This window comes from Zingiber officinale, chromosome 5B (assembly GCF_018446385.1).
Source record: "Zingiber officinale cultivar Zhangliang chromosome 5B, Zo_v1.1, whole genome shotgun sequence".
Lineage (NCBI taxonomy): Eukaryota > Viridiplantae > Streptophyta > Magnoliopsida > Zingiberales > Zingiberaceae > Zingiber > Zingiber officinale.
Window position 1 is genome coordinate 22,489,405 of NC_055995.1, and position 72,089 is coordinate 22,561,493.

The 72,089-nt window shown below is 38.4% G+C and overlaps 3 protein-coding genes across 4 annotated transcripts in view; 2 read left to right on the plus strand and 1 right to left on the minus strand.

Moving 5' to 3' along the window:
• Nucleotides 1-773: 773 nt before the first annotated feature.
• On the plus strand, nucleotides 774-2,566 carry LOC121987289. Its single transcript, XM_042541160.1, has 5 exons — nucleotides 774-1,297; nucleotides 1,458-1,534; nucleotides 1,689-1,928; nucleotides 2,007-2,090; nucleotides 2,180-2,566. The coding sequence occupies exons 1-5, from the start codon at nucleotides 1,042-1,044 to the stop codon at nucleotides 2,459-2,461; spliced, it is 939 nt and encodes a 312-aa protein (XP_042397094.1). The 5' UTR covers nucleotides 774-1,041; the 3' UTR covers nucleotides 2,462-2,566.
• A 1,294-nt stretch (nucleotides 2,567-3,860) lies between these two features.
• On the minus strand, nucleotides 3,861-17,928 carry LOC121984235. 2 transcript variants are annotated; one of them, XM_042537075.1, is made up of 12 exons: nucleotides 17,649-17,928; nucleotides 14,525-14,624; nucleotides 13,390-13,517; nucleotides 13,068-13,215; nucleotides 12,773-12,867; nucleotides 11,579-11,662; nucleotides 11,450-11,498; nucleotides 11,213-11,304; nucleotides 7,568-7,682; nucleotides 7,343-7,419; nucleotides 5,900-7,269; nucleotides 3,861-4,234 (listed from the first exon to the last, which is right to left on the minus strand). In XM_042537075.1, the coding sequence occupies exons 2-12, from the start codon at nucleotides 14,615-14,617 to the stop codon at nucleotides 3,882-3,884; spliced, it is 2,604 nt and encodes an 867-aa protein (XP_042393009.1). In that variant the 5' UTR covers nucleotides 14,618-14,624; nucleotides 17,649-17,928; the 3' UTR covers nucleotides 3,861-3,881. The 2 variants fall into 2 exon arrangements, with proteins under 2 accessions (XP_042393009.1, XP_042393008.1); XM_042537074.1 differs by having other exon boundaries at nucleotides 3,861-4,321.
• Nucleotides 17,929-57,364: 39,436 nt separating this feature from the next.
• The window catches only part of LOC121984236 (mannosyl-oligosaccharide 1,2-alpha-mannosidase MNS3-like), a 16,183-nt gene continuing 1,458 nt past the window's right edge, over nucleotides 57,365-72,089 (plus strand). The window contains exons 1-3 of the mRNA XM_042537076.1: nucleotides 57,365-57,679; nucleotides 65,368-66,299; nucleotides 67,421-67,679. Of these exons, the coding sequence (XP_042393010.1) occupies nucleotides 57,599-57,679; nucleotides 65,368-66,299; nucleotides 67,421-67,679 (1,272 nt within the window). The 5' untranslated portion in view covers nucleotides 57,365-57,598. The remainder of the gene's footprint in view (nucleotides 57,680-65,367; nucleotides 66,300-67,420; nucleotides 67,680-72,089) is intronic.

A 72,089-nucleotide genomic window follows, 5' to 3' on the forward strand; every position in this document is an offset into this window, starting at 1 on the left:
ACATTAACAAACTTAACATATATGTGGTCAAACTTGTTCATTTAATTTAACGAGTTATTCATCAAGTTTGTTCATTTAATTAATCTTGTGTATATTGAACAAACATAAATAAATTTTACCAAGTCAAGCATCAAACTTATTCATAAAGGTTTGATTTATTTACAATCTCACATAGAGAGCAATATAGGAGGATTAAATTTATTTGTTTAAACCTAAGCATTTAATATAAAACGATATGAGTTAAGGTATCTCTAATGGTTAGGGCTCTATATGAACTTTTTTTTTTTTATAGTATCCAATATGTCACTTTAATACCATATCAAAAATATAAAAATGTACTCATCTCTTCACAATCAAAAAAAAAATCTTCCTATAACTTTTTTTTATAAACCCTACATTATTAACCTTTTTTACATCATTATTTATTAGACTCAGTCATATTATTAATTTTAGATTAAAAAAATAGAATTAAAATTTTACTTTAAACTATAAACCTTAAACCTTACGTCTATAATAATGGTTATAGTTTTTTTTCTTTAATTTTTTTTTTATTTCACTGACCTCTGTTAAAAACCTCGAGATGCCCTTCAGCACACATGTAGATGCAATGTTTTTCTGCATCTTGTTTTCTGGAATTATATGACAAAAATAATTAATCTATAGCTCCGGTCGGAAAAACGTTTAGGCTCACTGCTCACAAGTGTCCATATCTTACTTTGTCTTTTCTCATCTCATAGAACAGTAATGCAGAGCAGCGAACTGTTGACTGGCCCTTCTTTTCCCTCACCTTTCCAATTTGACATTTCAATGTACTGTTACTGATCCCTTCTCCCCGCAGCAAAAGTCGGATTCATATTACTGATAGTGATATCATCTTGAAACTTAAGTCTCCTTCCTTCCTTTCCTTCCTTCCTACTGCAATCATTCTTCTTAATTTGTTTTTATTGCCTCGGCTACTACTTATTGATTCCCTCTCGTCCTTGGCTATTTCAATTCACTGCTTATCTATATATGCTTGCGTAGAAGGAAGTGGAGAGCGACATGGCGGAAGAGAAAGAGAGGAAGGAGGAGGTGATGGTGGATGTGGAGGAAGCTGAGGACGACGAGACTGAGAGCCAGGCGGGAGGAGAAGGAAACCGCTCGAGATCGGAAGGGAGTTGCAACGAAACAGGAGGCACGACGACGACGACGACGACAGTGAGGCAGTACGTACGGTCAAAGATGCCGAGGTTGAGTTGGACGCCGGATCTCCACCTCGCCTTCGTAGACGCCGTCAAGAGGCTCGGTGGCCAAGAAAGTAATTTCAATATATATATATATATATATATATATATATAATTAATTAACGCCTAGCTGTTTGCCCTAGCTCTAATTACTACTTCTTCTAATTGAATTTGTATGGATCGATTAAACGAGGAATACATTTTAACTTTGGGATAGATGAATGAATGGTGCAGAGGCGACGCCAAAGATGGTTCTTCAGCTGATGAATGTGAGAGGGCTCAGCATCGCTCATGTGAAGAGCCATCTACAGGTACTAGCTACTTAATTCCATCGTACAGATGAGACATGTACTACTTTTCAACTTTCCAATTTTAAATGATTTTTTTTTTTTTGTCTGCTTTTCTTTTTGCCTCGCTTGATAGATTTTAATTTTCCAGCTGTTAATTTCCTGTTAATTATTTTAGATGTATCGGAGCAGAAAATTTGATGGAACTGGTCGACGACGTAAGTCATCCGTGGATTTGCGTCGGAGAGAAGAAGGTCTCGGCCATGAGGTGCCGTACTACCCACGAACAAACTCAATTTTGCAGCCCTTCGTGAGATTCTCGAGCGCCCATCGAACCAGTGCTGCTCACTTCTACGTCGTCGACGACGTTGGTCGATCGCTCTACCAGCCGCAAGGGTTTGCTCCAGTGACAGTTTGTGTATGTATGCTCTACAATTTAAACAAATTCTAATTATATATATATATCTATATATATCTCACGTTTAACAGACACCAGGAATGGGCATCGGAACGGAGTTGCCTTTCTTCCAAGGATCAAGTCCTCAGAAAAGGGCGATTCATGCATGAGATGCATTTTGAGGTAGGAACCAAACTCAATATATATTATATCACTGAACATCTTCTGATCATGTTGCCATCTGTATTAATTTCGACTTTCTTAATTACTAGTTTGAGCAAGAAATGTCTCGGATATGTTCAAAGAAGGTGGCTGCATGCATGGCGGTCGACGATTCTTTGGACTTGCAGCTGAGCACGAAGGTGAAGAAGGTGCATGAAGAAGAGGAGCTGTCACTTTCGCTCTCTCCTCCGGGTACTTCGATACTTCATAAGAAAGGAAAAGTAGACATGAAACCTCGTGGGATGCAGTTGATAGAGATAGATAGCAGCAAGAAGGCCGCTCTGGGGCTGAGTACTTTAGATCTGACCATGTCAATTAGAGCATTGGAGTGAGATCTTTCAAGTACTCGTTTCAAGGCCTTTACGATCACTGATTCAGCTTGCTTATGTATTCTATTTGTGGAATAAGATCGTCTAGATCATTTATTTTTTCTCTGATGAGTTCGTCTAGCTTAAAATTAAATGCATACAATATAATATGGTCGTATATTGCATTTTCTTTTTTTTTTTTTTTTGCAACTCCTTGCGATTTGATCCTAAGTGTTAGGCATCCAAATGAAATCCCTAATGTCAATATAACTTAATTAATTTAAAATGAAGGCATTACAATAGTCATTAATTAATATTCTTGATCACATTTGCTGAGTAATTACCAAGGATTAATTGTGTCATATAAGCTACCCATACATATATTTGTGTGAATAAGATTTTGTAGTGAAGCAAGATCGGCTGGTCGAAGGTCACATATTTTGAAATGATATTATATTTTTGTTTTACAAATTAAAAAGGTAAAATTCAATATTCTAGGAAAATATTTAAAATAAAATGTGAAGGAGAATATTAGTACTCATTAAAATATTGTTGCAAATTACTGTGACGGATGTTGCAAGTTTTTATCTAATCATAATCAATGGTAGGAAAATAAACATTGTTGATTGAAAAGAGTGGAATTTTTTTTTCTCTTCATTCCAGACGTTCCCACTGGTTGTTTGCCTTTATTTAAAGCTCGAGGGAAGAATGAAGAACATAAAACCGAGCGCGAGGAAGATTTAAATGTGAAATGTTGAGAGCTCGCTTCGCTGAAGAGATAATAGTGAGAGAAATTACACGGAAAAATTGAAGTTATAGTGCAAGCCTGTATATAGCATAGACCGTAATTAATTCAAATGGATACTGTACTGTTAAGAACAACCTCCGAGTGAGTTGGATTGCAATTGGAAGTCAAATTGAACGGAGAGTTTACCGACTCAAGAAAAGGTAGCTTACACATGTCAATGGTTTTCGTTCATCAAAGCTAGTCCCGATTTAACAGACTCAACTAAAGTTGGAGGTTGAAGGAAACCAAATTGGATTTGAGCTACAACATGCTAAGATGGAAAATCTGAGTGAGCCTTTTAAGTCATGATCCTGAACTTTTGATGTCATTTTTCACCAGAGTAATTTCCAGATCCAAGAATGTCTACATACAAGTATCAGTAAATGTAGAACCTATTGAGGGTAGACCAATGAGTAAGGAAACTAAACGAGGGAAACGAACAAGCATGCCAAGAAAGTGATTGTAGACACCACCAGTAACTTTAGAAGAAACTGACGTCAGCCTCACACTAACAAAACATCTGAGAATGGCACCAAGTATTACAGTATTAGACGATGAAGCCTCTGTCGATCGTCGACTATGGAGCAAAGCCTCCGGATGTCTATAGAAAAGCATCATCAGCGGCTACTACACATGTAGTGTCAAAGTGATCATTCTTTATTTCGGAGGCTGATATTTTGATCCGGGAAGAAATCTATTTAGAATGTCTGACAAATTCCCTTTTGTATCCATGGACTCTCTGGCAGTATAATTGTCGACAGTACGAGGACCCCACAGAAAATCGTAATCATTCATTACATTTTGCTGATAAGTGCTATCTAAGATTGCTGATCTATTCTTATTTGCTAATATGACTGATTTCTCAGATAAATTTCTTAATTCTGGCAGTTGATTACCTTTGGCAAACCCAACCGTGCTTGAGCCACAATCAGGAGAAATCAGCTGAGATGACTGCAACATGTTCCCGCCTGAAAACTGTTTGGTAGCATAATACTGTGGATTTGAGTAATCTGCAACATCAGTAGGAATATCAGGGATTGATCTAACTAGAGCAGGAAATGCAGAAAATTGAGAGCCCTTCAACTTTGAAGTGGAACCTGCCAAATCATAGATAGCTTAAAAGAATGAAAAATGCACGCAATTACCACTACTACGTTATATAGTTTTAATTATTTTGCTATAACAAATATAAACATGCAAGTCAAAATTACAAGCATGCAACTATTAAATTGTTTAAGATGAATGAGATATTTGCACCCATAGAAGCTTCAAAAGAAAGATAAATCAACCTAGGCAAAATCAGGCACATTAGGTAGTATGCAAACATATAGGAACATATTAAGTATATATAAATGGAGAGTTAACCTAGATGTTTCTAAATAATCCAGATGTAAATCATACTACCTTAGAACTAATTATGGATGTATCTAATAACAGATCATTAACTCAGCTAAAAATAGGAAGAACACTTGTCAAACACTTCTGGCATGGTACGTGCCAAAAGAACAGTTTCAGTGTCACAGAACTTAGTTTAATCTAATTAACCTGTGGCAACTATTCAAACAAGACAATACTCATCTAAAGAAGAGCTAATCAGGACTATGCAATCTTCAATTTTGTGTGTTCATCAATTTACTACCATCGGAGATTCCTACCTAAGATCTGCAATGAAGATGCATTGACTTTGTTTTTCTTTCAACTTACAGGAGAGTTTTAAAAATTTCTGACAATCCAATCATTGCATAATAACATTAGACCGGTGTGATGTATGGCTCAGAAGATAATTACTCCAGTACATACTAATGGAGTCTACACGTCTAGCCAAGGGAGTAGATTGAAGTCATTGGATCATGTAGCTGGGTATCAAATGTTATTTTTTTTCCTTTCATTGAATTTTCAATGACAAAAACAGTATCAGTCCAGTATTTAAACCCTTGGTGTCAGACCAAAACATGGTTGCTGAAGGCATAATCCAATCACAGACACTAGAAAGATAGGATGTGACCAGTTAGATTACTAAACTTGTCATTCATAGCAAGCATCAACCATCTAAAAATAGAAGTAATACAAGAACAGAGCCAAGAAAAAATATATATCCTGGTCACAACATGAAACGGAAAACCTTGAAACTAATATTCTGGCCTGTTAAATTTGAAAGATGAATAATAGGTCCATCCAAAAGGACCAAAGAGGGGAGAAAAGTGTCAAGCGAAAAGCCAACTCGTGCATCCAAGTAACTATTGCACTGATGACAAAGCTTGGATGCACAACTCGGTCAAATGCTCAAAAGCTACCAGTGCATGTAAAATACTTACCAGAATCCTACTTGATGGCCATCTCATATTCTAGATGACAATCTACTCCGAGCAAATATGGTGAAACATTTGGCAATCTTTGTTTTAATTGTCACTTTTGGAACAAGTTTACAAATTACCAAAAAAAATATAAAGGAATTTGATGATCATGAGCATTTAATAAGACTAGTTTGACTTTAAAACCTTGAATGTCTAAGGGAAAGAAATTTCCAAAATGAGAAATGAAAATCAATTCACCTGATTCATATGAGCTGAAGAGTATGTTTGATTCATGAGCATTGAATAAGACTAGTTTGACTTTAAAACCTTGAATGTCTAAGGGAAACAAATTTCCAAAATGAGAAATGAAAATCAATTCACCTGATTGATATGAACTGAAGAGTATGTTTGATTCATTCGACATCTCATCAAAAGAAACATTATGGTGATCTTGGCTTTTGGCAGACAAGGACATGCATTCAGAGAAATGTGGGACAGATAAACCTTTGTTTGAATGAGTATATAAATGAGTTGCATTATTTTCCTGCAGATTACCTTGAAAGATATAGTTTTCCACATTCAAAATGCTAGAATCAGTAAAACCTGGCTTTAACATATCATGATTCATGCTGGGATTGAAAGAAGCCTCTGTCTCACATATGAAAGGGTAGTCATCTTTAACATAGTCAGCACAGTTAGCAAGAGGACCTACTATGTGATCAACATGATCTAGATTGAGAGACAACATATCAGAGACCATGTCATAGTCTTCCCAACATTTGCCTGCTTCATCTGATAATTTACTATCTTCCAGCAAATCTGTAACATTTCTGTAAATGTTACTCTCGCCCAAGAAAAAAGACCTGTCAGATTCATGCTGTGAGCTTCCAGAGACAAAATCTTCACTGGCACTAGATTCTTTTTGTAATTTCCCTTGGTTATGGGGAAAGGAACTAATGCCAACATCTGAAAATGCTGAATGTGCAAAAGCACCACAACTCGAGATTTTGGAGTTTCCTGTGATTTTAGTAGAAATAGAATACCTGTTTCCATAACCTATTGAAGAATTGGATTTGATAAATGACTCTGTCAAATTTGAGTTTAAACATCCACTTAATCTCTCCTGATATGAACTATGAGATACTGCTTGAAGGTTGGATATAGGAGCATCCTGTAAGGATGATGTAACCAAAAAATCCGCAGAAGTTGAACCACTCCTAACTCTACAAACATTGTTCTGGCCCTGATTGCTACTATTAACTGATGAAGAAAAGACGTGATATGCATTCAGGTCAGTTGTGTCCATCCTAGGGCATCTCATGAAGTCATTTCGAGAAGCTACACGTGGTAGGTGGCTTAGTGTGTTGAAATTCATAGTGATTGGAACTTCTCTGATTTTCTGAAATTTGTTATAAAAATTATCAGAATATAATCCACCTTCTGTTCTTTCTAAAACAATGCTGGCCTGATCACTTGCACTAAAATTTTGAAATCTTTTATGTTCTGCGAGTTCAGTAGACGTATGATGTTCAAATGATTCATAGCTTTTAACAAGTCTATTTCCAACTTTAATGGAATTTGAAGTAGACAATTGCTCATCACTCTGATCTGTATTTTGAAAAACTGCACAAACTCGATCCCTATCATTGGGTTTCATGATGAAATTTTTTGGCACAGCAGAGTGGTTAATTGGTCCTTTTAGCGCTGTGACACTAGCATATGATAGCCTACCAGATGTGGAAGTTGACTCCCTGTGGGAAATTATGACCACAGTTTTTCATATTTACGACAAAGAAAGGAATAGAGGATTTCACAGTTATATACCATGAAGCTGTAGATAGAAGGGCGCCGTGCTTTCTATCATCTTTCTCTGTGATCTTTCTGCCATTATCACAATGTTTCTTGACAAGGAAGTAGATATTTAAAAGTTAGCATCAGAAATTGATTTTAAAACAATTACAAGGGTTAAGAATTAGCCAAGGTCTAAAGAGAACTATACCAACAACTTGATTTTTTTATTTAAAAAGTTACCTCAGACAGAAATTGTACCTGATCTTTTTTCACAGTACTGCTACTTCTGCATAAGGTATTCATGGGTGGAGGCAAGATCCTTCCAGAACGTGGTGGAAGATTAGAGACATATCCTGAAGATTTCTGAAGCTTACTGGTTTAAGAACATGGAAAGTTAAAGCTCAGATAGTTTCATTGTTTATTTCATTTTGGATTACAAGTTAACATCTTAATAAAAACCATGTGGAAGACTGTACCTATTGTTACAAAAAAGATACTGAAATAGTTACTGACCCATTGTTATGGAAAAATACTGAAATAATTACTGACCCATCATCATTCGAAAAGAAATTTCACAAAGTATTAAAGAAATTTTACCATGAATTCCTTTTTGCATTTTCAAACAAAAAATGCATAAATTAGTTACAATGGGGTGAAAATGGAACTCATTGTTCATTGGAAAGCCCGTGACGATTTCTGAAGAACAACTCTAACTAGCATCACCAAGTAGATCTCGAAATGGGTTGGAGCCTCCTACCTTCAACAAGCCATCATGACTAAGAGGTACAACCTGCTTCTCCTAAAAGCTCGAACTATTTGAAAAGAGACCAATTTATATTTATATAATAAAACACTGCACACCACACTTGTCTATGTAGGACCAATGGACACATAGCTTCCCATCATTATCAAAACCTAAGGTTTCTAAAAGTCTGATAGTGTAGATTAGAATTTATCAAAAGACTCAAATTATTTAAAACAATTTATTATAAAATTGCATGTGTTGAGAAAAATTATAAATATGAATAGTCTTTGTACTTCACTCTTTGCAAAGGTTCTAAAAGGTGTACACAAGCAGTGTGCAGTTGACCTACTGCATATAGAGGCAGAGGCTTTTACAGTCAATATTAAAATATAAAAATGTTTATATTGATATCTAAAAAAATTTATCATTTAAAAAAACAAAAACTTTAAGTCAGTTTAAATGAATCAAATAAGGTTTTTTTTATTGCATACATAGATTGCATATACGACCATTATGTAAGCCCTTCAAACTCTACCTAAGCTATGTAACTCAAATGGTGGCTCTTTTTTTTTTTTTTTTGTAATCCAAATATCCAGCTCTTGCGATCCGACTAATCCTAGAAATGACTATCTGACAGAAGTTTCCTACCGGCCACCACGATAAATCCGGAAAGTATAGATGGGTTCAGGCGGATGGCCTAGCATCACGAGTAATTCGAACACTGCACGTGTATGATGTGTTGGGCAAGGGTTTCGAACCCACGTTGCATGGGAAGCTCATCCCACCTATTACCATCGCATCGTGCCCTGAGGGGCTCAAATGGTGGCTCTTTAAAACCATATTATGTTGGTTTCTCCTTTGTGATTAGCAATAATCATTTTGATGTTTGACCAATGCATTTAACTTAAAAAATGTTATTTGATAAGTTTGACCACAAGTGTGCAAGTAAGACAATTTTTAAGTGTTATCATACTCATAAATCGTAATGAATGCTTGGCTTGGTAAGCACTCGTATGTGAGTGGAGCTATGAAGAGCTGTAGAATGATTTTCAAGCAGAAAGGCTTGTCATCGACCCAAAGACCAAATGAACTTATATTGTATCTTGGGTTCTCTTTGGTAGATGATGTGCTGATATATGACAATCTAGGTGGAGTGTATAATTACCTAGAGCTTATTTATTTTCAATGTCTTGTAACTTAACAAAATCATTGAGTTGGAGTCCCTCGTGAACATTCAATTTAAAGTATCACTGTAGGGAGTTACGTTCGACTTTCAAGACTTGACTAGTGACAGGGTTAAATGTTAGTTTGACTTAATGGTGTTCTCGACCCAAATTTTTATAAACAGCTTAGGTCAAATTTCAGAGCAGTTTACAAGGCTCGTAAGTTGACTAAGAGGTTGCCCAAACTGTGTCAATCAATTGGAATGTTAGTCCTAGTTGACATGAATAACATTGTTGATTGGCATCATGGTTTCAAGTAACAAAAGGATTCTATTTGAGGGTAAATGTGGATGACATGCAGTTGATTGTAAGATGACAAATCAACTGGCACCCTTTCGAGTTGATCAAAATGATACTATTGGTTTCAAGTTCCAACATTTGATTTTTAAATGGTTCAATCAACTGAAACAGCTTGGTAGTCAACTGGAGTTGTCTTTTTCATCCTTTTGTAAGTGAATGTTAGACCAAGGTGTATAAAACTTGTTGAATTTGATTTAGGAATTGATCCATACAATTTAAAGAGTATTTTGATTGTGCTTCAGTATGATCAAGTGCCCAAATCATATCCAAGAGCTTGAGTTCATTTCGAGGCTCTAATTCATTCCTTAAGCATTTTAGTAATAGTTGTCTCTCCCTTATTCTTTATTTTCATTTCATAGGGAGAGATGTGACATATTGTTTGAGTTCTCAAATTTTATATTTGTTTATTGTCGAGAGTTTTCATAAGCTCATAAGCTTTATACTTTGTAGAAATCCCTTTGTTGGGTTAAGCTGACTTGCAAAAATCCTATCGATCGATCAAGGTTTCATCATCATTATCATTTCATCCTCACTTGTAAATGAGGAGGCCTAGCTACTATCTCATTTTAAAAAATGTTTTAATGGAATTTATTTGGTGTTTTAGTGGATTTTATTTAATGGTGATGTACCGGATATGTCATAGGATGTGGAGTAGGAGCAAGTCTCCAAATTACATTATATCTTGTTATCTTGTGTTAGCATTGCTTATTTTTCATTTTCACATGCATTCTATTTGTACAATGGATCCTGGAAACAACCTCTTGCAAAAAGTAGGTAAGGCTGCGTACAATAGATCCTTCCTCGGGACCCCGTATAGCGGGAGCTTTTTAACATGCATTCTATTTGTTTCAGCTATCACAATCATTAATTGTCATGTGCACACAGTTTGGCCTAATGAATTCATTTAAGTGTCAATTAGCAAAAACATATATATATCACTTCCTCTAGCTAAGCCATATCCACATGTTCATCCTTTTCTTAAGTGTCAACATGTTGCCTACTAAACTAGTCGGGAAACTTGTTTGAGAAACATATATTCACAAAATAAAACTGACAAATTTCACCACATACAAACATCTTGTGGCAAAGGTTCAGTTTTCTTGAATAAATCAAGTAGTCAAACTCAACAAACCTTGATGCACTCCAGTAATATTACAATCACTCAACTTTTTCGAGGACTGCTGACTCACAAACTTGAAAAAAAGGGTGATCCGGTGTACGAAACTCCCGCTATGTGGGGTAAGGATCCATTGTACGCAGTCTTACCTTGCTTTTCACAAGAGGTTATTTCCAGAATTCGAACCCGTAACCTTTAGGTCACAAAGCAACAACTTTACCGTTGTGCCAAGGCTCAAACTTGAATGAGTTCTAAATGTGAAACTCTAATGAAAAAATGACAAACTTGCCAAATTTTCCAATTAAGTTTGCACTTAAAATTTGCAATTTGAAATCAGCATAGCTTCTATGATTATCTTTTAGATTTGTGTGTTTTGATTTTCTAGCATTTTAAATATACTTCTTTTTTCTTTTTTATTTGAAATTTTCTAGTTTTGTTAGCTTCTATTAACTATCTAAAGTCCCAAGATCCTAGGTGGAGATATGATCTTAAATAAATACACGATGCCAAAATAGTACCTTGTGCATACTGAAGGAGCTTCATCTTTCGTACATATATCTTCTTCGGGACAAGCATCATGCATATACAGACAGTTCTGTTTTTTACATCGCTGAATCAGTGAGCACACTATATTAGTCGCCTAAAAACAGAATCAACTACAAATCTGATAAATATAATGGCAATTCTGTATGAATTCAATAAAGTGTATACTAGAAAATTGGAAAGAGATCTATCCATTTCACTGAAGATATTACCCCATTCTTTAGCCAGTCGTGACAGTATCTTGTAGTACCAAAACATGCTCTACAAGGACAGGGTCAAATTTAAGATTATAGAATGTATACTTCTGTACAATGTATAGATAAGACAAGAATAACACTTACTTTAAAGGATTTCCATCTAAAATAAAGCCATCTACAGCTTCAATGCATTTAAGAGCTTCGTCCTCCTTGGAGAATGTAATATATCTACATGATAAACAAAAAGACCTAACAAAGATACTAAAAAGTTTTCACTAAATGAGCCTCATAAATATGTTTTTTGGATATCACAGCAGGAATGTAGAGTTCATTCAATACAAAAACAAGGCCAAACTTTATGACAAAATTATGCTACAATCTGAGGAAGAGGGGAGGTAGGCAAAGACAAGCTGATTTAGAATCCAACAAGCATCTGAATTGTGTAAAAAAAAATATTTTGGTTTAGCTTGAAAATGCAAATCAGAAGAACCAGTTAATTGCTCAGATACAAGTTTATTGGCATGTGGAATGAATATGTGATCATGTCAAGAATCATAACATTCTAAATGATTCTCAAGTGGAAGAACAATGTGAAAACTTTGTAGGAGAAAATCATGAGTACACTCAATAGTTCAAGTACCTAACAATGGATCCTGCATTAAAAAAGATAGCAACTACCTCCTACAAATCAAGTATCTCCTTAATATGACTCCAAATGGAACTAGAATATTGTTTCACGGAATGATTTGGAATATATATTTTCCAAATAGATGATCCAGAATATCTCATTCAAATTATGCCCCAGATTTCTACATATAAAGACACAGGACACATGTAAGGAGCTTCCAAATCAAGTTATCTTGAGATATAGTAAAATTAGAAATCCTTATTCGATATGAATGGAATGGAAAGCAAATTTCTCTCCAGGAAGGTAAGACAAGATGAAAAAATGTGGAAAACGCAATTTATAATGAAGCTAAAACTTGAACTAGAAGATTCTCCAATATCTAAATGTAACAAGAAAATGGTTATCTCCCATTTAAAAGACATCTTAAAGGAGGGCACAAAGGTGCCCCAGAAAGAAGTTGAAGGTCAGATATCTGATGTCACCTAAAAAGAGGCACAAAGATGTTCTTGATATTAGTTGATTTGGGGACCCATTGAAAGACAAACAATTGCCAGCATATTGGGGCATAGATCAATTAAAAGCTAAGTTATTTATTGACATAATGTATGACATAATAACAAGTCTTATTGTATTGTTTGCAATGAAGCAGTTGTGGCTCAAATTATCTATTTTTCGAAGACATGCGTCTACTTGAGATGTTGAATACTTACATGACACGAAAATTCAAGAAGGCCTCTGAAGGTGGAACTACAACAACTCTTACAATTTTACCATACTGGGCGAAATATTCTCTCTTTTTGAGAATCTGTAGGAAAAAAGAATAGGTATAGAAGTGTAGCCAGATCAAACTGATATTTTTAGAAATCTTAATCAGCAAATTGTCACTGAGACCTTTAAAAGCTTCATATCATCTTTAAATTTGAACATTTCTATAAGGCAAACTGATAGATAAATATCTGCCATGAAAGTACAGGAGTGACATTACATAAGTAAAAAAAATGTTACCATTTCGTCTGCTAAAGCCACAGGGACACCAGATACATATACAAGATTCCGCCGAATGACACGAACATCATTTACATCTTTTGGTAGTTCTAGTGGTTTAGACTTAGCCTTTTGAGACTTCTGCCTTTGGGAAACTTGTTTCGCTAAGCTACATTAAAACCACAATATCAAATCCTAAGAAACAGGATTAGACAAGGCATTTTGACTTAAATCTCACAACAGCATTATTGTTCTACTTTTTTAATCAACTACATGAGGTTGAAACATCATATTAAATATTAACATAAATACAAAAAGAGATCATTCAGATAACTGAACATGCCTTTCTGTACTTATAGCAACCTTCAGTATCCTCTCCTTGTCATACAGAGTTCGGCATGCAGGACATCTTCCTTCAGTATCATTGTTTTCAGCTGTTTGTATTATGTGATTCCAACACCAGACACATATCTAGCAAATCAAATCAGATAAGAATGCATGACAGAAAAGATATAGCAAATAAGTTAATGACTGTAATCAGTGCAATCAAGCTGTTGCTAACAACAACTAAATAATAGACCAATAAAACAGTGGATTGAAAAGTGGAAATCTACCTTACATTTACAATTAAGATTTAAACACTCATGTGCTTATGCCAGATGTGCTTGGAAAAAAGTAAAATAAAAATTGAGCTAAAGAATGAGCAATCAAAAGACTATATTAAGAGTGCAGAGGTGTTAGGTTCATAGGGTTGGAGGTATAATGAGTTTATTCCCACATTTGTACTTCAAGATCTTTTCATAAATCCTATAATTATTATGTAAGTGCTTCTTATCAAAATAGGATAAATACAATTTTTCTTTTACTTCAATTTTTTATGGTATCAGAGTCCACTTTTTAGGATTAGGGTTCAAAGAGGTACTCCTTATAGGGATGTTGCTAGTTTCTACCAGTTATCCATCATCCACCTTCTTTCTCTTCTTGTTCTCCCCACACTGAATCCATAAAACATCATCTCAAGACCAGCACTACTTATCTTCTCTACATCCATGCTTGTGCAAGCTACCCCTACCCTAATTTGCCTTATCAAATCCATGTTAACCTGCAATAGCAACTTCAACAATGGCCGCATCTCCTGCCACATTGACAGGCAGCATGGTACACTAGAATTTGAGTAAGGTACTAAAAAAGTGTGGGATCCTATCATGGTCAAATTCTACAAACCTATCCTCTGGGTTCAAGGTATTCATATCAGTAACTACTGTAACAATACCTATAAGTGATATTCAAAGAAAAGGCAATAGATTTAGAATAAGAACAGTTGCTATAACTATTTTTTGAAGTGCAAAATCTTTGTAAAAACAAAAGGATGAATTGGTGCCAATTAACAATAGAGATAGCAGATCTTATTGAATACACGAGAAGCAAAAAATCAAGACGTAATAATGATAGAGTGCAAAAATTGTATTTTCCAAAACCTGGTATCCACATTTACAAGGCTTCAGCTGCAGATCAGTTGAATCCATCTCTTCCGTGCACAAAGGACAATTTACTACACTTTGGTTGCTCATGTTGGCACTATAATAATAACATTAATTAATCAAGAGTTGAAATGCAATGTTATCTGAAAAAAATATGAAAGAATACCAAGGCATTTAACGATAGACTGGCTCTACATATATGAGATGACTGTGCACACCAACAAAATATGAATATTTTAGGTTGGGATAAGAAAATACATCTGAAGATCATAGTAAGGTATTATCCTCTGAACACAGCGAGTATAGAAGATGAATGATTTTGCAATATATGCTATGGCCCTCACTGTGTATTATCAATCAAAGGCCAAACAGAAAATATGAATTATGAGTGATTAGCTGATATCAAAAGTGATACTGAATAAAGTAATAGAACAAACTAGAAAGAGATGAAGAAAACAGTACAAAAAAATTTAACAATTCAGATAACTATATAATTACAAGAACATTTGTATTTAAGATTCCTCTGTTCTCAGCCCTACATTGTTCTGATTTACCACTCTTTGTTCAACTAAAGGAAGAAAAGAACCTAGAAAAATTAGGAATTTAGACCTTAAAGGATAATCGTCGAAAATTAGGATTCCCTACCATAAGGTGCTTACTCAGGATAAAGCATGTACACCTGTGGATGTTAAATCAATTAACATGAACACATGGGGGCAAAAGGTAATTCGCTCGCCCCAGTACCTCTGCCAGCCCGTCCCCAGCCCGTCCCCAGCCCAACACATAAGAGGTAAATCACAGATGGCTACTAACCTTGGGCAATTGAATAGTACATGAGGGAGGGCAGACACACGGCTACTAGCCAGGATTTGATCCCTAAACCTCATGGTGGTAACACCACCATGCACTAACCAACTGTCCATTCCGAAGGGACAAAGTTGCTTGGTGGCAAAGTTGCATCACCTTGAATTATTCATTGAATATAAATTAAGTGTTTCTTAGATTTTAAAGACAACAACAACGGAAGGATCTAATTCACTATTCTCCATTTATCAAACAAACCAACTATTGTAGCAATGCTTTACAAAGCTCTCCTCCCATTCACCATCTTTTTCTATAATTCAAATTTTCAGTGTCACTTGTTGTATTTATTAAGAATATGACTATACAGATTGATTGCTTTCCAATAGCCCTCACCTGTAATCAACCAAAATTGGAAGCCAAGCTATCAGAATGAGTAGCCAGCTAGGCAAAGCTATAAGTAGTCAGCTAGTCAAACTTAATATGGTGCTTACTGGATTAGAAGATCTGCATTCAAATAGAGTGTCAATAATATACCTAGTTATGTGGAGTCAATTCATAAGTTAGCATGAGCCGCTCTGATCTAATCTACCCACCCACACTTGGAGAATGTTAAGAAAATGTAAAACTAATCACTCACACAATAGATTTACCTTTGTGTTCATCTCTAACTGTTGGTAATTTAGTAATGAAACATAGCTCCTATGTGTCATTTGTTTCTGATCAATAGTAAATCTAATGATCATCTGATTGTTAGTTTAGCTATTAGGTAAACGTTTGTTTGCTTCTAAATGTCAAAATAGATAAATGCACGCTTGAAATATGGGCAGTAAGTATTCTTTTTGTGCCAAGTTTCCACCTCCTTAGACTCATGACTCTTGACCATTTTCTTCAAACTCAATTTTTCAGGGCAAGTTCTCCCTACTATTTACAATATAACTAGTAACTGAAGTATTTGATCGTGCTATCTGAAATGAGCAACATGTACCATCCATGCCCATGTGGGGGCACGGTCATAGGGGTTTTATGAGGTCATCATGCTCAATGCACTACAAAGAAGGGGTGTGTCCAGCATCAACAAAGTAACTCCAGAATTCATCTCCTGCTCTATTCCCAATTCAAGGAGGGAGAAAACCTAGGGAAAAAGCAGAAGATGATGAAGGTAACACACAAAAAAAGGAGAAAAAATCATACAGAGTGAAAGGAACAGGACAAAGGGAAAGGAGAAGGTGCTCAAAAACAAAGGGGAGTTTAGGACAGCATAATCATGGTGGAAACATAACTTGCACTGGAACACTACTTTAAACCTTGAACAGAACTATTGTAAGCATCACTGGAAGTATTATGTCATCATTATGCTTTTACTTATTCAACGTCTATCTTATTCTCTCTTTGTTCTACCTTATATAGTGGTGAAAGCACTAAGATCTTCTAAAACATGACAGTCTACCGACCAACATAAAATGTGCCCAAAAAACAAGTATTTTCCTCATCTTATTTAACCTTCTTATCTATTCCCATTCCTTGTCTGTCTATCTTGACTTGCATCGTCATACTCCCAATACAAAGTAGCTACTAACTTGGATTACTTGAGCCACAAAGGAAGCAACTGTCTGTCAAACCAAGGAAGCATCATTGAAAGAACGCATGTTTCTAGCTATTGATGATGAGCCTATTGCAAGTAATATCTTTGTTGATTTATAATTAGATTAGTTATTTGTCCAATGTCTTCTTGCAAAATTATGATTAATAATCAAGACCGCACAATAATCTTTTCATCAAACATCAAGTTCAAGAACATTATTCTGGTGACTCTTCGACTTCACAAACGTAACATATATAGAATCACTGAGACAGCGACAATGCTCCCCCAATTTTTCCCAAAAAAAATAGACGTAGACTTTTCAACTTGATCCAAATAGCATATTCATCATCAAACACGGCAATACTGTAAGCATAAACCAAAAACAAAAATAATAATTAAAAAAAAAACTCAACTCGAGCGTGACGCAGTTCCTCTGCAGTAGATATAATCGCAAGAAGCACGTACAGTCGCAATACAAACCAAACCACTCAAAAACCCTAAAAGCGACTAACCCAGTGAACTCTCTCCGCAGCATTTTAAACCAAATCCGACCTCCCAAAAAAAACGTGAAACAGGGAAGAAAAAAACGAACAAAACAACGCATCAAGAATCATCTCCTCATCAACCAAAAAAAACACTCGGCAAATACAATGCAGCAAACGAAACCTATAGAACTCAGAACGACAAACAGAGAAAGCCGGAACAAAGGCAGACAACAAGGTTTGCGGAACTCACGAGGCGGACTCCGGAGACAGAACCCGGAGCGAGGAGAAGCGAGGGGCAGGTGTGAAGCGAGTGGAAAGCGACGACCTTTTAATGGGGTTTCCTTCCCGTCTAAGAAATGGAGTGGGAATTTGCGGAAGGACGAAGAGCCAAAAGCAGCTACCGAGCAGAAGCGAGTGAGAGAGAGCGGCCACAGCCTACAGCTACAAGCGTAGAGAGTTGTTTCGGTGTGGGCGAGCCGGCGAGGGAGTAAAACAAAAGCGCTATCGCAGTACCACAAATGACGGTTACGTACCCTCCTGGTGCCCACACCCCCTATTCCATTTATAGTATATGCTTTTCCCGTCCTTAACTATCGCATTCTTTACCTACCCAATCACTGTTCGAATCATCGTCGAGCCCGGAGGGGTAGATGAGTAGATCAATACCGCGAGTAACTTTGACGGGGTCATGATTCTGGCACCCCTCCCTTCGACTTCCGTACGTTACCGACTCCTGCGTGATTTATTAATTTCCAACGCGTGAAGTTGGGAATTACCCAACCACCCCGCTTATGCTCTGTTCAGCTCGAAAGATAATAAAGGAGAGATAATGATTTCTACCCAAGAAAAGAAAATTCACCAGAGAAGGAAAAGGAGATGAGGGGCATCGCTGTGAAATATTTTACTCTAATTTATTTACTTTTAAATTTTGCTCATTTGATATTAAAATATTATACTTTACTCTTTAATTTATTAAATAAAGATTAAATATGTAAAGAACACCTCTTTTTTCACATAATATCAGGAGTCATCTAAAAAAACATCAGTTAAATTTTCCTTTTAAATCAGTTAACCTTCACAAATCTATTTTTTTTAATTAGGTTAGTCATTTCCAAATAAATATAAAAGTTTTATCAAAACGGTTACCTAAGTTATAAATTATAATTATAATAATAATAATAATAATAATAATAATATTCTATCATAGATTTTTAAAAATTACTAAATAATTATGAATTAAAAATATTATTTTTAAAAAATAAAAAATACTCATATAAGTTTTTGACTAAAATTATTATATGATTTTAAAAAATGTATATTTATATATAGAAATATATAATTCAATCATATTTTTAGTGACCAATGATTAAAAAAACTATATGCCAATTGTAGTTAAAATTGTTGTAGGATCATTTTTTTTTTTTTTTGCTTAAAATTTAAAACGGATGCATTGTAGAAGATAATTGAAATCCAATTATACTGAATAACTCAAAAAATTACTATATGATCAATTTCTATTTACAATTTGAATCTAAATATATAGTGACCAAACAACTCAACAATGATCATATAGTAATTTTTGTGATCATGTTCCGTGTGAGCTCAATTGAATTTTGTCAAGATGTTTTGCCTCTTGATTTTCCTCATCTAAACGGTCTTCCCTTTGAGTTTTTCTCATTTGCTAAAAGAACTTGATCTTGCCTATGGGTCAGGAGTCTCACCTCCAGAATTATGTCTCTGCCAAGAAGTTTATTTTCAAGTCTTTCTCATCTGCTTGATATCCAATCAATCTTAATCTATGCTACCAACCACTAAATATCTAATCGTCATTGAGCTACTTAGGCCTTTCTTATTGTCAAGTATTTAGTCACTCTTAATCTACTTAGACTTCTTCAACCACCAAGTATCTAGTCACTTTTAACTTATTTTAACTTCTCCAATCCCAAAATATGATCAGCATTGATCTACTTGAACTACAACTACACTATCTTATCAAGTCTTCATATACATAGTTGATAAACTTTATTAGTAAACATAACATTAACTTAAATCCTTTTCCACCATATTAAAATTACTTGGTCAAACTCAATAACTTAGGGTATGATTATGTTAACAATCTTCCCAATATCATTTGGTCGAACTTGATTACTTGAGACAAGATTGCATTAACATTTTATCTATTGAGAAAGGATCAAAGAAAGTCTATTTACCTTCAGTATCTTTTTCAATGGAGAAAAAAGAGAAGGGTATATTTTGTAAGGTCTTAAAAAACTTAGGTCTAAATAGTGATGTATCCAACATATCATGAAGTGTTCAAATGAAATTGACGGAATTAATTAGTCAAAAAAGTCATAACAATCAATTGTTGCCGATAGCATTACGAAGAACTTTATCTAAATTTGTCTGAATTCCTTTAATTAGATTAAGCAAGTATTTTCAAGTAATTGATCCTACAAATATGGTTCATCTAACAAGAGATATTGTAGTGATCCTATATGAATTGGAAAAGATTTTTCCTCCCTTTTTTTAAACATAATTGTTCATCCAATTATTCATTTGGCTACTGAAATACAACTTGCTGGTCATGTATCCAATTGCAATGTAATATATAAATCTTATTAATATTATTTTATTTAAAGTATTTTATTTGATAAATAATACAAATTTTTGTGATTTTTACATAAGGTACTTGGGGACATTAAAGTCTTATGTTTGGAATAGAAGTAGGTCAAAAGGATATATTATTGACGGGTATTTAGCTAAGGAATGTTTGACATTCTTCTCTTTAAATTTAGTATATTAGGTAGAGTCAACATTTAATTAATGGTCAAGGAATGACTTTATAAATATCGACTCAACATTCACATTAGATGAGTTTAACATCTCTAGTTATTCACTTGGAAAGACCATTACAACTAAGTTTGATATTGAAATATTAAAGTTCCCACGGGGTGCCTTGTTGGCTAGAGGGTGGTAGATTTACTATAATTGGGATAGAGATCAATTTTCGATGAGCACATGCCCTCAGGGAAAAACTCCTCCCACCTCTAGTTAATTGATGGTCGGATATAAGTTACTCCGTGATTTACCTCCCTTCACATAATCTGAGAACAAGTTATAAGGGACATCTGAGGTGAATATAATCATCTTTTGCTATAATATTAAGATATTAAAGAAGTCATATCAATATGTGTTATTCAATTATCATCACGTACAATCTTATATAAAGTATGTTTTTATTTAATTCATGGTGATTACATATATATATATAACTATTATAGTCATTATTATTTATGAAATTATTATTCTTAATTTCATGTGAACACCGAATAATTGTGAATCTTAACCATTCTTGTTTTCCACCACACTAAATTGAGCATATACATAGTGAAATTTTGCCTCATGGTTTGCCAATCATTTAAGTTGTGTTGTAATAATTATTAAAAGTATATATTACAAATTTTTTTCAAATATAATTGATTAAGCTAAGTACATGTATGATAGATTGAAGATACAAATCTTCCAAAAGATGATCTAGTCTCAAATGATTTGAGATCAATTGTTAGAGGCTCGAATGTCATTGGGATACGATATAAAAAAATTATTTCAAATAGATTTAGGTTTCATACAAAATAAGTTGAACGTAAGAGAAAAACTCAAAATTATAGTATAAGGGCAACTACTTCAAGTTATTTAAGTATAAAAGCTCACAATCCAGTATAAAAGTAAACTTGATTATTATGGGATTTTACAAAATATAATTAGGTTGGATTATGGAGGAGGTCAAAAAATTATTTTATTTGAATGTAAATCTCCAAAGGCAAACGACTAAAATTGGACGTTGATAGTTTTGTGTTGGCCAATTTTAAAAATATTAAGCATCATATAGAGCCTTATATTTTAGCATCTCAGGCTATGCAAGTATTTTTTTTGGAAGCTCCAATTGGTTGTGATTGACATGTCATTATCACCATTGATGCACGAGTAAAGTCTAAAATGCAGTCTATGATATATGTTGATACATATCTTCAAAATTATATTTGTAATTCTAAAAACTGCAATGAACATAAAAAAGTGGTTTGAGTTCATGATGATATTGTAGAAGTGGAAATTGATACTGTTTTATGATTATATTTTATCTAGTCTTTGCATTTATACTTAATTAATTGTCATTGAAAAAATTGTAAAATATATTTTCTATATAATGTTTAATGATATATGATATATATATATATATATATATATAATTTATTTTTAACCATTGCCTTTTTATATTTGATATTAGAGGTTTTATAACTTTTTATTATCCATAATTTGTAACTCCCTAGTATTTGTAATATGAATTGTTGGAATGTATACTAAAAGTCTAGCTTTTTGTAGAATCACATTGGTCAAATGTCTACATTTATATGCTAAGTGTAGTTGTTCAATTAATTTATATTGTAGATAACATAGTGTGTGATGTTACACACAGAAGATCATGTTATAAGTTCCTTATAAATTATAAACAGTTGCTCACAACCAAGAAGGAATGGAACAAACCATTGGAGTGGTTGTAGTGTAATTAGGTATTAGTTTATCTTAACTAATAAATTACACTAGTACACTCTAAGTATATTGAGCATGACCATTTAAGGCAGTTTCTTTTTATACTGACTACATAAAAGAACAAGACCTTTGTTATTATGGAAGTGTGTACTCTTAATCCCGATATAATAGCAAGCACGTATACTTAGTATTTATTTCATTGACTTATCAATGGGTGAGATTTAGCTCGTTAAATCAAGAGGTCCGATAAGTTGGGAAATGATATTATTTATAGTGTGTGTTGTTGATTATAGAAGGAAACTGTGTCCTAGGAATCCAGGTTGATAATGTGTAACGCCCGCCCTCCCTGCTACTAAAAGGGACGGGGCTACTTACTTACTTAACTATTCTAGGATACACATGCATATTTAAAATTTCTTTCTAGTAACATAAAGCAGCGGAAATGTCATGAAGTTATACTGGAATGTAACATAATACACTTGGTTCATGTCAAACATAACAAAAATAACATAGCAGGTCTTTATTTGTCTTAGCCGAGCCACTGCCACACACATCTCCTTGCCTCTCCTGCAGCTCCCTTAGATCATCCATTCCTTGCCTTTATCTGTGGTACAAGGAAAGTAAGCTATGAGCACACAGGCTCAATAAGATCCTTTTCCTACTCACAAAAACCGAATCTCATAGCATAGTCATATAAGCATATAATCAATGGAGACATAATCATCTAACATTATATCATGTGAACATAGCCTCCTATCATATCATATCATTAAGAAACATCATACTCTAACATGTCATAAATAAAGGAATCATGTAATGTGAATCATAGAAGCATAACATATCATCAGGTCGTATGAATCCTAAACAAAACATCTCATAACATCATGTCCTATAAGTCATAAGAGTATGGCATAACATCATGTCATATAATTCATAAAAACGAAACATATCATATCATAAATGGGTGTATCATGCGGAATGTCTTTTTAAAACATATGTCATATCAAGTGCAAGATGTCTTTAAACATATCCTTTTAATACTTAAACATAATATCATCATCATGAGGGCCCGGCTTGTATCACATACATACATAAATGCGCGCAATCCCTAGGACAGGGTAGCTAGCCCCGAACCTACTAGGGATCTAGACCCGTTCATAGTCCATCGGCCTAGGGGCGTATTAAGGAGCTCATCCCTTTTTACTAGACTCGTTCATAGTCCGTCGGTCTAGGGGCGCTTATGGAGCCCACCCTTGGTACAAGCCATACAAAGTAAAATACACGTCATGCATATCATATCATCATAACTGTCATATCATATCAACATAAATGTCATGCTCTTGTCTTAACATGAAGAGTGCTCTTAATCCCAACTTAAGGGAAGCAACTCTTAGCCATTTTCTTATCATATCATAAGGCATGCATACTTGGGCACATAGCCATCATAAAAATCATTTCATGCATGGTTCATAAGCATACATAAATGGCATATTACTTGTCTTATCATAAAGCATGCATACTTAAGCATAAAACACATCATAAGAGTCATCATCATGCATAGTTCATAAGCATACTTAAATGAGCATAAAATGCATCATAGGAAAACATAATCATACATGGAAAACATTTACTAGCATCTCCTAATTCATATCCTAGTATGTGAGACACCTAGCAAAATCATAATTGGGTCTCTAACCCTAATTCCATAAAGTGGCCGAAAGTCACCATGCTTGGTTCTAGGTTACAACATCATTTAAGCTTGTGAACTTAGATAAATTTCATATCATAAACTATAAAGAATATCATGAGCATAAGAAGTTTAGGTTCTAAGCTTCCTAGGCCTTTTAACTTAGTTGTGGCCGAACCTTTAAGAACATGAAACTAAGTTCTATACAAGCATAAAAATACCAAGCTAACTCCATATCATATCATAAGGGGATCCATGAGCTTTCTAAGTTTAAATTTAAACTTCCTTGAACCCTAGAATATAGTCATGGCCGAAAGTTTCATGAAAGGGAAAAGTAAGCTCTAACAACATACAAGCATGAATATTGAATTGCATTCATATCATATCATGAGAAGATTCATGTGCATGCTAGGCTTTAAATTTAAACTTCTTGGAACCCTAATTTCTATCATGGCTGAAACTTCAAGGAAAGGAAATTAAATTCCAAGCAACATACAAACATGAATACCTAGCCAAGTTCATATCCTATCATAAAGAAGTCTATGAGCATGTTACATTAGGTTTTAAGCTTCTTGAAACCCTATACCCTATCATGGCCAAAACTTCAAGGAAAGGAAATAAAACTTCCAAGCAACATACAAACATGAATACTTAGTCAAGTTCATATATTATCATAAAGGAATCTATAAGCATGTTAGATTAGGTTTTGAGCTTCTTGAAACCCTAGATTCATCATGGACGAAACTTCACAATAAAGGAAATAAAGCTTCCAAACAACATACAAACATGAATACTTAGTCAAGTTCATATCTTATCATAAAGGCATCTATAAGCATGTTAGATTAGGTTTTGAGCTTCTTGAAACCCTAGATCCATCATGGCCGAACCTTTACATAAAGGAAAATAAAATTTCCAAGCAACATACAAGCATGAATACTTAGTCAATTTCATATCCTATCATTAAGGAATCTATAAGCAAGTTAAATTAGGTTTTGAGCTTCTTGAAACCCTAGATTCATCATGGCCGAAACTTCACAATAAAGGAAATAAAATTTCAAGCAACATACAAACATGAATACTTAGTCAAGTTCATATCTTATCATAAAGGAATCTATAAGCATGTTAGATTAGGTTTTGAGCTTCTTGAAACCCTAGATTCATCATGGCCGAAACTTCACAATAAAGGAAATAAAACTTCCAAACAACATACAAACATGAATACTTAGTCAAGTTCATATCTTATCATAAAGGCATCTATAAGCATGTTAGATTAAGTTTTGAGCTTCTTGAAACCCTAGATTCATCATGGCCGAAACTTCACAATAAAGGAAATAAAATTTCAAGCAACATACAAACATGAATACTTAGTCAAGTTCATATCTTATCATAAAGGAATCTATAAGCATGTTAGATTAGATTTTTACACTTCTTAAAGCCCTAAAAATATTCATGGCCGAAACATATAAAGAAGAAGATCATGCTTTAAACAACATCCAACATAAATCTTTAACTAAGTTTATATCATAACATAATGAGATCCATGAGCATAGGTTTCTTTCTTTTACTTTTATTTTTAGGCATTCTAACCTCACGGAAATTTCGTAAGCGACTTGTACCACAGGTGAGGGGATACTTACATCCTTGTGTTTGATTTCCTTAGGGGAGTAATCTTGATTGTGGAGCCTTCCTAAAGAGGAGTCCTCCTTTGTTTTTGGGTTTCGGCAATGGAGATGGGGAGAAGGCTTGGTCACGGTGAAGAGAAGGAGGGAGAAGGAAGAGGAGAAAATGAAATCTCTTCTTTAATTTCCCCTTTTATTCTTCGTGAGAGGAGGAAGGGAAAATGCACTTTTCCTTCTCCTTTCTTTTACTCCTCCTTTAATGAAAAGAGGAAGCAAGAATCCTCTTTTCTTTTGAGAGGAAGAAGGCTATTCTAACTTCTCCTTCTACATGAAAGAAGCTCTTTTCTTACTCTTAACTATATTGTCACTTCTCTCTCTAACAATAACTTCTCTTGGTCTATTGGTTAACACATACATGTATCTAGTAAGAGATCTAAGGTTCAAACCTTGGTCATCTCTTTTTGGTTCTATTTTTATTATTTTTTTGCAAATTTACACATAAGGCCTATTTTTATTCATGATAAAAAAAATATCTAAAATCTTGCTAAGTACCCTATGAGTGTTACATAATGTCCCCAAGAGGAGCTCATAAGGATTGTCATATAAACCCTGCAGATGGACTTAGTCCGACATGACAATAAGATTGAGTGGTACTACTCTTGGAATTAGATATTAATTAAAAGAGTTGTCAGTAACTCATTTAATTAGTGGGCATTCAATATCTTAAACACAGGGAGACTAACAAACTCATGATAAGAAGGAGCTCATATAGTAATATGGGATTGGTGCGGTAGTTCAATAATAACTCTTTAGTGGTATGAGTTATTATTGATGAACTCAAGTTGGGTGTTCGGGGCGAACATGGGAAGCTCAAGTTCATCGGGAGACCAAAATCAATTCCTCCTCTTGGTCCTTGTCGTAGCTTTTTATTTATAAAATCTTATACCCACCCATACCCACTTTCTTACCCATCTTAAGGTGACCGGCCAAGCCAAGCTTGGAGCCCAAGCAAGGGCTAGCCAAGATAAACCTTGGATAGATCAAGTAGGTGGTCGACCCTAACTTGGAGCCCAAGTTTGTGGCCGGCCACACTAAAATTAAAAGGATTTTATTTTTTAAGATATTTCCTTATGTGGAAGCCATGATTTAAAAGAGAGTTTTAAAATTAAATCTTTCCTTTTATAGTTTTACAAAAGATTAAGAGAAAGGTTTGATATCTTTCCTTATTTGTAGTTAAAAGAAAGATTTTAATTTTAAAGAAAACTTTCCTTTTTGTAATCATCCACATGTTTTAATAAAGAGATTTTAATTTATAAAAGTTTCCTTTTATAACCAACCATGAAGGGAATTTTTAAAGAGAGAAATTTTTATTTTAAAAATTTCCAGAAACAAATTAGGAAGTTTTAATTTTGTGTTTAAAACTTTCCTTGTTTGGAGGACTTGTAGGGGCCAGCCATTGAAAGAAGAAAAGGAAATTTTAATTAAATTTTCCTTTTGTTCATTGGCAAGGGAAAATAAGGAAGTTTTAATTATGTTTAAAACTTTCCTTAATTGCCAAGACCAAGGAATATAAAAGAGAGGGTAGAGGTACCTCACCTTACAACACATCTATTATTCCTCTCCTCCTTAGTGGTGGCCAACCCTCATCCTTCCTCATCACCTTTTCTTCTTCTTTGATGGCCGGCGGCATCAACTCTTTAGAAGACTCTTGGTGGTCGGATTTAGCTTGGAGAAGAAGTAAAGAAAGGAAGCTTTATTTCTTAGCATCCCTTAGAGCTTGGTTGGTGGCCGAAGTTCTTCATCTCAAGGAGTTTGTTGATTGACCAAAACTTGCTTGTAGAAGAAGGAAGCTTGGGTGGATTCTCGTCTCGGTAGATCGTCGCCCACACGACGTCCGAGATAAGAAGAGGAATACGGCAGAAGATCGTGAGGTCTATAAGCTACAAAAGGTATAATTAGTTATTAGTTTCCGCATCATAACTAGTTCTTATTTTTGTTTAGATCTTGAAATACCAAATACAAGAGGCTAATGAATCTAGGCTATCGAATTAATGTTTTCGATTTTGTGTTTCTTTTATTTTTCAAACTTGTGATTCGATTGTTCTTTTTGGTTAAACCTAGAGTTACTATAAGGAGATTAAATATTGAATTTCATTGAAAGGCTTTGTCTAGGAAGTGGTGGATGATCTCATACCCAAGAAGGCCTAGTGTCTCGCCATATTTAACCTGGAAGCCAATCTCTGAAATAAATATTTAATCAAATTTGTAACATGGGTGGATTTGGATCAATAATGTTAAGTATCGTTTGTGATCCAAGTCTAAACCTCTAAGAACAGATAAGTTGAATTTGGAATCAATAATGTTAAGTTCTGTTTGTAATTCCAAATTTAATTTCTAAAGAACACAATAGGTTGTTAGGAATGGTTCAGAACTTGTACAAAATTTTTGTACAGGGGAACCGGTACGATATTCCCGGTAGCAACTAACATGGCTTCTAAACAATAAACTAATAGAAAATCTCATTTTAAACTTCAACTTGAGATAGATATACAATCATTAACTATAAGTACAAATCACATAGATCAACATTCAATTGAGCAAAGTAACATTTCATTTTATGTATCATAAAGTTGTTGATGACTTGTGTTTAATTCTTATTTTCATTTTTTTAATGGAATCAATACTTGGTCAAAACATCAAAGTTTCGAATCAACTACATATTGATATGCAAGGTAATATCCCACATGTTGAAAAATGTCTTTAGTTCTGTAAGTACCCCGTGGATATTTTGATATGATCAAACCAAGTTAAGTTGAGTCCTATTATATTTTGATGCCCTATGTCTAAGTGTGTAGGAACTTAGGAGCACAGAAAGTCAAGCAAAAGACACGGCTAGCGAGAAGGACAACACGGGAGAGAGTCAACGGGCTCGATGCGTCTGAGGGACAAAGCGATGCGGAAGAGTACGATGGCAAATGAGAAGGAGGCGTGCAATGTTTTCGAGAGACGAGAAGCTGAAGCGGAAGATTGCTCGAGAAGGTCGGAAGATGGGTTCGGGTGAGCCCTATTCTGGATGGTCAAAATCACCCAAGCGAGTGGAGTTGGAATGGAAGACCCGAAGGAAAAGTCAACCTGCGATTGACTGTGCTCCAGGCACTCGGACTGGGTTCGGGCGCTTGGATCACTTAGGTGCCCTCGGGGCGCCTCGCCCCGGGGGAGCTGGAAACACACAGTCCGGGAGCCCGAAACCCTTCCGGGTGCCTAGAATTGAAAAGTTAGTCAAACATGATGTGGCGCGAGCCGTTGCGATGGGGATAAAATTCTATCCACCTCCAGGCGCCCCTCAATCAGGGCTATAAATATAGCCCTGATCCTAGAAACTAAAACAACACTTGTAATCAATTCTAATTCAGTTTAGCTTTGTATTTACGAGATTTGACTACTGTAAGAGTCTTCTCCGCCTAGAGGAGTTTTAGTAAGCTTTCAACTTTCTTAGATTAACAATCTCCTGATTGCAAATCAAGTAACTCTTACTATGTCTCTTCTTTCTTTAATTAGCTTATTAATTCTTTTATGCAAATGTTAGTTTAATCAAGTTGTAAAGATCAAGAAAGGTTCATTTATTATTGGACAAGCTATTCACCTCCCTCTAGTCGACTGCCAAGGGACTTATAATTGGTATAAGAGCAAGGATGCTTTAGGAGAACTAATGTCGATCGAAGCAAAAGAGATGGCCAGACCAAGCATCTATTCACCTAAGTTCGAGGGGGAATACGTGAACTGAAAGAAAAAGATGAATGTATTTTTTAAAACAGATTTTGATTTATTATTAATCATGAAGTTTAGTTTTGTAGCACTAGAGGGCAAAGAAGAATACCAGTAGACAAAAAAAGAGCACGCCGACTTCATGGCAAATGGTAAAGTAGAGTTTCATTTGCTTAGCATTTTACCACCTCAAGAAGTCAACCGGATTAGAGCCTACAAGTCAGCTAAAGAGCTTTGGGAGAAATTCTTGGAACTACACGAAAGGACCTAGGAGGCAAAACTAGCTAGACGGGATCTGCTCCGAAACTAGATCAGTAACCTCCAATTAGAAGAAGGTGAAACCATTGCACACCTTCACTCAAGAATCAAGGAACTTATCATTGGACTCACGAATCTCGAAGAAAAGATACCAACCGAGATTCGTTAAGGTACGCGCTTAATGCATTTCCTAGGACTTCTGAGTGGATATCCTTAGTAGATGTATATTAGATCTCTAAGGATCTAGAGGTAAGCACTTTAGAAGAACTTTTTTCAACTTTTGAAATTCATGAATCAAGATATACATGTCTAAAAAAGGAATCAAGACCCAACATTACCTTAAAGGTAAAAATGGACGAACCAAATTCTGAGACATCATTTGACGATGACAAAACAACGTTCATGATAAGGAGATTTAAAAAGTTATTTAAATCTAATGAGTTTAATCAAATTCAATGTAAGAGGAAAAAAAGAAAGGTAAAGTGATATCACTGCAGTGAAGAAGGGCATGTGAAAGACAACTGAAACATCCATAGTCTTTCCTCAAGAGATTTTTTTTTTTTTTTTGCAAGGGGCAACCCTCTCAACGTCTGCTATAAAAATAATTGTAGTAATAATCCCATTAGAAGGAACCATTTTGTCCAATGTAAACGATAGCACCTCAAACAAGAAACTAACAAAAAGGAACATGAAGTCATCAAAACAACTCCCTATACAAGTGAAGGAGGTCTCATAAGGAAACAAGTCTACTCTGCACTCCTAGGGCATTCGGACATTGTCATGCGTCCATCTCTCCTCCTCGTCTACTCCGTTCGTATACCTTCCATCATATCCTGGGAGACGTCCTCACCTGTAACATAGGTATCATGAGTCTACGAACCCAACAAGAACATTTCAATATGAAGATATGACATCCATAAGAAGCAGGAATAGTAGCTAATAAGCATAGAACATGGACTAAATTACAGTATAGAGTAAAGAACGATAGATGAAAGAGTTTGCACAGCTAATAGGGGTGGATATATCACAAAGTGGTAACCATTTTTTGAGTCAATCAATCAGTCTCATGACCCTAGAGGTATTTCCTAGGAGAACATGTAGTCATATAGCCGAAGCTAACATAAATTACAATATTAGTCATAAATTACAGTATTAGTCATGTTTGGAAGGACCCTCTCTGGAGTTCATCCCGGGGCACCGATCCTGTACTGTCATCACATTTGCTCATCTCATCCAATTAGCTATATAAGAAAACCTAGTCTATCTACATTATAATTATATCAATAGCACATTCCATTCATTTTGTATACACCCTAATTCATAAGAACCTTTCTTTAATCAACATCATTCAGTTACTAACTAGTAGCCTAAATCTATAGTGAAGAAGAAAGAAAACAAAAGAAATAAATAGGTCACACCGTAGCAATCTTTTACCAAAATAGTACAGTAAGGAGATATACCTTCCTACACTAACGCAAGGAATCACATGCGCCATAACTGAAATTATCCAAAAAATGCAACTGAAAATTGGACAAGGTTTCTCTATCAACATAATAGAATAGCATGCAATTTTGTATTAGAATTAAAACCTCCCAAATTCCAATCCAAGGTTCTAATGCATCCAGGAGAAAATAAATGTTCGCAAAACCATCTAAAAACCCAGATATGTCAAGAAAGCCAGAGAACAACACGGAGGAGGGAACATCTTCAGAATCAACTACAACACAACGTCACGATTAGTGAAATGTCCACACATTTAGCAACAACCAGAAGATTATAAACCACTCCAGCCAACCTCAATCAGTCCACAATTGATCCCAAACTTCCAAAACTGATAGGAAAACAAACACCACCAACCCCTGCCTAATTCCCAACCAAAACCATCAGAGTACTTGAATCAGCAAGAAGAATCGAGGCAACATCAAATTCATTCGAAAATCCCTAAATATGTGGTTGGAAACCAGAAATGAAATGCGAGATAAATCAGCACATTAAAGGCAATAGGTTAGCAACCATTCTATACCTAAATCTCCAAAGAGCCTATTCGGGAACTCAAACCAACAGGAAGAAACGAGGTAACATCAAAATCAATCACTGACTCTATCGACAATTGAACCATCACAAAGAACCCAAGTAAGAAACCCCGATTCAAATGAGAAAGCTCAATCCATTGCGAACATGAGAAAGCAAGAACAGGCAAGAACAGCGAGAGCATCATAAACCTCAAATCATAGTTCATTCAAGAAGACAATCACTTCAAGACAGGTTATCCTCTTCTCCTAGCTACCGATCCTTACCTCAATGATCTCATACCCACATAATCACAGAGTACTTGCCTTTTCTTCCTTGTTCCCCCGGCAGAAACCCTCACCCAACCGTTTTACGCCATCGGTGAGATGGTTGGTGATTGCTACGCCCAATCACGATACCCTCAAAGAAATCACCTGCATGGAGTGACGCCTGGTCGGATCTCAAACACCGGCGGAGAGCTCCGTCGCCACTGGTGTGGGTGACGAGATGAAGAGGTGACGGCGATTAGCGAGCACAGTGCGACAAGGGATTTCGGTTGAACCCTATATACTTATACTTAGGGTTATTAATTCTAACTTAGTGCAATTAGTTCCATCAACTCCCAATTTAATTAGGTATCATTGACTTCCATCAAACTTAATAGGTCTATTCCTTTAAATTGTGTCATATAAATTCCTTTTAAATTAAAAAAAAATTATATAATTTGTAGGAAATTTTGTAGATACATTCCTTAGATAACGCTTGTGACATTCTTTGAAAATTTGTAAGTAAATTCTTTAATTTATCACTCGTGAGATCTTACAATTCTCCTCTCCAAACTTATTAAAATTTGACTTATCAAATATTTCGGGATAGCAGTTGCGCATATCTTGTTCAATTTCCCAGGTGGCTTCCTCCATTAGCTAATTTCCCCATAAGACCTTCACCATATTGATCTCCTTGTTCCTCAATTTCCGAACTTCGCGATCAAGGATCTGTTTCGGTCATTCCTCGTAGAATAGATCTGGCGTCCACTACACGGACTCATGACCAATCACATGAGAAGGATTAGAATGTACCTTCTAAGCATAGATATATAGAATACATTATGAACTACTGACAAATTCAGTGGTAACGCAACTCAGTATGCTTATGTTTCAATTCGATCCAGAATTTTAAAAGGCCCAATATACCTTGGACTAAGCTTTCCCTTCTTTCTGAACCTCAGTACCCACTTCATTGGTGACACTTTGATAAACACACAATCCCCCACTGTAAACTTCAAATCCCTTCGTCGTTGATCGGCATAACTCTTCTGACGACTTTGCGTTGATTGCATCCTGTCTTGAATTTTAACCACCAAATTTACTGTGTGAGTCACAATGTCCGAACCCAAAACTGCCCTCTCTCCAACCTCATCCCAATGTAACAGTGTCCTGCACTTTTTTCCATACAACGCTTCATATGGGGCTATACCTATGGTGGCTTGATAGCTATTGTTGTATGTAAACTCTACCAAAGGTAACTTCTACTTCCAGCTTCCTTTGAAGTCGATCACACAAGCTCATAACAAATCCTCCAAAATATGAATCACTCGTTCAGACTAACCATCAGTTTGTGGATGGAATGTAGTACTAAAGATGAGCTTTGTACTTAGTCCCCGATGCAAACTTTTCCAAAATATGGATGTAAATCTAGGATATCTATCAAACACAATCCGTGTTAGAATTCTTTGTAACCGTACTACCTCTCATATGTATACTTTCGCATATTGCGTCATAGTAAAGGTGATTTTTACTAGCAGAAAGTGTGCCTATTTCGTTAATCGATCCACAATAACCCACACAGCATTTGATCCTCTAAGTGAGGTTGGTAGTCCCACCACGAAGTCTATATCCACCTCTTTCCATTTCCAAGTGGAAATTGGAAATGGTGCTAGTAATCCTGCTGGCCTCTGATATTCGGCCTTCACCTGCTGGAAAGTAAGGCACTCGTAAACTACTTTCATTATATCTCTCTTCATGCCCGGCCACCAGCGCAATAACTACATATCTTTATACATTTTTGTGCTTCTAGGGTGGACAGAGTACGGGGTGGTATGTGCCTCCTTCAAGAGGTTCTCCCTGAGTGACCCTCCCTTAGGCATCCAAATGTGGCCCTTGTATCGCACAACCCCATCCACGGTTGAGTAAATAGCACGACCCCTTACTTCACCCCTGCGTTTCCATTCCATCAGCTGCTGATCGGATGTTTGTTCTACCCGGATCCGATCCAATAGGTTTGATTTAACAGTTAGTGTCAACAAACTAGTCTGCTCATTTGGTGCCACTACCTCCAACCTGGACTGTTGAAATTATGATATCAATTGCTGCTGAGTGGTTAACTGCAACAACATCATGGACTTGCGACTTAGAGCGTCCGTCACCACATTAGCCTTACCTGGATGGTAATTAATGTTGCAGTCATAGTCCTTCACCAATTCCAACCACCGTCTCTATCGCATATTCAGTTGCTTCTGTGTGAAAAATATTTCAAACTCTTATGGTCTATGAAAATCTCACATAGTTCCCCATAAAGGTAATGCATTGCCTCCAAATTTTTAGAGCAAAAATGACGGCCGCTAGTTCTAGGTTATGTGTGGGGTAGTTTTTCTCATGCACCTTCAACTGACGTGACAAATAGGCAATGACCTTCCCATTCTACTTCAGTACAACTCCTAAACCATTCTTGGAGGTATCGGTGTACATTACAAACCGTCCACAGCCATCTGGAATTGCAAGCACTGGTGATGTCATCAATCTTTCTTTTAACTCTTCAAAACTCCTCTTACACTGGTCTGTCTATTCATACTTTACCCATTTCTTAGTCAGCGAAGTCAGGGGCAGAGCGATTCGTGAGAAATTCTGGATGAACCTCCGATAGTAGCCTACCAACCCCAAGAAGCTTCGGATTTCGATAATATTCTTTAGTGTAATCCAATTCTTGATTGCCTCCACTTTGGTTAAATCCACCTTTATCCCTTTCTCTGAAACTATGTGTCCCAAAAATGGAATTTAACTCAACCAAAAGTCACACTTGTTGAACTTCACATACAAATGTTTATCCTTCAGTGTCTGCAGCACTGTTGTCAGGTGTAGATGATGCTCCTCATGACTCCGTGAGTAGATTATGTTGGGACCTTTGTGCCCGCTAGAAGGGGGGTGAATAGCTTTTCGTCGCACTTGAGTTGGTTTGCTTCTTCTTGATGATGTGCAGCGGAAAATACAAGAACCAAACACCAACAACGCTAACTCTAGGGATTTACTTGGTATCCACCTCAAGCAGAGGTGACTAGTCCAAGGATCCACACACTCACGCACCCTCTGTTGGGAATTTCGGGTCGCAAAAACCGCTTTTTCGCGTTGTGGAAACCCTGATTCTCATGCCACCGGATCCGTGCGAAGTAAAATAAAACAAAAATATTACGAGTACGAGTTTCTTACATCTAGATCTACACTAAGAGAAGGATTTACCCTCAATGTGATGCCCTTCGCAATCCCGCTCGTCCAATGGTTCGCCGGATCTCGAGATCGTCAAGTGTACGATCCTCTATGCGTATCCACACGAACAAACTAGGTGGAGAAGACCAAAACAATGGTGTGCTAGCACCTTAGATGATTCGGCCAAGGAGGAGGAGAGGGAGAGGAGAATGAGAGCAAGGAAGAAGATGGAATGAATAAGAGTGAATGAAAAACAACTCCTTGATTTCACCATAAGTGGCCGGCCACACTTGTAACCCCCATGGAATGCCAAGAGTCACAACTCTTGGTAACTCCCATGAGGTGGCACACACATGTGCTAGCCTTGATGATATGACACATCATCATTATGCCACTTAATGTCAACTCACAAATGATGTGGCAAATGGTCAAGTCAAACTTGACCTTTCATATTCCTTCTCAAGTAAAGTCAAACTTGACCAAATCTCTCTCATAGTTGATCTAATCTAACCATTTGATTCAAACCAACTTAATATAATGAATCTAATTCATTTAATTAAATTGATTCAATGAGTCATAATCTAAAATAAACTCATTAAACACATGAATCAACTTGAGTCCAACTCAATTAATTCAATTAGGATTACTCTTAATCCAATTTAATTCATCATATGAATATAATCCTCTTGGTTCATCATATGAACCTAATCTTCATCTAATTATCCTTTGTGTGTGACCCTATAGGTTCTTATAACGTTGACAATGCTCCTAAACCCATTTAGAAGCATAAGTAATGAGCGGTATCTAGCAACACATCATTACTACCCAAGTTATAAGAATGTTGAGATCCAACATCACCTTGTGACTACTAATTGTGACTCTTCACAATATATGATATTGTTCTTCTATCCTAGACATCTAGATTGATCAATGTGAGGCATAGACTGTGTCATCCTCTAATCAATCTAAATCTTGAATTCCAAGTAGATTCACTCAATCAAATGAGCTCAATATCTCATATTGACTCATTTGGGCATGGTCATGCACTTCGTGGTCTCACTCTATCAAGAATATCGATGTCGCTCCCGTCATATAGGAGGGATATATCCCATCTACATCACTCACATCCCTCTGCATAATTCGTTACATACCCAGTAATCGCCTTTATAGTCCACCCAATTACGGGTGACGTTTGATGAAACCAAAGTACATAACTTCTTATGTAGGGAACCATGGTGACTTTAGATCCAAGGACTAGTAGTCATACTAATAGCCACATGAGAAAATATATGATACTCATATAACAATCCATGATACTTTCTCATGGCGGGTCATTCAGTATACATTCTCCAATGCATACCCATGTGTCAACTTGATATCTCTATATCCATGACTTGTGAGATCAAGTCATCGAGTTGACCTACATGCCAGTCTCGTCGCATTAACATTATCCCTGAATGTTAATACTCGACTAAGAATGATTAAAAGTAGTGTTCCCTATATCATCTCACTATCGGTTCAACTAACCGATTGATATAGGTAAGAACCCTCTATTCAAGGACGCTATTATACTTAGTTTATTTGGCACCTGATCCGACGGTAAGAATGGGGGGTCCACCTTCTGAAGGGTCCCAACCTAAGGACGGATGGAAGGCTGGCCAAGCGGGTAATGGTCCGAGCGGAGCTAGAGATAACTCATCCATGGGCTTGGGTTTTCGACGCCAAGGCAAGAAGATCGAAGGGCCGAGCGGAAGTCCGCTCAGCTGGGACCGAAGGGCCGATCGGGTGGTCCGTTCGGCCAGGATAGGGGCGAGGGTACAAAGGTGGCCGAGCGGCCTATGCGCTCGGCTCGGGTTATGGGATATCAGCAGAAGCATGTCTGATGATTAGGCCGTACACAAGATCACACGATGGAGGATCTTGCCGTCACATCATGGGAAGGTTGATACAGTAGCAGTATGGCCTCATAGACGTCTTCCCGACAGATCCATATCTGGGCATGGCCCTTCTGACAGACCCATACCTGGGCATGGTCAAAGGCGGGTGGTTGCTTTGACTGGCGCGCCCAGGCTTCTTCGAGAGGTCTATATAAGGTCTCCATTTCTTCACCGGAGGTATGCAAATCTTCATCTTGAGGCCACCTATTCGTTATTCCTCGGCTGACTTGAGCGTCGGAGGGCCGTCGCCGGGACACCCCTCCCGGCTCGGTTTTGCTGCAGGTTCGCCGGAGCGCTCGAGGATCTAGCAGGGAGCGCCACGTGCCCAGTGTCCGTTGACTCCTGGTTCGGACAGGATCAAATTGGCGTCGTCTGTGGGAACGCACCTGCATCCAAACAAGAACGATGGACGAGGCTGGACGACAACACACGGTGGCGCTTTCGACGGAAGAACTCGAAGCTCTAGTCGAGATAAGGGCCGCCAAACTTGTGGAACAAAAACAGAAAGTAGCGGCCGAATGGCCAGAGCAACAAGCAACATCTGCGTCGGGCGGCCGAGCGGAAGCACCTCCAGCCACCGTCGCATCCCACCGGGCCTTATTTCGCACCCCTGAAGCCGCGCCAGCTCGGAGAGATAGAGGCTCTTCTTCAGACGAAATGCCAAGGCGGGATGACAGAAAAGGGAAAGCTCCCCAGGCGGACTCATCTCCCGAGCGGATCAATCGCCAATTCTCGGAGGTTATTCTACGAGACCCTCTACCCAAGCACTACGTGCCTCCGACGATCGGCGAGTACAACGGAACAACGGACCCGGATGATCATCTGGGTAAGTTTGATAACACAGCTACACTCCATCAATATACAGATGGAGTAAAGTGCCGTGTCTTCCTTACAACCCTCTCGGGATCGGCGCAACGGTGGTTTCGGAGGCTGCCGGATGGATCCATCACTAGCTTCAAGGACTTCCGAACGGCCTTCCTCCACCATTTCGCTAGCAGTCGGCGGTATCAGAAGACAAGTGTCAGCTTGTTCGCCATCAAACAAGAGCCGAGAGAATCGCTTCGAGCTTACATTCAGCGGTTCAACCAAGTGGCGATGGATATCCCAACAGCCACATCGGAGACGATGATGAATGCCTTCACGCAAGGCCTTGTAGATGGGGACTTCTTCCGGTCGCTCATCCGAAAGCCGCCCCGAGATTATGATCACATGCTGCATCGGGCCAACGAATACATAAATGTGGAAGAAGCGCAAGCCGCTTGGAAAAAGGAAACTCCAACCGAGCGGGCACCTGTTCAGGCCGAGCGGAAATAGCATGCCGCTCAGCAGCCACCACGAGGACCGAGGGCCGAAGCAATCTGATCCCCCCACGCCAGGTCGCACGTACAAGAAGTGGCTGCCGCTCGGCCCAAGCCGAAGAAGAGGTGGACCCCTATGTTCTGCTCCTTCCACCAGTCAGATACGCACAACACGAGGGATTGTCGAAGTCTTCCCTTCGTGGCTAATCCCGTTCCCAGGAAAGCCGAACGACGGTCTACTCCCATCGACATAAGACAAAGGACCCGTGAAGCCGACCGGACCCGCACCGAAAGGCGACATCAACAGACACCCGATCGGCACCGATCTCCAAGACAGGAGAATCGCCAGGCGTCCAGAGAACGGTCACGACCGTCCGCGCGAGAAGAGGAAAATAGGAGCAATACTTCCCGGGGAGAGATCAACGTCATTGCTGGCGGGCCAACCGGAGGAGACTCCAACCGGGCCAGAAAGGCGGGCGTTCGGCAGCTACAGATCCACGCAGTCGGCTGTAGTCAAGAGCGGGCAAGTGGACCGGAAATCACTTTCGGCCCCGGAGACTTGGAAGGAGTAGAAGTGCCCCACGACGACGCTCTGCTCATTAAAGCGGTAATAGCAAATTATACTGTTCACCGCCTATTTGTTGACACAGGGAGCTCGGTCAACATCATATTCAAGAAGGCGTTCGATCAGCTGCAAATTGATCGTGCCGAGCTGCTGCCCATGACGACCCCGCTATACGGGTTTACTGGCAACGAAGTTCAGCCGGTCGGACAAATTCGGCTAGCTACCTCACTGGGAGAGGAGCCGCTCAGAAGGACCAGGACAATAAACTTCGTGGTGGTCGACTCTCCTTCGTCCTACAACGTCATTTTGGGACGATCGGCGCTTAGCGAATTCCGAGCCATCGTCTCAACCTTCCACCAGAAGATGAAGTTCCCCGTCGAAGACAAAGTGGGAGAAGTACGGGGGGATCAGTTAGCAGCTCGGCGATGCTATATCGAGATGGTCCGAGCAGAATCCAACTCTGCTCGGAAGGCGCCTCGAATCGAGGTAAATGCCATCACCGAGAAACCTCCTGCTTTAATTTATGATGAAAAGGAGGAGGTTCAGATTCATCCGACCCGATCGGAGGCCACGACTTTTATCGCCTCTGATCTGAAGGAGGAGCAAAAGGAGGAACTGATCCAATGCCTCCAACGAAATCATGATGTCTTCGTCTGGTCGACACATGAGTTGCCCGGAATTTCATCGAGCCCTGCGCAAAGATGAATTGCATGTCCGCCCGAAGCGGAGGAAAAGGGATTTCAGTGCCGAGCAGAACGCCATCATCCGGGCGGAAGTAGAGAAACTTTTGGAGGCCGGCCACATACGAGAAGTGCAGTTCCCGAGCTGGTTGGCTAACGTGGTATTAGTCTCCAAGCCGGGCGGCAAGTGGAGAGTCTGCATCGACTTTCGGGACTTAAACAAAGCATGCCCCAAGGACTTCTATCCTCTGCCCCGGATAGATCAGCTGGTGGACTCTACGGCCGGCTGCGAATTAATTTGCATGCTTGACGCCTATCAAGGATATCATCAAGTGCCGCTCGCCCGGGAAGATCAAGAAAAAGTAAGCTTCGTAACGGCCGACGGCACATATTGCTATAATGTGATGCCGTTCGGATTGAAGAATGCCGGTGCCACCTATCAACGCTTGATGAACAAAGTGTTCAAGGAGCAGATCGGGCGTAATCTGGAAGTCTATGTGGACGATATTCTCATTAAGTCTGTCCGAGCGGCCGATCTTCTCAAGGATATGGAAGAAACCTTCCAAACACTGCGCAAATATGGAGTCAAGCTAAATCCCCAGAAGTGCCTGTTCGGAGCAAAAGGAGGGCGTTTCTTGGGGTACATAGTGACCGAGCGGGGAATCGAAGCAAATCCCAACAAAGTGAAAGCTCTGCAAGACATGCCGCCCCCAAGAAATACAAGGGAAGTACAACGGCTGACCGGTCGGATAACTGCTTTGTTCAGATTCATCTCCAAAACTGCCGACCGGAGCTTACCATTCTTCAAGATCCTGCGCAAGGCTACTAAATTCCAGTGGGATGAAGAATGTGACCGAGCATTTGAAGAGTTGAAAACATATTTAAATTCTTTGCCTGTACTGGCCAAGCCGATCGGGGATGAGTCACTTTATATATATCTGTCGTCAACTGAGCATGCTGTAGGCTCGGCACTTGTGAAGGCGAGCGGCGAAGAGCAGCCGGTGTACTTTTTAAGCCACATTTTGAAAGATGCTGAATCTCGTTACACTGGGCTCGAGAAGTTGGCCTTTGCTTTGGTTCTAGCCGCTCGGCGCCTTCGACCGTTTTCTTGGCTCACACCATCATTGTCCGGACGAACAGTCCACTCGGAAGAGTACTGTTGAATCCAGAAGCGTCCGGACGGCTCATCAAGTGGACGACAGAATTAAGTGAATTTGACATCCAATATCAGCCCCGCTCGGCGATCAAAGCCCAATCCTTGGCAGATTTTGTGACTGAAGTGCAAAGGCCAGAGCCGGAAGCTATGTGGAGAATATATGTGGATGAGTCTTCCACTCGGCTCGGAAGTGGGATTGGAATATTGCTGCTCTCACCTCAAGAAAAGAAGATGCACCTATCCGTCCGGCTGGATTACAAAGTAACAACGAAGCAGAGTATGAGGCCCTCATAGCCGGATTGCAGCAAAGCATGTGGGTGCCGGGTGACTCTCTATTCGATTCGCGGTCACCAACAACTTTTCGCACCTTCAAATCAACAATGTTCGGCTTAAACTCTACGTTGAGGCCTTTGAAAAACTCAAAGCTATTTTCCGAGAGGTCCTTATACGTAAGATCCCGAACGGAGAACCAGAGCGCAGTTAGCCAAACTCATGAGTTCAATAACACCGCTGCCATTCACCACCAATTGAAAAGTATCACGGTGGCGCACGCCGACGGATGCAAGGCCTCACGCTTCCAAGCGATGGAGGACACCTATTATAGAATTTCTCCGTTCGGGCACCGCACCCTCCGATGAATATGCAGCCCGGCTCCTCGGAAGAAGAGCCGGTCGGTTTACACTCATCGGAGATCGCTTTACAAGAAAGCATTCTCGCGCCCGTTGCTGAAATGTATAAGCTTGGAGGACTCGACTACATCCTCCAAGAAGTACATCAAGGGTCATGCGGGGGACGCTCATTGGCCAAGAAGATCCTCTTGGCCGGATACTTTGGCCAACTTTACAAATAGATGCCGCTCGGACAATATCTACCGCCTTTCATGCGAAGTATCACAACTTCTCCCACCGACCGGCCGAAGAAATGAAGGCGTCAAGCGTTTCATCGACCAATGGGGAATGGATATTGTCGGTCCATTTCCGATGGCGACCGGGCAGAGGAAATTCTTACTAGTGGCGGTAGACTATTTCTCCAAGTGGGTGGAGGCCGAGCCGCTAGCAAAGATCACTGAACAAATGGTTAAAAAATTCATCTGGCAACACATCATTTGTCGGTTCGGCATCCCTCGCCGACTAGTGTCCGACAACGGGCGGCAGTTCACAGGGAAGATGTTAGAGGATTGGTGCAAGAGCTACGGCATTGAGCAACATTTCACATCCGTGGCCTATCCTCAGAGCAACGGTCAAGCTGAAGTGGCCAACCGGGAAATTCTCCGTATTCTGCGCGCTCGGCTCGACCATTTGGGAGGAAGTTGGCCGGATGAAGTGCCGAACGTCTTGTGGGCCATCCGAACAATGCCAAAAGAAGGGACAGGAGTCACACCGTTCCATTTGGTATATGGTGGCGAGGCCGTCATTCCGGTTGAAGTCGGCATGGAGTCCGCCCGGATCTAGAGCTACGATGAGGACAACGCCGAACGGAGAAACATGGAGCTGGATTTGGTAGAAGAGGAGAGGGCAAAGGCGTCCGTTCGGCTGATGGCGTACCGACAACGAATGAAGCAAAACTATAACCGGCGCGTCATTCCCCGATCATTCCAGATCGGCGACCTTGTCTGGAAGAAAGTCAAGCCGGTCGGCGACGTCGGCAAGCTTGAAGCTCCATGGGCAGGTCCCTTCAGAATCATCGAAAAGCTCCGCTCGGGCGCGTATTATCTGGAGGATGAGGAAGGTCGGCAGCTAGATAGGTCGTGGAGCGCGAACCACCTCCAGCCTTACCGGGCAGGGTGAAAGGTGTGCCTATGTAAATCATCTTATGTACTTTTTTTCGACTGAATACTTGAAATGCAGAAACGAAAAATCAAGAGAACAAATAAGACATCGCCAACAAAAGAACGAAGGCCCCGAGCCGCTCGGCCGGAGGTAAATGGGTCGGGCCAAGCGCTCTAAAATTGAAGGCCCCGTACCATTCGGACGGAGGTATATTATCCTAGCCCAGATGCTCGACGAAGCAGACCCTGAGCCATTCGGCCAAGAGTACGTTATCCGAGCTGGGTGAAAGGAACCAAAAGTGATAAAAAGGAGGGCAAAAGCTTCGCCGAACGGAAGCGTCAAAATTAGCCAGAGTCGTCTAGCCCAGACGTTAAACCGTAGAGCCGCACCGACCGGCTATAAAAACCGAGCGGCAAACCGACGAGCACCGTCGTTAAAAATCGAGAGCCGCACCGATCGGTTATAAACATCCGCGCCGACGAGCACCGTCGTTAAAAATCGAGAGCCGCGCCGATCGGCTATAAACATCCGCGCCGACGAGCACCGTCGTTAAAAATCGAGAGCCGCGCCGACGAGCACCGTCGTTAAAAATCGAGAGCCGCGCCGATCGGCTATAAACATCCGCGCCGACGAGCACCGTCGTTAAAAATCGAGAGCCGCGCCGATCGGCTATAAACATCCGCGCCGACGAGCACCATCGTTAAAGATCGAGAGCCGCGCCGATCGGCTATAAACATCCGCGCCGACGAGCCGTTAAAGATCGAGAGCCGCGCCGATCGGCTATAAACATCCGCGCCGACGAGCACCGTCGTTAAAAATCGAGAGCCGCGCCGATCGGCTATAAACATCCGCGCCGACGAGCACCGTCGTTAAAAATCGAGAGCCGCGCCGATCGACTATAAATATACCGAGCGGAAGAACGAATATCAGAGTAAGAAACCGCGGAAACTACAAATATTAAAACATTCAGGCCCGATTGGGGGTTGGTCCTTCGATGCTCGGCATTTGTTGACTTCACGCAGGCAGGATACGTGCAGAGCGAGTAGGCCTCCTCGCTCGGACTTTATGCAATGAGCCAAGCCGATCGGACGCGTGAGGGAGAATGCTTAAGAACATGACTGACGCTAAGCATCAACGTTAAGCAAACAGAAGAATATTGTGGACAATGAGTAGGAAGACAAGCAAAGGGACATCGTTTCATTATAAGAAAAATTATGCCGAACGGCACGTACAAAAATTTTACATCCGCCGAGCGGATGAAACACAGAAAGCACTCAAAAAACTCGCCTCACTCGGGGTCTTCAAAGTTAAAGAAGGTGTCCGGGATGTCGTCAATCATGGCCGCCAGTTCGGGAGGGGGAATGCTCAGGTCAGCAGGAAGATGCCCCCCTTCTTGAAGTACGCCGTGGTGACCTTGACCGCCTCGAGGAAGGTTGAGGAGACGTTGCCACCAAACTTTTCGCCAAAGCGCTCCGAGCGGAGGTATTCCTGGCGCGCTGCTGCTAGCCGACTTGGCTCGCCCTCCTTATATTTTTTGAGTGCCGCTCGGGAAGCGGTTAAGGTATCTCGGACAGCCTTCAAGTCCATCTCAGCTTTTGTGCGTTCGGCCGAACGGATCTCCCGCTCGGCATCCAGCTCGGCCCCTAGCTTCTTAGACTGCTGATCTAGGGCCCGGACTTCGACTTTCATTTTATCTAGATCAGCAATTGCCCGCCTCTTCCGACCATTGGCGCGCTTCACGTCCCCGTCCCGCTTCTTCACCAAGTCATCGAGTCGGACCACCTCTGCAGCCAGATCGGCAGCCTTCTTCTGTTCGGCCTCAAGAGCTTGTTTCTCCCGCTCGGCCGTGGGACCTCCCGACACTTGGAGTTTTTCTAGGAGATCCTCCAACTCGGCTAGCCGATGGCTCGTGGCAATTTGCTCAACCCAGCGCTGTAAGGGAAATAATAATATCAGGAATCAAACAACAGATGACACGGAATGAAGATGGGTTTACCGAGTGGCTCTCACAGATATTGTTATCGCCGAGCCGCTTAGGCCATAAGGGCCACCTGAATCAAGGCGCCTCAAGAGCTTGGCAGCGGACCATCGGTGGTTATTTCGTGAACAGGGCTCGATGGTCGATCGGCAGACAAGAATATTCCTCCGACGAATCGGAGGGTAGTCTTGATGGTAGGGTGGCCGGCTGCCGCCTGATGCGAAGACTCCCCTATGGTGGAAGTTTCACCAACCGACGAAGCGGCTGAGTTCGAGGAGGAGAGCCGAGGGCTGTGCGATAGCGAGGCCACGGGTCCCGATCTCGCGGGGCGGCGGTCAGCGGTTACGATCGGCGCTACCGTGGTTCCCCTCTTGGGTCGGCGGAAGGTTGGGGTCTCTTCGACGTTTCCGCCGAACCTCCAATGGTGGATCTCCAACTGGGAACGCCCACTCGGCGGGGCCGAGGAACAGGATCCGCCTCAACCTCCATTGAGCGGATGGGGCTGCTTTGGGCGATGCGCCCCTCCCCCCGCATCCGCACGGCGGTGGGATGAGTCTCGCCGCGAGCTCTTTTCATAGTCGCTCAATCTCCACGGACTTCAATTTCAGGTTAGCGGTAGCCTTGGGCGCCACATGACTTCAGCTGCAATAAAAGAAATTAAAATCAATTAGACAAAAAGACCAAGGGAGTAAAGGGTCCTTACTCATGCGGAAGGAGAGATTTGACGGGAGACAATCCGAAAATATACAACACCTTTGAGCAAAGAATCGTCGATCTTGTATCAGACCGACAACCGCCGCATGAAGATAGGTGCTTCGAACTTGCCAAGCCCTACCAATGAGTTTCGCCGCCATCCGGTTCGAATGCGCCGGGAAGTCGGATGTAAAAGAAAAACTCCTTTCAGTGTTTGTTGGAGGTCGGCATATTATCGAAAAATTTAAAGCCTATTCTACTTTGGAAAATAAAAGTGCCCGGCTCGGATTGTTTGGGGTAGAAGAAGAAGTGGAATATTTTGGGGTTAAGAGGGATACTGTGCAGCTTAAAGAGGACGACCACCCCGCTCAGCAGCCTAAAGGAGTTCGGCACAAGTTGGCCGAGCGGGATGCGAAAATAGTTACAAACCTCTAAAATAAAAGGATGGGTAGGAAATCTAAGGCCACCCTAGAATTGGTCTAAAAAGAAACAGATTGTGCCGATCGGCGGGTCATGTGGTCGGTCAGTCGGGTCGGCTATAACTATTTCATGGTTATCGGGAATCCCATACGTCCGAACTAGGCGCCGAGCACCCTCCTTATCAAACCGACTCTCCATGGCCACATACCAGGGACCGTGAACGCTGGTGGTGGGTTCAGAGGAACTTGCCATCTCGGAGAGGCAAGAGGATAGCAAGAAATCGAAAGAAGGGGAGCGAAAGAGGCGAAATGAGCAGGAAAAACCTAGTAAGTGAAGGAAGAAGACTCACTGAGGAGGAAACGGGCGGAAAAGATCACCGGGGAAAAGGTAGCAGCCGGAGAGTGGGACTGGATCGCCGAAGGCTACAGCGGCAGAGGAGGCAGAAGGAGGAAGCACGAGCGAGCGTGCGGCAGAGGAGGAGAACTGAGACTTTATACAGCCGGGGCCCGTCGGCCTCCGCCGTCCGATCCAGGTCACGAAGGACAAGGACGCCATCGGGCCGTCCATTTCAAACGGGGGGCGTCCCATCGTAAGTGACGCCGCCGCCACGCAATGGTCGACACGTGGCGCCCTGTCATCGAGCGCAATTAATGCGCCCATACCGCGCACGCTTCGCCTTAATGAAAAAGATTGCACGATTTCCGGGAAGATTTAGACAAGCAAACACCCATGTTGAGCGACAAGACAACCAAAACGAAGAGCCGAGCGGCTGAATTTGGCAGAAGGGCCGAACGGCCCCATGGATATTATAAGCTACAGAAAGACGGCGACCGCCCGCTCGGACACATATGGTCCAGTCAGTCGGACTCACTTCCTCCTTCGACTAGACTTGAAGGGAAGGCAAGTGATCCGGCGGTAAGAATGGGGGGCCCACCTTCTGAAGGGTCCCAACCTAAGGACGGATGGAAGGCTGGCCAAGCGGGTAATGGTCCGAGCGGAGCTAGAGATAACCCATCCATGGGCTTGGGTTTCCGACGCCAAGGCAAGAAGATCGAAGGGCCGAGCGGAAGTCCGCTCGGCTGGGACCGAAGGGCCGATCGGGTGGTCCGTTCGGCCGGCGAGGGTACAAAGGTGGCCGAGCGGCCTATGCGCTCGGCTCGGGTTATGGGATATCAGCAGAAGCATGTCTGATGATTAGGCCGTACACAAGATCACACGATGGAGGATCTTGTCGTCACATCATGGGAAGGTTGATACAGTAGCAGTATGGCCTCATAGACGTCTTCCCGACAGATCCATATCTGGGCATGGCCCTTCTGACAGACCCATACCTGGGCATGGTCAAAGGCGGGTGGTTGCTTTGACTGGCGCGCCCAGGCTTCTTCGAGAGGTCTATATAAGGTCTCCATTTCTTCACCGGAGGTATGCAAATCTTTATCTTGAGGCCACCTATTCGTTATTCCTCGCCTGACTTGAGCGTCGGAGGGCCGTAGCCGGGACACCCCTCCCGGCTCGGTTTTGCTGCAGGTTCGCCGGAGCGCTCGAGGATCTAGCAGGGAGCGCCACGTGCCCAGTGTCCGTTGACTCCTGGTTCGGACAGGATCAATACCAATACAAGTAAGCATAATAACCAAAACAAATGCCTTTATATATAAGAATATGATACAATGAGTCCATACAACAATCATCAAATGATTGGCTCTAGGGCTCTAACTAACACCCTCCACTATGAAATCACTCCTTTACGGTAACTACCGAAGGCGGAGAAGCCTTATAAGCTCACAATACAACAAGAGTATAAAGAGAAGCAAATACAAGGGAAATCTTACAAGATTTGTACAATAAACCCTAACCCTAGCTTCTTCTTCTTGTTGCAACTCGCCTCTTGACTTGGACGTACCTTCAAGAACCTTCAAGACTGGCGGAGAGAGTTGTGGAGAAGTCGTTGTGAAAGTCGCACACAAATCGCAGGAGAAAGCTCGCAAAGAACTGCGGAGAAAATGCTCCGCCAAGGCTTTAAATAGTGCTCCCAATCGATCCAATCCATCCCCAATCGATTGCCACGTCAGCACCCAGCAATCCCAGCCGTCCATCACCTGCAACCTGCGCAACGGTCACTTCCCAATCGATCGACCGATTGATTGGGACTGTCTGAATTGATTGGTCGATCGATTCAGAGCCTTTCTGTGCTCTTGCGTCCGCGTGAGAGCTTCTACTCCCAATCGATCACCCGATCGATTGGGAGAGCTTCTGTGCTCACGATTTCCTGACCCCAATCGATCGGTCGATCGATTGGGCTATTCTAACAATCACAGCACACTCCAATCAATCGGCTGATCGATTAGAGCCTGTTCAATCGATCGCCCGATCGATTGAACACCCTGGACTTGACTCAAACTCAAGTCCAGCTTCCCAAACCCAACTCTCGGTCAACCGTGACCTATTGGGTTTGCACGCCTAGCATTTGGCTACTCCCGACCAACCTCGAATTAGCTTTTTAGCCTCCTCCATCAGTCTTGCGTCCCTCGGATATCTCCCCATCGTTCACGCCTTGCCTTCTAGAGCTTCCATCGGCCTCATCCTAGTTGTCGGGTTCTCCTCGCCAAGTCATACTAGGATTTACCTTGCCAAGACCACATACTTGGACTTACAACCTATGCCAAGATCACACTTGGACTTTCCAATTGCCTGGCTCCTCACCAGGACTTTCTCCTTTGCCAAGTTCACACTTGGACTTTTCAATTTGTCTGATCTCACTTATCAGGACTTTCACCACCAAGTCTGGTCAACACTAACCTACTTAGATTTTCACTCTTACCAACCTTCCTGTTTGACTTACCTTTGCCTAATCTCCAATTAGGACTTTCCCAGTCAAGTCTCCTGTCAACCTTGACCTACTTGACTTCTTTCTTGCCTAACCTCCAGTTAGGACTTTCCCGGTCAAGTCTCCGGTCAACATTGACCCACTTGACTTGTCTTCTCATCAACCTGGTCAATTCCTTGACCATCTCCACAATCAGACGGTTGCTCCAGCAATCTCCATATATTGTCAACCGGACGATTGTCCTAGCAATCTCCATATATTGTCAAACATCAAAATTCAAATTCCGACTCAAGCTTGACTCAACTCAAGCTTAGTCAAATTGGTCAAACTTAACCTAGGAAAATTGCTCCAACAAATTAGTATGTCATCAATAAAGACAATAACAAACTAGTCTAAATACGGTTAGAAGATCCAGTTCATCAAGTCCATAAATGCTATTGGGGTATTAGTAAGTCCAAATAGCATAACCAGAAATTCATAGTGTCCGTATCGAGTTTTGAATGTCGTTTTATGAACGTCTTCTTCCTTCACCTTTACCTGATGATACCCTGATCTTAAGTTGATTTTTGAAAACATCGTTGCTCCTTGTAGTTGATCGAACAGATCATCAATCCTGGGCAGTGGATACTTATTCTTGATCGTAAATCAATTCAGCTCCCGGTAATCAAAGAACAGACGCATAGTCTCATCCTTCTTACGAACAAACAACATCGGCGCTCCCCATGGTGACACACTCAGTCAGATGAAACCCTTATCTAGTAGCTCCTGCAGCTGCTCCTTCAATTCTTTCATTTCGGTAGGCACCAATCTGTATGGTGATTTCGACACTGGTGTGGTCCCCGTTATCAATTCTATCCCAAACTCCACTTCTCTAACAGGAGGTAGTCCCAAAGTGTTTGTTGGGAACACTTCTGGAAAATCTTGAGCTATCTCCACTTCCTCTAAACTTGGTTGATGAGTCTCTGATTTAACCGTAATATTGACTAGAAGCCCCTCACACCCCTTACTCAGCATTCTTTGAGCTTTACACCCTGAAATAATATGAGGGGAAGTCGATCTTGAGGTTGCATACAAAATGAAGAATTCTTCATTTGGTAGCTTCAATCTGACCGTCCATTATTTGCAATCAATGAAAGCCTCGTGCTGAATCAGCCAATCCATTCCAAGGATTATATCGAATTTTGTCATTTTCAGCACAATGAATTCTGCACACACTATATGGTTTTGCATCATCATCTGACAATTCCTTACCATTCTGTTGCTGTGCAGTTCCTCTCCGGAGGGTAAAGAAACGTTATATCCCATAACCATTCAATCAGGTGTAAGTCACTGATATAAAAGAATGGGTAGCTCCAGAATCTATTAATGCATGAGCTGGTATGTTGGCAACAAAAATCATACCTGTGATGATGGTCGCGTCTAGATCCACCTGCTCCTGTGTCATAGCAAATACCCTTCCTTTGGTTGGCTCTTTGAGCTAGAGACAGTCTCTAGCAAAATGCCCTGTCTTCTTGCACATATAACAAACATGTGAACCCAACAGACATTGTCATGTACGAATCTTCTCGCACATGAGGCATCAAACTTTGTCCTCAACCTTGGGAGAGGTACCATCAGTTGCTTGCGGTCCATGGGGTTGCTGCCATATCTGTGACTGTTTTTGCAGCCATTTTGCTTGAAACTAAGCAGGAGCAGGCTTCTTCCTGCTTGGCTCTTGTTGGTCCCTCCCTTGATATCCCGCTCTCTTACTCTGCACTTCCTTGATCATATCATTCCGATCCCTTTCTGACATCAGAGCCTGATCCACTGCCTCTTTGAATGTGGTAGCTCGACTCAACCTAACATCGTGTCGAATAGTAGCTCTCAATCCCTCAATGAAGTCCTTCAGCTCCTTGGCCAGCTGCCTTGCAAACATGAGTACAAAGTATTGTCCCCTCTCGAACTTCCTGACGTACTCAGCCACTATCATGTCCCCTTGCCTCAGCTCTAGGAATTCTTTTGCCATTTGTGTTAGGTTGTCAATGGTGAAATATTTCCCATATAATACCTCCTTAAAGCCCATCTTGGTCATAGTAGTCAGATCCACCGTAGAGCATATACCCTCCCACCATATCCGCACGTCATCCCACAACATGAATATGACACACCTGATCTTGTTAGCATCCATGAGTTGCATGAAGTCATAAATTGTTTCTAAGGATCGGATCCATCCCTATGCAGTGATCGGATCTGTAGTGCCCTTGAACTCTTTCAGCCCAAGCTCCCTGAACTACATGTATACTGGTTCACACTGGTTATGGGTCGACTGTATGCTTGTTCATCTACCCTGGTTCTTAACAATTGTTGGATATGTTCTCCATAAATGTGGTTCTGCTTCTGCATAAGCGCTATAAGCCCTGTGAGAAACTGACTATTTTGACCCCCAATCTCTCCATTATTCCTTCGAGCCACCATGATCTATACATTCTAATACACGATCATCGTTGTCTCATATATGCATATCAATGTATTAGTCATATCATAGCTAAGTTACCACATTAATATAAGGACTATAACAATGTAAATCTTACAAACTTGAAGGTAGAAGTAGTTGAGTTCCTAACAAGATGGCATACACACGTTGTCCTTTAGGAGTGCTGCTTTGATACCAACTGAAACATCCCTAGTCTTCCCTTAAGAGATTTTTTTTTTTTGAAAGGGACAACCCTCTCAACGTCTGCTATAAAAATAACCGTAGTAACAATCCCATTAGAAGGAATCATTTTGTCCAATGTAAACGATAGCACCTTAAACAAGAGACTAACTAAAAGGAACATGAAGTCATCATAACAACTCCCTATACAAGTGAAGGAGGTCTCATAAGGAAACAAGTCTACTCTGTACTCCTAGGGCATTCGGACAGTGTCATGCGTCCATCTCGCCTCCTCGTCTACTCCGTCCGTATGCCTTCCATCATATCCTGGGAGACATCTTTACCTGTAACGTAGGCATCATGAATCTACGGACCCAACAAGAACATCTCAATATGAAGATATGACATCCATAAGAAGTAGGAATAATAGCTAATAAGCATAGAACATGGATTAAATTACAGTATAGAGTAAAGAACAATAGATGAAAGAGTTTGCACAGCTAATAGGGGTGGATATGTCACAAAGTGGTAACCACTTTTTGAGCCAGTCAATCAGTCTCATGACCCTAGAGGTACTTCCTAGGAGAACATGTAGTCATATAGCCGAAGCTAACATAAATTACAGTATCAGTCATGTTTGGAAGGGTCCTCCCCGGAGCTCATCCCGGGGCACCCATCCCCTATTGTCACCACATTTGCTCATACTCATCCAATTAGCTATATAAGAAAACTTAGTCTATCTACATTATACTTAGGGTGCGTTTGGTTCAAGTCATCATCTATAACCTTGGTTATGTGATTATCTGGTAATTACATAACCAAGGTTGTGGGGAATACAACATAACCTAATGTTGTTTGGTTCAATCCTAGATAATGTAATAAAAACTTGTTTGGTTGGAGGTTTTAGTGTATAACCTAATTTAACATTTACTTTATTACCCCTGATTAGATATTTTTACAGTTAAATTAATTTAATATTTGATTATTTAAAAAAAATAAAATAAAATAAAATATTAATATTTAGTTATTATTATTTATTATTTTAGACATAACTTTAGGAGGTCACAAAAGAATTTAATTCCACATTTACCATATTTTTTCTTAATAAAATAAAATAAAATACAATTGATTAATCCAATTAAAATGTTCATACAATCCATATCTTTTTTACCACTAGGTCCTCTTGGCTAGAACTATCCAAGTGTGACCATAAAGACGCCAAAGAATTCAGTCAAAATCTTTATCTAACGATGAATGAGAATGAGAGTTCTACTTTTTTGGTCTCTAGCAAAACAAAGTCAGGCTTCAGCTTCATGGATTCCTTATTTTGAGGTCGTGACTTACAATGCATGAACATGGTGCTTCTTCCATGTGCTAATGAAGCGACCTTTAGCCGAGGCCCATGAGCTTCAATTGTCAAAGAATCCAAAGCATAATTGATTCGAATTGTCTCCAGTTACTATACTACAATTCTAGTTCTCGCCAAAAATAGACCAACAACTAATGCACTTCCAAAGAAAGCGTGCAATCACACACAATAGTATTTTGCCATGAAAATGTTGATTTAATCTTGCATTTAAAATGAATTATTGTAACAAAAAGGAATTGAAGAAGAATTCAAAATGGTGTTGCATGCTAGGGACTAATGCTTACATTGTGTTTTTTCTCAACAAAGTCAATAACTAGCTTTCCATTGAGATGGTTAGAGCTACAAGGAGCTAAACAAACACACAAAGTAAGTTGCAATCATCTATTTAATGATGAATCACTAGAAAATAATACATCCAAATTAGAAGCACAATAAAGAAATATACAATAAGATTCGAATTATAAATTACTACATCACACAAATTCTATCCAAAATAGGAATCATCCAATAAGTTCAATCCAAAATGACATTCATCCAATAAGTTTGTCTTATATAATATCATAATTGTTCGAAAACATATTAAAATATAAGATTCAATGACTTAATTCAAATATCTAATTCATTTTCTAATTGGTTGCATATGGGTTGATCTTGGAGAGCTGCTTCATCACATATTCTCTCCTAAATGCATTTGGCAATGCAAAGAAGTTATCAACCTTGTGGTCATCCTTGAGAATGTACTCCCCGACATCCATAATTTCTTGTTGAGAAAAATTAGAAAATTCCATTAACTCATCATATATCCTCATTTTTCTATCACTGTTCTCAGTTTGTTTCTTGAAGTAAGTGGAAATTCCTTTCATCTACTCATTCGCCTCTATAATAACAATGACATACTTGCTAATCTCTCCTACCAAGTCACCTAGAACATCATCAGACTTCCTTTTTTTCTTTCTAGTGGTTGCCTTGTTGTTTGATGGACAAACTGAATCTTGAGTCTCCATCTCAGATTTCTTTGTTTCCTCTCTGACATATTCTTCATCTTTATGAAATTCAGCATGTTCATCTATTTCACGCTCAAATGTGTCAGTTTCTTCATGGCATAGATTGATATCTTCTACTGCATCAGCTGGGGTTTCTGCACCAACTCCTGTGGCACGATCTTTCCCCCACATAGACATTAAGTCGTTAAGGTGGGGAAACTCTTTGTTCCTTAAACCAACAGCAGCCGGATGACTCTAATCAAAAATATATTATTAGTAAAAAAAACCCACAATCATCAAAGAAATGAAAACCTTATGAAATTATGGAAAAGTTACCTTAACCCAATCATCAAACACATCCTTTAATGCAGTGATACATTTCTCAACATCACTCCACCCAAATCCACTGTTATGATTTATCATCTCGTTGATAGCGTGGAATTGCCTCTTTAGTAGCTTGTACATTGACTTGATATGAGGGGTAGCCTTTAGATTGCTTGATGGCACTTTAACAGCCATGAGTTTCTCTAAATGCAACAAGTACCCAGTTCTAAAACCATTCTCACTCTTCCAAGCTAAATCTTTGCTAAACTTAACCAGGCAGTCAACTAATGCAGCATCCTCTTGTTTTGTCCACAAGTGTTTGGTGCTATGAGTTTTTCTTTTAACCTTCATTGGCATTGAACTTTCTACAAGTTCAGTTGGGCTTAATAGAACTGGTTGTGAAGTTGGTACATCCTTGGCTGTTGCTACATAGACTCTTTTGGCTCTTTCCTTTCATTGGAAACTAAAATTAAACAATCTAAATACAACATTGTGCATATGAAAAATATAATCTAATTGTTTAAATTGATAATATATAAATCCCAGATACAATCAAATGGTTTAACATAAACAAAATATTCAAGCATAAACAAATTGTTCAAACATAATTAAATTGTTTAAATTTTTTCAAATGGATAATAAATTCAAATACAACACAATCAAATAGTTCAAATACATGGAAATGAAACTCAAATTTCAAGAAACAATACTATATTTAATTAACTAATGGATGCCAACTCATGAACATATTATCTGCAAGCTTGTCTCTCCATTCTGTCCAAGCAACACCGGTCTCACAATACCTTATCAAATTATTATCATCGTCATCGTAATCATCATCATCATCGTGACTTTCATTTGACTCAAGGACACCTACCTCAATCTCTATTGGATCAATTATCATTTCAGATCTTATGAAATTATGAAGAATACAACAAGCAGATATAATCCTACATCGAGTCTTTGATGAATAAAAAGACTTATCTCTCAATATAGCCCATCTAGCTTTTAAAATGCCAAAACATCTCTCAATGTAATTTCTTGCTTGGGACTGTTTCATATTAAAGTACTCTTTGGCTGTAGTTGGTTGGTAACCTTGTCTCCATTCGACCAAGTGGTACCTTTGACCTCTATATGATGCCAAAAATCCTTCCCCATTTGCATAACCAACATCACACAAATAATAACAACCTATAAATATTACAAGTGAACATGTATTAATATATAGAAGAAAAGATATACAAAAAAAATATTTGTTAATTATATTACAAGTGACTATTCTTTTATGGCCATTATAACTTAATTACCTTGAGGAATCTTCAAGTCATTTCTCCTACTAATAGCATCCCTTAAGACTCTACCATCTGCTACAGATCTTTCCCAACTTGGTAAGACATAGCTAAATTGCATGTTCGGTGTGCATACACCCAAAACATTGGTTACAATTTCACCTTTTCTGGTTTGATACCTAGGTTTATCATATGCTGGGACTTTGACATTAATATAAGTCCCATCTAATGCTCCCAAACAACCTTACACTCAAAGAAGTATCATAAAATTAAATTAATTTTATTGCGTACATTAAAATAATTAAAAACAAATTTATAGAAATTATATACTTGTACCTTAAACCATTTCCACCTCTCATCCGTGTAATTTTCTGGTATTGGTTTTAGTTTCTCAAGCAAAATATTATGTAACCTTAGAACGAAGTTCAAAACTAAATGAAATTGTCTACTAATTGTCTCGCTGGATCTAGATGTTTGGCGTTTTAGGACCCTATTCTTCACATTATGTGCAATAATGTGAAGAAAATATATTACAAGTTCACTAATTGACATATTTCTGGTTCCTTGCAATTGTCCACGAGCCGTTAGCAAATAACAAAGTTTGACTAAAATCCTTCTATCCATCCTACAATTATCCACGCATTGTCGATCACTACGAAAAACCATCCCATTTAAGTTTATAGACCTAATATTATATCTGCACAATGGTTGATCATCATATGATATGCTTCTCTTGAACCTAGCATTTCTTCTCTTGACAGTTAAGACAGTTATCAATAATAAAAGCAAAAAGATCTTGCTTTCCATCATCTTCAAGTGCATAATGAATACAGAAACCATTTTCATCTCTTGCCTTACTGACGATCGAGTCATTGCAACCTATCATATAAAAAGGATAATGGACCAAATTAAAAATCAACAAGGTGGAAAATCTCAATAACTGATAAGAGAAAAACAAATACAAACATAGTGTATTGACAAAGATGTATTAGGCATAGATCACAAAACTGAATGGGATGAGCAAGTAAATTAAAGGTGGGTGATGGAGATTTGAAATGGTCAGAGTAATAGCCATTGGATACAAATACAAACATAGTTTATTCATTCTTTGCTTTCAAAGAGAAAAAGGTTGTCCTTAGCAAACACATAGAAAATAAAAGGATCGACAACAATGTAATGAAATTTCGATTGTGAGGAAGATCTCAAGATTAGCTAATAACTTGGAAACAATTCACCAAAAAAATTCACAATAAAATGCAAACAGAATAGGCAAATTGGAGTTTTTTTTATCTCGTTAAAAATGACTTTTTTTTACCCTAAAGCGAGATCCTCTTGAAGTTGGACTCCAACCGAGATGGAGAAGCTTGCTGCCAATGATTCCAAGGGCCTGAGGTGGAGAAGCTTGTTGTCGCCGTCGATTTGAAGAAGACGAAGCAGGAGAAGTTTGTCGCCGTCAATGAAGAAGGCGAAGTGGGAGAAGTTTGTCTTCGCTGCCGGTTCGAAGAAGACGAAGAGGGAGAAGTCTATCGTCGTTGGTTCGAAGAAGACAAAGTGGGAGAAGACAAGCCGAAGTATGTCACTGCCGCTAGTTCGAAGAGAATCTGTCACCGCTGCTCTAGGGTTTGCCAAAAAAAAGGGAAGAAAAGTGTTCGATAAACAGCGAAGGAGGTTATATTTGAGAAAAAAATTTACTTAACCCCCGGAATCATCCAAAACCTTACGATTTGGAGGTTTTCTGATTCCGGGATATAACCTCATTTTGCTGATGTGGCGAGAATCAAATATAACTTTGGAATCACTCATGACCCTGAACCAAACAGGGTTAAACAATATAACCTTAGTTGGATAACCAAGGTTATGGAGAATAACCCTGAACCAAACATGTCCTTATAGTTTTGTAATTGCTACAGTAGTTAGCTATAATTTCATAACTACTACAATTGAACTATAACATAGTTATAACAGCTATAATTTCATAGCTGCTATAACTATAACAATTGTAGTAACTACTATTTTGTAACTGTTACAATTTTTTTTTAAAAAAAAGACTAAAATTATTCGGAGCCTTTAAAAAACCTTTAACTGATATTTTTTGGGCATAACATAGAGTTCTTATGGGTTTTACTCGATAATTTATTATAGATCTCTGAACGAGTTTTGATTTAATATATTATACATCCTGTGTGTCAATCTGAATTTAAAGTTATGGTATCTTAAAATTTACCTTAGCTAATATTTAAGTTTTTATAATTATGAAATTGTAGCTACTACAATTGTATAATAATTATGAAATCGTAGTTGTAATAATTATGTATAATAATTATAATTTTATAATTATTATAATATCATCACTCAAGATTCAGATAAAAATATAAGTGAGGACACGCAGCATCAGAAGTGAACAATATACAAGAGGGTATTTGTCTCATGTTATAAAGAGTGGGGCGTCTTTATAATAACAGATCAAAATAGGATATACTCATCCAGTAAAACAAAAAACGAGAACGTTTTGCCCATGCAAATAAAAAGGTCTCCTGTGGTCAAAACCCTTCGAAGAATGTGTTTAGAAAATCCCCTTTCTTTATTTGTTTTTGCAAGCGTGGATGACGGTACTCTTACCCGCTTGTGATTGGTGTTGACACGTTTTAGAAGAATCAAACTGGCGGTTTTAATCCTCCCAGTCTGACTCAACAAGCACGGCCGTTGTCGTTGTCTCGTTGAGCAGCAGCAAGGGCGTACTCAACCCGAGTCCATCGACATCCCGCACCCCCGCCCCTGCTCGCGTCTCCTCCGCGAGTCTACCTTCCTCCGTGGTTTCATCCTCTTCTCCTCTCTTTTTCCTCCTCTTAATCTGCCTCGATCTCGCGGTTGGAGAGCGAAAAACCAGATCGGGCCGTCCTAACCGGTTTCTACGGGCATGTCGTCCAGATCTCTGCCGTATTCCACGCAGGATCTCCATTACGACAATGCCAAGTTCCGCCACCGATCGCCGTTGAAGGTTTGCTTCCTTTCAAGATCACTTCCTTCTTTAATCAAATCATTATATATAATATATATCTCTCTCGATCCTGCCAGATACTTTCCCTTCTGCGACCTGGTTATTGGAATAAAATGTTGTTTAGCCTCTGATTAGAATTGAATTTTGGATTTTTTTTGTTGTGAATTGCGTCAGAGAGACCAACATCATGGTGTTCGAACTTTGAGATTCTTGTTTGGTAGTCACCCTTCGAAGGATAAGAGAGCGTGAGCTGATTTCTGCGTTTATTTAACATTTCTAATATACAATTCGACAATAGGAAATTGATTTTGTAATTTTCATTTTTTATCCCGTTCAATTAGGTTTCTTATCATTTTTGGGAGACATGGATCTTGGTTAGGTGCAACTAAAAAATGAAATTTGCACCCTGCGCATGTTTACTGATTCTTCTTCCTCTTCCTTCTCTCTCTCTCTCTCTCTCTCTCTCTCACTCTCTCTCTCTCGGTGTATACCAGAGGTAATATCAAGGCTCAATTGGTGAGGCAATTGGAACAAATTATTCTACTACGTAGCTTATGTCTTTTCTTATGGACACGTAGCTGGATCTGTTTCTTAGTCAAGTCATCCCTGCATTGATTTCTCTTCTGTCTTAAAAGTTTAGTGTCTCTATTAGAAAAAACTGGAACTCGTCATTAGTTACAACTGTTTTAGAGGTTGATGAACTGAGGAAGATACACTGTTTGCCTTGTATCCGAGAAAAGAATGTAAAGAAAGTGAGATCTACGGGAGATCCTCTATCTTTTATTGTGATTCTTGAGATGAATTCTAAATCCATGAAGAATATGATACTTTGCCTGTGGTAAAAGTTCTTAAATTGAAATTACAATTCTGTCTTCACCACAAGGAATATATACAAAATTAAATGATGTTTAGTGGATCAATTCCATCTTGTCTATACTTGGTGTATATGGTCCTGTTGGTCTTGGCTAGGCAATGGAGCTTGGATGTTTGGTGCAGAGAGTGTATACCTTGAAATTTGACTATAAAATATAATAACATTTTCTTAGCTATAGTGAACTTGTTATAGATCGTTTTTCATTAGTTTGTTGAGGTGGGTGATGTTTCCAACTTTCTGAGCCAAATAAGTTATTCTCCTCTCTCATGATGCTTGGGATGTTGATATAATCTTCTGTGTTAGGTGCTGATTACTTTCCTATGGATAGCAGGAAGCCAGGAAACACAAAATGCACAGAGAAAAATTTTAAAATAAGATAAAATACACACAAAAAAAACTTTTTATGTTAGGGAAGGGTTTGCCTATGTGATAAACTATTGTTTCATAAAGAGAAATCTTATTCTCTTCCCCAGAACAATGATGATATAATACTCCTTTAATAATAAGAGTGCAGGGAGGCACAAAAAAATTAGGTTAGCCTACTCATGCAAATCCGGTCAAAAAAAAAAAAACCTCTATAGGTTCTAGGTACAATCTATCTCAAGCTCAAAAGTATTAGTTCATTGTATAACATGGTGCATCAATGAAATTTAATTTCTCCAACACTGATGTACGAAGCTCTCTGTGATTACTTTTGCCATCATATTCTCGAATGATGGTTAGAACAGTATTTACTATATATACTATGAAAGGATTATTAATGGGTCATCATGTTGTTTAAGATATCTATTGTCATGTTTTTATTAACATTAGAAAGAAATGAGGAAAATACACTTGCCTATGATGGATTATTGGACACCTGTATTGGATATACCTTATCATTATGGGTTTGTTATATCACCGGGCTAAGTTGTGTTTACTTTGGTTCAAACTTGGTATCATTGGTTCAAAATAGATGTCAAGTGGATCCTCCAAATGTGATTGGTCATTTTTCAAAAATTGAAATTGAAATCTGTTGTAGGATCTAGGAACAGAATTCCAAGTAAAATGATCATTTTACAAGGAAATTGTGCATTCCTCATGATTTTGAATACTTGATTTACAAACCTTATTTTATTTTATTTTAGTTGACACCATGTATCTAGTTTACGCCGACTAATCTTGGGATGACTGACCCCATAGAAATTTTCCATCGGCTACTAGGGTAAATCAGGAAACGCTCCTAGCGGGTGGCCCATCTGCCCAACATTCTTAGGTCAACCATTCATTGAGGGTAATTCATCCGTTAATTAGCCGAAGCTGAGACTCGAGCCTTAGATGCCTGAAAACTGAGAAGGAGCTACACCATTACCCCGAGGGCTACAAACCTTATTTTATGATTGTTAGAGAGTTGGATCCATGATATTGGTTGAGACCATCTTATAAAATTAACTAATGATGCTATATAGATAACAACAACTAAACTTTATCCCATTAGTTGAGGTCGACTATATGGATTCTCTTATATTATTGGACTCTATCCTCTACTATATCATCATTTATATTTAAATAAAATTTTATTTTGTTTTATCATTGCAAATCAAGTCTTCTTCCTCATTTAGTATTTGTCATAGTTTTACATCGCCTAATTGGAGCATTTATTAGTGGTATATGCCCATACCATCTTAAAAGTATTTCTTGTAGTACACAACTTGACTTCTCTCTAATGTTCTTATTTCTTATCTTGTTTATCCTCTTATGTCTGCACATCCACCTTAGTATCCTCATGTGACTCTCTTCTTCTTCTCATGTATCAGAGTCGTAGCCTAACATTTAATTCTATATAACATAGCAAGTCTAATCGTCATTTTGTAGAATTTCTCTTTAAGTTTTAGAGATACTTTACAATCACAAAGAACAGCTAACACCGTCCTCCACTTCAATCATCCTTCATGTATTCTATATAAGACATCTTTCTCGACCCTTCCATTTTTTTACAAAAACGATCCTAAATACTTAAAACTCTTAGTTATAGCTTAACTCGTCATTGTCTATTTTAACAATTGTCATATAAATGTTTTAGAAATTGTAAGCATAAAAAATAGTCCTAGATTTATTATAATTAGATAACGTAGCTTAGTAGATAAAATAATGGGGCACTTTCATAAGTAAAATTTCTGATATGAAGGTATAGTTTGGTTGACTATTTGGTTTCTTAATTAAATTTCAAGGACTTAGATGTTTGGTGGGTCAAGGAATAATTTTTTCAAATAAAATTAGAAGATAAAGCTCACATACAATGTTGTTTTGATTATAGAAGGATTAAATCTATGGATCTCTAACATACTCCCATGGGTTTCAAAAAGGCAAACACCAATGGTGGCTTACTAAAAGTCTCACTTTTCTTACCATTTTCTCACTTATTGTTGAGTAGAAGACTAGTTTTATGTTTGGAACATTCACTATAAATGTTATTTATTAATAAGACAACTAATGAAGAAATATTAAGAAAAAAATTTACATGATTTTTAGCAACTAAAAAAATTTAAGATAAAATTCCTAAATAGTTATTGTGGTGAGTTTTAGCAAGAAAGAGAATATTTAGTAATTATAACAATGTAGTTACTGAATTTGTCATAGCATAATGAACATCAAGGGTCAAAATTAAGCTATTATCTCTTCTTTATAGAAGTACTAGATGAACTTGCCAATTATATTTTAGATGATCCTCCTTGGTGTGTGCTACTTGAAATTATGCTAGTTGATGAGGGTATAGACAAAAAATTGCAGTAGAATTATGAAGAGAAACTTAGAGAGACTCAGCTGAAGGTTTTAAATTAAAGTACAACTAAAATTTAAAACATATTGTATTTTGATAATAAAATAAGTGAAGAAATATTTAATTAAATGGACAAATATTCTTTCACAGATTTTGATATGTTAGATTTAATTTTCGATAAAGAGACATCATTAATATGATACAGATTGAGTGTTTACAATGTAGATTAGTTTTTGATTCTTGCATGACTATTGTGTTACCTTAGAGTTAAAAAAGTTTATAAGAGTGTTAGTATGAGCAACCATATCTTTTGAGCGACACTAAGATTTAAAATATCATTTATGACAAAGTTTGTCTTTCATCACTAGAGCAGTACAATTTTAATACTATGTTGTGCCGACATTTGACACACTTTAAACTCTGCCATGACCAATCCCAATATTTTCATTCCTATAACCTCCTTCCACTTGCTTACCTTAAGCTATTAGCCAAATATTAATTAAATTGTCAATTGAATAAATTTTTCAAGCAACAAGTTGCATAAAAGTATAACAAACCATCTCCCCTAATGATCATACCTTACTAATACTAAAATGAATATTGTACATTAGATGGAGGATTAGTTCTTGTAGCATATTAGTGATATCAACTTCCTGGCGGGCGCATGGCCTTGGGAAAAAAAATCCGTCCCACCCTTTGGCCACTTGGTGGTTGGCTATAAGCTGACTTGGTGATTTACCTCCTTTCACATAACTTGGACACTCTCAGGGGCGCCTGGGGTGAGCGTAATCACCTTTTGCTGCAATTAGTGATATCAACTTCATAATTTTCTAAATTCCATAGTGCTTTTACAACATATCATATTGGAACTAGTTTTTCTGTCTAAATACATCTTGGTTAAAGTTGGACTTAAATTGACATAATTGAAATTAGAACAAGCACATGATAAGGAAGCATCTTGGTTTCATTCACTCTGGTATCACTTTTCTTTGTTATTTTTAGTGCTTCAGTTGGTGCTTTCCCTCTTTCCCCTTTCTCTTTTTATTGTTTTTCATCTCCTCCCCATCCTCAACAATCAATAATTCAAAGATGAGCTATGAGAGGATTTTCTATCTCTATTAATGCGACAACACCTGTCTTGGTCAGCACTACTAAAATTGCGTTGACACTCACAACACAATGACAGTTGCTCATGTTGACAAAATATCGTTATCAATTAGTGTTATGAAATCGTAAGTGCACGACCACGTCGTCTGTAATAAAAAGATATTGAACTACAAAGACTGTTGACTAAGCATTAGTTGATTTTGCACGGTGAATTATCTAGACAATCAAGAGTTGTTTTGGTCACGAATGCAAGAGAAAAGAACGAAGAGAAAGAGAGTGAGCTCGGGAGACAGAGAGAGGAGTTTGTTGAGGGAATGATTCTAGGGTTTTGGTTTCAATACAATGCTAGTTAATGTCCCTAGTACATGTTCACTTCCTTACCCTTCGTGTTTATGATCATGTTGAGATTCTTACCTAATCACCCTAAGCTACAACAATTCCAACATCATTTAGTAAAGGAGTAACTCTAGATAGTTCGGTTAAATACCTTCTGTTACTAAGGGCCCCTCGGTCATACAATCACTAGAGTTATCTCAGTTACTTTCTAACAAGGATTAAAGGCTACACCAAAGTGTTTACACCATTCTCATTCAATGTTACTAAGTAGAAGAGGTAATATAGAAAGTCCTGTTAAAGGGTTACCTGAGGGCCGGTCATACAATCGCTATATTACACAAGTCACTTCTTAACATTAAATTAGTGTAAACCCATTAAGCTCTTAGTTAGCCAATCCCTTGCAGAGGATTAACCCCTGATTCAAGGTGATACTTCGGAAAGTCCGATTAAAGGGATACCCTCTATCAGCAGGCCCCCCGGTCATACGATCCAAAGTATCTCCTTTACATGGTGACTAATCCCTCACATCTACATGTTTACACCATTCATAGATTTCATCAAACACTTACAAAGTACAATACACGTAGAACATGACATAAACAGAACAATGAAATGATATATACATAGTTTATACATCAACATTACATCATAATTACTCTCTATATCCTAAGAATTGGAGAATCTACTCCATTGCGAAGGCATTACAAACAAGAGACGAGAAAATAGCAATCTATAACTCAATAAACGAGATAAAGAGAGGAGAAAGCTTATCAATGCATCTGCGGTCTTTTTCCATGCAATCCTTGTTCTGGAGGTGGACGGATTGACGAAAATGAAGCCTTTAGGTTTCCCCTAGAGGGGAAAACCCTTCCCTAAGGAGAGAGGCGGAGCCCCAAACCAAGAGATGAGTGGAAAGGGGAGAGAATTCCCTTTTATAGCAGGGGCACGACCTCCTCGTGTTCTCCGCCACACGACTGTGGCGTGTGTGCCGTGGCCCAGGGTAGGCACAACCGTGACTCAGGGCACGGCTAGGCCGTGACACTGGCTAGAAGAAAGAGGCACGACTATACCTTTTGGCACGGTCAGACCGTGTCTTTGTTTGGAAATGAGAGGCACAACCCTGCCATGTGGATCTCTGTGGGGAGAGGCACGACCGTACCTTAGGGCACGACCGTGCCTTAGGTCATGACCTGCCCATGCAAAAATTTGAAGGAGGTCGCTGACAAGACACCGCTTTGCCTCTGGGCACGTCATGGCCGCGTGAGGTGCTGAGATGTGGGTTGCGCCTCTTCCGAAGTCGTATCCTGTCAATGAAAATATGCAAAGACTAGATCTCCGCACAAAGAGTGACAATATGAAATAATAATGAAATAGAGTGCAATAAATATACATTATACTCATGTTAGCAAAAGGCGACTGCGCTCACCCCCGGTGCCCCCTAACCTATCCTAGGATCAACACGGAGGAGGTAAATCACGGGTGACTACTAGCCTTTGGAATAGTGACTAGTGCATGAGGGAGACATTTACTTCGGCTATGCCGAGATTTGAACCCCATACCTCAAGTTGATAGTGCCTCATGCGCTAGCCACCGCCTTGAGGGGACAACATACGTTATACTCATGAAATACATGTAGATGTGCGCCAAACAATGTTTAAAAACATATATAATCTACACACATCAATTAGTTGTCAAAATGATACATTGTGGTCACACTAATGATCAATACATGGAACTATGAGTAAGAATGCTACTGTATTTGCGAAACAGCACATTCAAAATTTAATTTAGTATATATGAAAATTTTAAGACGAATATGTGAGATTTCATGAACAAATAAAATATTAATATTAATATTAATATTAATATCTAAAAGCAATTAAATGTTGTTTCAATTGTGGCAAAAGGCGAATACGCTCGCCCCCAGCGCCCCCGCCAACCCGTCCCAAGGCCAACACGGAGGAGGTAAATCACGGGCGGCTACTAGCCTTTGGAATAGTGACTAGCACATAAGGGAGGTATTTACCTCGGCTTTGCCGATATTCGAACCCCAGACCTCATTGTGGCAACATCTCACGTGCTAGCCACTAGAATTAAATGTTGTTTCAAGAGATCATAAGATGCGAGCCAATAAATTAAAATGGCATGAAATGCCATAAGGTATCAATACATCTTATAATCAGATGTAGTCACCCCATATTATTGATTTTTTTACTATAATGGTAGAATTCCAAGGTACCTATGGTTAAAAATTTAAAATTACGAGCCAATGTTCCAGAACTGTGTTATATGTGAAGAATTTTAGAAAACAGAAGTGTGTTTCTAGATATAGATGTATATTCTCTCACATTATTTCAAATATTATCGTGACTTTGCTTAGGGAGATTACATGTTTGGGTGTGCAAGAATGAACAGAATCCGTTTCTGAGGAAACTGTTTATGCAGATGTTATGGCCAATATGGCTATTATCCAAATAGAGGTCTTTGACTTTGCAATTTGTTTTACTGAGGTTCATAATAAATTGAGAGAAATTTGAATCTGTATCTTGTAATTTTATATCATGAATTTGCATGGATTAACAGATTATATTTTCTTGGTCATCTTCTGTGTAGGTGATTACTCAATCGTTGGTTACTAGCCGCATCAGATATAGCTGTGGAAGTTGTAGTACAGGAAAATTTCTAATGCTATTTATGCTTGTGGGTTGGACATACTTGATAGCAATTAAAAGTTCCAATGGTTCTGCAATTAGTATACTGTCAAATGGTTCTGTAGTTGAAAAACAGCAGTATGTGAAGGAAGGTGTTGGTAGATTAAGAAAAATTTGGAGAAAACCTCCAAGGCTTCCTCCACAACTACCTCCTGATGAAGCAAAAAACATTAGTTCTAGTCTTGAAAAACAGAAAATGTTTTGGATTTCTAGGCAAGAAAAGGTTAAAGATGCGTTTATTCATGCTTGGTCTGGCTACAGAAAATACGCAATGGGTTATGATGAACTTATGCCATTGAGTCGAAGAGGCATTGATGGTTTGGGAGGTCTAGGTGCCACAGTTGTAGATTCTTTGGATACAGCTATTATAATGGGCGCTGATGATATCATATCTGAAGCAGTAACTTGGATAGACAAACAACTTAGGGAAAGAATTGAAAAGAAAGGGCAGGTCAACCTATTTGAGACTACCATCCGTGTGTTAGGTGGACTTCTTAGTGCTTACCATTTAAGTGGAGACACAGGAACAACAAGTGACAATGGGAGATCTGAACTCTTCTTGGAAATTGCCAAAAACTTGGCTGACAGGCTTTTATCAGCATTTACTTCAAGTCCAACAGAAATTCCTTTCAGTGATGTTATTCTCCATGACTATTCTGCTCATGCAGCTCCTGATGGATTAAGTAGTACTTCCGAAGCCTCAACCTTGCAACTTGAATTTAACTATCTAAGCAAAATTTCTGGCGATGCCAAATATGGTTCAACTGCAATGAAGGTCTTAGAACATTTTAGGACACTACCAAAGGTTGAAGGATTGGTGCCTATCTATATCAAGTATGTGGTGATTTTCAAACTGTAATAATGTTTGTGAATTTCTCTCTATTAGAATGTTTTTCCTTTACAAGTTGTTTTTTTTAAATCTGTCTTTAGACAAGTTAAATATTGATTTTATCTAATTGTTAATATATATTTATTATGCTTTCTAGTCCATTTTGCTATTTTTATATATAAGTAGAACCAAATCCGCTCAGTGCTTAGTGAGGTTTAATAGATTGTTAATGGCTTGCTTGGAAAATCAGATAGTTGGTCCAGTTTATGTTTGATCATTTGTATCTGGATACTAAAATAGATAGAATTCCTCCAAAAAAATTTTAGGTGTGAATACTGATGCAGTTTATAAACATCATTTTTGGAAAAAAAAAAAATATGATGAACTTGTGTATTTCTACATGCATGATTAGTTGCGCAAGAGACAAAGGTTGGGAAGGAATGTGCTGATTTTGGATTAGTCAGCCAATGGGCTGGCTGCTGACATTTAATGCATGAGATATATTTGCAATATTTTAAACAGTTTAATTTCCATTTTGGAACACATGAAATATCAGATAAAAGAATAACCAAAATTTGAGATAAATTAATTAATCAACCCATTATGACTTGAACAATTCAGACAGTGTTGTTTAATAATGTGTTACTAATTACACTGTGATGTTTGATATATTTGAAATAGTTGTGAATAATCTAGTATCAATTTGAAACAAAGGAAACATCAGAATGGATTGGAAATATTGATGAAATCCAGGATAAATTAATTAATCAATGCTTTAAATTTAGTTTTGACTTTTGCTTATTGATCCAAGTATAAATAAAGGACAACCAGGTGTACGAAGCTCTCGCCAATGCGGGGTCCCGGGGAAGGGTCTATTGTATGCAGCCTTATCTTGCTTTGCAAGAGGTTGTTTTCGAGACTTGAACTCATGAGCTCCAAGTCACACAGCAACAACTTTACCATTGTGCCAAGACGCCCCTTCATTGATCCAAGTATAAATATAGGTTATAAATTACCAGAATAGTTAGTTGCTATACATTGTTTTATGTTGAACTTTAGCTATGCCACTCTGCATAAAATTATGTGAATTATGAGAGAATATCACAACTGGTTCTTGTGACAACAGCCCTCACTCGGGTCAGTTTCATGGAGACAACATTCGGCTGGGATCTCGTGGTGACAGCTACTATGAATACTTGATAAAAGTCTGGATTCAAGGGAGGAACATTGACAATCAGCTCAACTATTTGCGTGAGATGTATGAACAAGCAATGAAAGGGTTGAGGAACCTTCTTGTTAGGAAATCCATTCCCAAAGGATTGGTTTTTGTTGGGGAACTTCCTTATGGATCCAAAGGTCATTTCAGTCCTAAAATGGACCACCTGGTATGTAGGCTTTATTTAGTTCTTGATCATAATTGGACACCTTTTCTTCAAGCACATGAATCATTTGACTTTTAAGATCCTGTTCTCCTCCATATTGCTCCATTCTTGTTTCATTTGAAAATCTTCATTCAACTTTCAAAAATTTTAGTTGCAAATATCGTTTTTAACAATAAAAAGTTGGTTACAGACTTACAGTAGTTTCGTAGGACTACCATCTGTTTAGTCAATATTAATTATATATGAAGTCAACAGTAAATGATCTGGAGCGTGCATATAAAAATATGAATTACTAAATTTTGCCATCTATAATATTTCTGCTAAGCTCAATAGTTTTACCTATTAATCTTTTTTTGGAAATATTAGATGAGTAGTTTATGTGCTTTTAACACTGTTGAATTAATAGTTGATAATTTAGCCTGCTTGCTCATATGCCATAGGTATATTTTCATGAAATGCAGTGTTGTGCTAATATTCAGCTCATATTTTGGCCATTTTGTTAAAAATATCTGGTGTCTTTCTTTGTATGGTTATTTACAACAACTACATTTTGTGCGATTTAATCACTTCTCTATACTGATTGGCAAATATCAAGTATAATACCCTATTCAGCGACCATTTTGTTTCACTGACTGCAGGAAGACAAAAAAAAAACACTTTTCTTGCCAAAATTTATTTAAAAATAATTTTCAGTCATTCAGTTCTATTTAAAATATCAAAATAAACTACAGTTGCTCCAACTTATTGAGAAATGCAGTCTGTCTTTCTAAATGCATGCAAATTTGCTTGCTTGTGTCCATGTTATAATTAAATAAATGAAATGATAAATGTTGTGTCCACTAACACGTTCTTTGGTCAATTCTTAACCAGATTGTACAATTGTAGTTACTGCTATAAACAAACCGATGCTAGGGGGTTGTCAAGATTGTGATATGGCCCTAGCATCTATCATCCTACGACCCAAATTGACTAAATGATTCAAACCTCAAGTAGAATTTAAACTTGGATAGCAACTCAGGAACTTACAATCCAATCATATGTTCCCTTACCATTCTTGGATAAGATTTTGATCCACATAATCTTAACTGAACGACTTGATAAAATAAAATTACATTCAATAGGCATTAAAATTTGACACTGTAAAAAGTTGACAGTTAATTCAAATCATAATCGACAAAAGTTTTGGTTTACATAATAGGTATTTAAAATTCTAATTAATGGTGTCAGTGGTCATGTATGGGTGTGGCCTGAACATGGGCCAAGTGGGCCTGTAAAGTTTCATGTTGGGCTAGGCTTGGCCTAGTGCTTTTCTTGTCATACCTGCGTTGGTGCAACAAGGTTGGGACCCAAGCCCAACTTAAGCCTGGGCCATGCTTGACATGACTTAGGTTCATCGACCCCAATTCCTTTAACATTCTAAATTTTATTATTAAAAAAATTAAGGACAATTTATTGTTTGGTGCCCTTGTTATAATTAAATCACTAATGGCCACTCCTATCGATTAGATTCCCAAAATACCCCTAATTTGAATTACAAAACCCATTTTATTTGGCATTAAAATAAATATTTAGGATCCTCTGAAATAATCAAATCATGCATTTTCTCCATCAAAGTGTTGGAAATTTGTGATTTCGGGACAAGTAGCTGATTTGCAAAGCAACCTATGGTCTATAAAATGGCACAAAATGTTTTTCTTAAGGCTGTGAGCTGATTATAAACAGCAAAATAATAGATATTTAAGATCCTCCATGTTTGAAAATCCAAATATGACCTCATTTTCCCGTAGTTGTGGAAGTTAGCAATTTATGATATGTAAAATGACATAAAATGCTATTTCCTAGCAGCAAGCTTATTTGAAAATCAACTTGTGCCCTAATTTTTTCTAAAATAATAGGTATTTTAGAATTCTCCATTTTAAAATTAACTTATGCCCTCATTTAAAATAGTAGGTAATTTAGGATCTTTCATGTTTGGAAATCCAAATATATCCTCTTTTTCCTAAAGTTGTGGAAGTTAGCAATTTATGAAGCACAAGCTAATTTATGATGTGTAAAATGACATAAAATGTTTTTTCCTAGCTGTAAGCTTATTTGAAAATCCGCTCGCTCCCTCATTTTAAAGTCCTCTTTTTTTTTCTTTTTTTTTTTTTTTAGTAGTTTTGAATTTTTCATGTTCAAAACACTCAAATTTTGCGCTTTTCTTCCAAGTAGAACATTAAGATTTCTTGATTAGCAACTAATTTATAAAATACTTTGGGGTCTGTAAAATGGCAAGATATGAAATATTAAGATTTCAAAATCAGCTTGCACTCTCATTTTGGTAAAATAATGTGCATTTTGGGTTCCTCCATTGTTTGAAACACTCAAATTGTCCATTGTCTGAAACACCCAATTAAGACTTTTTTTTTTTTTTATAGCGGTGGAAATATACAATTTGTAGACCGTAAGCAAATTTGCAAGGCAACTTTTGGATTGTAAAGTCGTAGATTTCCACTTCCACAATTTTGAAGAAAAGATCTTATTTGGGGGTTTTAGATATAAAGGAACTTAAAATTCTCATTATTTTACCAAAATATTAGTGCAAGCTCATTTTAAAATCAACTTGTGATCTTGCAAAAAGCATTCTATGCTAATATGTTTGTAAATTCTTTTTTAAGTCATCTTGCATCCTCATTTTGGCCATAAAATAAATAATTGGAATTCTCCAAGTCAACATTAAAATCATTACCCCCCGTCCTTTTGACACCTTCAATTCTTAGAGCATCCACAACAAGAGCTCCATACGAGCTCCCATTGTTGACGTGACATAGTGGGAGGGAGCTCCTTCACCTTCGACAAGGAGCGATTCTGTGTTTACTACTATTAAAATAAATTTTTTAATTTAAATTTGATAGTGGAGAGGTTTTTGAATTAGGGGAGAGAAGTGTGGAGGTTTTTACTTTTAACGTGGTGCTGATGTGGCATTGAGGGAGCTCTTAGAGAGCTCCCATCACTATGGATGCCCTTAGTAGAACAATAGGTTTTAACTTTTGCTACTATGATACATTTCATAAAATTTTATGAAATAAAAATGCTTTATGTTGCCACAACAAACATTACTGTCAGCTAATTTTCAGCCATGCATAGTCATGTTTACATTCTTTATTTTTCTACCTAAATAATATGCTTTTATATTAAAATTGTGAAATTTTGAAATGTTCATAATACTAGATATCAAAATTTATCATTTTGATTGATTTTTGCAACATAATAATGGTCAATATTGTGGTTATCATGGATGATTCTTTGTGTACTACCCATGCTGAGAAGTGCTTTGGCACACTTTAGAAGTTGTTGAGATGAATTCAAAGAATTCTATTAATTATATCTCGACTAACGTATAGTAGTTGACGTGTTATATTTTTGTAACTTTTCCTCAAATTTTAATCCACTTAACTATCAAATTTTCTAAGCTTTATTTTCAAAATTAATGAAGTAGAAGAAGATTAAAGGTGTAAAATTTTCAGCATGCTCTAATGTGTGTCAAAGTCTGTCAATTGTTGCATAAAATGGAACAATAAAATTTGAATTCAATTGACTAAATAATTGGTATAATTCATTTTTTTTAGTAGATTAAAGGATTATAATTCATTTTATTTCATCTCAGAATCGTTCACTACGTGCTGAATCTTGTTGAGTGTTGGTATAATATATTACAATAGATCTTTAGTTATCTTTTTAATTGCTATAATTTTTTTTAGAATTAAATAAACTATGTGTAAGTAGTTTAAAGGAGCAAAATCCATATCTTCACACAGTTGGATGTGTTCTAAGTGTTAGATGGTATAGTACCAAAATTTTGACCATTACAGCTAATAAGTAAAACCCCATAACAAGAACAATATTTTAAATCTTGTATATGACAAAACATAACTTTTCAATATAATTTTCAAGAACATGGATAAATTTTAGAATTGTATGATCTTATGGTCTGATCAATCCAATTAACTCTTTAAGTTTCTTAGGTAGTATATGGATATGAGAACCGTGCCAATAGACTTCAATCTCTCACATCTGCATTATTTGTATGGCCATTCAAATGGTAGTCTATGGTTTATAATGATCAGATGAACCAAAATGCATACACTGGCAAACTTGTGTTTGTTTATTAGTTAGAGTTATGGGGTTTCTTGGATGTTCTAGTCATGGAATTGTTGGAGTTGTTGCTTATATGTTTTGAAGATTTAATCCCACATTGGATGCTTTAGTTATAGTTTGACTCCTATAAATATGATGTAATAGTCCTTTTTCATAACAACTATACAATATTTCATCCCTCTCAGTATGTTTTAACTTTTTTCATTTTGATTAACATTGGAAGACAACCATCTTTAAGCATTTTCATAATTTTTTTCCTTCATCTTTTATTCCAAG

Bases quoted from the DNA above. Each gene is read 5' to 3' on its own strand.
- LOC121984235 (XM_042537074.1), bottom strand. From the start codon at position 14,617: ATGAGCAACCAAAGTGTAGTAAATTGTCCTTTGTGCACGGAAGAGATG. The intron at 13,216-13,389 runs GCATGTTCAGTT...GTTTTAATGTAG, and splicing joins GTTGCTATAAGTACAGAAAG to CTTAGCGAAACAAGTTTCCC. The intron at 11,499-11,578 runs GTAAGTGTTATT...CTGTCCTTGTAG, and splicing joins TTAGATGGAAATCCTTTAAA to AGCATGTTTTGGTACTACAA.
- LOC121987289 (XM_042541160.1), top strand. From the start codon at position 1,042: ATGGCGGAAGAGAAAGAGAGGAAGGAGGAGGTGATGGTGGATGTGGAG. The intron at 1,535-1,688 runs GTACTAGCTACT...TAATTATTTTAG, and splicing joins ATGTGAAGAGCCATCTACAG to ATGTATCGGAGCAGAAAATT. The intron at 2,091-2,179 runs GTAGGAACCAAA...CTTAATTACTAG, and splicing joins TGCATGAGATGCATTTTGAG to TTTGAGCAAGAAATGTCTCG.